Here is a 71796-nt window from a genome sequence, read left to right on the forward strand (position 1 = left end):
TTACAATATTGTCCTGGTTTGGCTGGGATAGAATTATTGGCCAGCCATGCTAGGCAGGCTCAAGCCAGCCAGGGCAGCTGCCCTGAATGAGCTACAGGGGGAGCCCATCCCATCCTTCATGGTCAGTATAAAGGGGGGAGGTTGGGTGAGGAGAGGGAGCTCCTGTGGGGCTCCTCCTGCTCCTCCTCTGGCTTCTCCTGAGGACTGCTCTCTAGTTGATTGTGATGACTGGATATTCATTTGGCTGAGTATAACTCTGTAGATCTCTGTTGGTATCAGTGGTGTTTTATTAAATCTGTTTTACTTCCACCCACGGGTCTCCTCTCCTTTTTCCTCGATTCCCCTCCCTGGCTGGTGAGGGGTTATTGGGTGATAGAGCAACTGTTATAGTTTAGCCCCAGGTACAGGCTAAATGTAGACAAATAGACCCTGTGCATAAGTTTTTAAGTGAAATGCCATGTCTTGAGCGGAAGAAGTTAAAACCACCTGCCATTTCCAGCCAGTTACTATCAACGGTTATTTGTGCCAGGTCCTTAAAGAAAATGCATATTACACAGAGTCCACGTAAAGACTGGGGCTGCTCTTCTCACAATTTTTTGTGGTTTAACAAAGTATTTTACGAAGATGTGTCACTATTCTGTGCCGCACAATGAACTACAAAGCAAGAGCGATGGGACCGTGGCCTATGGTGGCAGACCCTGACTCTTGACCATACTTCCAACTTACAAGGGAGAAATGCAGCCTGCTTTTCATGACCCAAAGCTGGATCTTGGGTAGTTGTTTTTAAAAAGGGAACAATAAAAGTTATTTGTTCATTCAGTGGAGAAATGACTTATTATAAAAGAACAAATCACAGACTCCCATATTAGAATAGAGCAGAAGTCTATTAGGTGATTTTCTTTTTCATACTGGATTTAACTGATCTTCAGCTACCCTTTCTTCTCACAGCAGTCCTTCTGCTAGGATTTTTTCACCGCCTCTGAATAAAATTAAACATTAAAACAAATGAGTACTTATATTGGAATATTTTTTCAGAAAGAATCCTAATTCCTTATCCCAGCTTTCCTTGTTCTTCATCCAGAGACCGTTCAAGTCCCTTACAGCTCCTGCAGTAGTGTTTGGCACTTCTGAACCAGGGAATAGTAATCAAATTTCATTTCTTTATTTCACTACTATAAGGCAGCATTTTGAGAACCTTATTACAGTACCATATGATGGCAACCAGCAAATGGGTGCTGAGGGGGAGACAGGGAATTCCCCACACCCTTTCACACGACCATTTTTAACAATATGCTTTTAATGAAAAGAAAACTTCTCCTGTTTTATGATGTGAAAACTAAGATACTACTTATATTATGCGTTTGGCTCAATGGCAGGTCACTTGTAGGAGATGCAAATGGATGCCATAAAAAGAAAAGAAATTCCTGTTTTAATGATTAAACAACTGGTATTTTTATTGGAGTGTCTTCAGAAATGAATTATGGAGAGTCTTGGATAGTGACAGGCATTTAGAGAACTGCGTAGGTCTCTGAAAGGAAGACACTATGTGAAGAATGTAATATCAGTAATTGTACCTTAAGTAGTAGTTCTCTGCTGAACAAATGCTGAGTAAGCCCCAACATGTAGCACAAAGGCAGTCATCTTTACCTCGACTGGACAGATGTGCAATAGTAGTTTGACTACAATACACGTTACGGGTGTAGATTTTTCTTGTTCAAAAAAACAGTAAGTGCAAATAAGGTTAGCTTGATTGGTACAGAAAATGGAATTGTTAATGTTCTGTGACATTACATTTCACTGTGGTATTTTCTAATGCCAAGGACGTGCAGTAACTGATGAAACCCCAAAGTTCACAGTAATGATTAGCGTTAAGTAAATTTTCCTTTCCTTTGAATATGTAGGCTTTCACGCTTTTTTGGGAATGCTGAAAAAGATCACAATGTGGAAGAGATATGGAATAATCACATAAAGAGAGAAGGATGTAATTTTCTGAAATTACAGTCTCATTATTAAGTTAAGCACTGTTTTTATTCATTAAGAGTTAAAAAGATGAGAACTTGAATTTCAGAATAAAAATTCTGTTTCTCTAGCAGCTTATTCTTTGCCCATGCAGTAATTGTCTGTTCATTTTAATACATCTATCAAGGAGATGTATTTGAAATCCATATTGATTAATTCATGCACACTGTGACTTGGTATCTAATTCTTTCTTTTGTCAGCTTGCTCGAATTGGAAGAAAATGTCTGATCTTATTCCTCTGCTGGAATAAGTTTTACATGTATTTTCTAACAGCGAGATCTTCACTTGTATTTACTTGTAGGACTCATGTTTTAATCTGTAACTCTGGCATGCCAGCAGAGATGATTAATTTCTATTGCTTTTTGGACCTAAAAAGGACTGCAGTGAAGCTCTTCTACAGTGAAGCTTTCCTTTTTTATTTTTTTGTTGTTGTTCTTAATACAACAGCTGGTTTGTGTTTGCTTGCTTATTTGTTGAAATTTTTACACACAACTTGAATCTTTTTCTTCTTTATTTATAGTATTGTCAGCACTATCCTGATAGACATTCTGTCTTGTCTCTTCTCAGTAATGATCCAATAACTAGACTACAAAATTTACACTATAAAGACATCTTTGTTTATAGCCAGATATCTAACATATGCTAATTGCTTCATCTAAAATTCTGGTGGAGCCATGACCAAGGTTGTAATTTGAACACAGATGTAGCTAGCAGCCACCCCCTATATCGTAGCAGCCACCCCCATACGTAGTTACGAGACAGTAAGTACTTTTTTGTGGGCTCTACAAGGATTTTACTTGGTGAGAGGGCTCATTTGCGGGGTACCAGCATTTACAATGATTACATTCAACTATGGCATTTTGTAAATAGTTTTCTCTGAAAAGCACAGCAAGAAATCTCTCTAGGAAAGATCTCCAGCAGTATTCAGGCAGAACTGAGATACCTAAGTCAGTCCAAAATCATAATGTAAATCCCACAAAACAGATCGTTGATATTGATCCTAAAGTTCCCTAAGCATCACAGTTCAATTTCTGCTCAGAGTCGTTCCAGTCCGATTAGCTTCCTGTTCACAATTGCCTCATGTAACTGGGATCCAAAACACATCTCTTCTTGAAGTTCATAGAATCAGAGTCATAGAACAGTTTGGGTTGGAAGGGACCTTGGAGACCATCTAGTTCCCACCCCCCCCTGCCGTGGGCAGGGACACCTCCCACCGGACCAGGTCACTCCCAGCCCCATCCAGCCTGGCCTTGAGCACTGCCAGGGAGGGGGCAGCCACAGCTGCTCTGGGCAACCTGTGCCAGGGCCTCACCACCCTCACGGGGAAGAATTTCTTCCTTACATCTAATCTCAATCCCCCCTCTGTCAGTGTGAAGCCGTTACCCCTCATTCCATCACCACCCTCCCTGACCAGGAGTCCCTCCCCACCTTCCCTGCAGCCCCTTTCAGCACTGGAAGCCGCTCTAAGGTCTCCCTGGAGCCTTCTCCTCTCCAGGCTGAACCCCCCCAACTCTCTCAGCCTGTCCTCACAGGGAGCTGCTCCAGCCCCCTGAGCATCTTCATGGCCTCCTCCGGACCTGCCTGAGCAGGTCCATGTCTGTCTTACATTGGGGGCCCCAGAGCTGAACACAGTACTCCGTTCACAGGCTTAATCTCTTATTCATTATCGAAGCAGGCACAATTAGGAAAAAAATTAAGGTGGTCACTTAAAAAGAGGTCAGCAATGAAAGTTCAATACAAAGCACAGAAACAGAGCCTGAAGGAGACTGAGGAAAACCCACTTGATACAAGGAAAGCCAAGGATGTTCCTATCTAAATTGCTAATTATGGGAAAGAGGGTCTGCTGGGAGGTCAAAAATGTTCGTTTGAGACCTCGTTGATTGAGATGACCAAGGGACAAAGTTTTCCCCTTTTTTAGAGGTACGCAGAGCAGAGCATTGTAGAGGTGGATATATTTACACTTGTAGTTCTTAAAACGGGAATAAGAAATGAAAGAATTTGCACAATCATTGCTTTAGGTCAGCTTCCTGAGCTGCCTTCCTCTCCCATCCATTGTGCACCGCATTTAGATAACTTGTCCAGAGATACAGACACAGCCCTAGGAGCTATGTGCCTAAAGGGAGCTAAGTATATCTGTTATTAGATTGTTGAAGGAGAGAAATCTTTTCAACTGCAAACTCGTATAGAAGTAATAAAAGTCATTTCTCTAGACTTTCTGAATTCTGAAGGCCTGCTGCAAACAAATCAAGAGTTACAGAACTGGAAAAGTTGCAAAGATGTTTTATAATGGAAAGTTTCCCAGCAACTTAAACACAGGAATCAGGCAAGTTCTTTTTTTAACATAACAGAGACTTTGATGATATGCAAATCAGTTTTGCTCCATGACCTTTTCTGACCCATCTAGCACCGATTTCAACGTCAATGACTCCAGTAACATTTGTTGGCTCATCACAGTGCTTTCTGTACAGCTTGTTAAAAGTTATTCAGTGAGCTAGAAATGATAGCAATATGACATGTGCTTCTAAGAGCTGGTATCCTTACTAGCCCAGAAAAACAGGATCTGAGCTTTTGATTTCTCTTATTTCAATGTGCCATTGCGGTGGTTTAGGAACTAAAGGATTTTAACACAAGCAGAGAAAAGCATCCTTATCACATTTTGCACATAGCCTACTTTTTATAGTAAAACTCTAGCAAAAGTTGGCAAGACTGCAGTCTTGCAAAGCCTAGCAAAAGCAAAACTGCAAACTTTTGCTAGACAGAATTATTTTAATGATTATAATAAAAACCTTCTTCTCTGGAGAAGCATCTCTCTCTTTCCCCTACAGATATGCTACATAAGCAATATTTCCTCATATTTGTAAGCAATTCCAGTGAAAGTTCTTTAAACGATGATATGTTGGCATTCTGGCTGTAAAGCTTGGCTGTGATCTGCATTCCTTTGTGTGTGTTTCACTTTTTTTAATATATGTGAAAGAGTTGAACTATTTCTACCAGGGCTATGGAATATAATTTGGTATTGCTGTTAAAGCTAATCGTTATTCCAGTATAAACCGCCCATTTACTGTTTCTCATATCCAATTTTTGAAGAAAAAATTGATGACGACATAGAAATACCTTGCAAGGCTTTGAAGAAACTCTACAAAGCTAGTACAGAAATAAATTGCAAAACTGAGGTGCACTCACTAACCATGCCAAATGAACGTCAATATATAAGGTTCAGTTGAGGATTTTTTAGTTTCAGTCTTTCTAGCAGGTTCATGCATGTTATTGTAAACCAAAATAATCTTCAGACATACTATCTCCTGATTCCTGTTGTTTTCTCGCTCCAGAACAGAGAGAAACTGAGAAGCTGCAGTTGTGAAATTTGAAGGAAAAGGTTACCGGCCACTTCAAACATCAGAATTGCTCGGTTCAGTTTGGGTAAATGTGGCCCCAAACCAGCTAACATGAGACTTATATTAATGGTAAGTCATGGAAAGGCAGCAAGAGTCTTGCAAACAGCTGTATGAAAAGCGGCATTGGGAGACTTGGGATGTCCGGTCAGAAAAGTAGTGCTGTGAGTCTGAGGAACAGAAGAAGGGATGCAAGGTGAGTTTAGGCTCACGTCTGTACAACCCTGGCCATTCCAAAATGTGTTATCATAGATCGGTAACTGGGGAGGAGAAGGAGCAAACCAAATTCAGCCTATCCTTCCATCAAAACCCAACTGTCAATTCCCTTTCTGCCCAGAAAAAGACTAATTGCTGCCCATCTGTTTGAATACCGTACTGACATGGTAGCCTTCACGTTGGATGGCTGCCTCTTACGAAGCACACACCTGGAAAAAGGCTTTGTTGGTACTACACTGACAGCAAACCCCTCTCAAGAATGGATATCACTGTGCTTCTCTTGCCATCCTGCTCTTCACACCAGTTCTCTGCTGAAGAGCCCTCAAGAAAAGGCCTTTCACATTCAAGCTCTTCAGAGGTTTGGGCATAAGAGACCATTTTCACTTATGACGGTGAAGAATTTGAGCAAAAGGGAAGGATGGTCCTGGGCAAGGTGGAAATTTCGGGGGGCTAAAATGTGGAATGTCTTCAAGGCAGAGCTTGCCACCTGGCCTCACCCTGTCATCAGCGAGTAACTCTCTTGCTTCTTCATGATAATACCTGTGTACCCACAAGAAGTCCTGTTTTTCCTACAGTTTGGGTAAAAATGTCGTTTCTATTTTTAATACTTCAATACGCCTGAACGCTTGAATAGTCTTTTATATGAAAAGCGAAGACTAAACACGCAGATGAACAAATGATTAGCCAAAGGAAAATGGTTGTGTTTTCTTTGGCTAAGAAACAGCAACTAAATGGTTAAGTCTTTATAATTTCTTAAGCCATTTTAGTACAACTATAACTTAATTTGCCTTGTACAGACACTAGCAAAGGCTGCTGTTTTCTTTCCTCCGATTTTTCATTTTCTTCTATTTTCTTAGGGCTTTGCCATGAAAGCTACTTTAATCTTTGCAGATAAATCTTCAGGTTTTCGATTTTTTTTTTTCTCTTAAGACTTCAGCTGTCTTAAGTCTTTCCATTTCATCATGTTTAAATATTTTAGACAATTTGAAGCCCTATTTATAAATGGATATGATTAAGATTAGGCTCTAATAAGTGCTAATCTTTCCTTCCAACCAGGGAGATAAAGCCTGTCTTAAACCTGAATGGCTTAAGGCAAGTTCATTTTTTTTATCCTTACAAAGTGAACAAATAAAACACTATCCAGCAACTGTATTCACTGGAAGCACTGAAGATAATCCCTTCCATTTATTACTGCAAAGTGCTTTTCTTTGTAGGTATCAGCTTGCTTTACCTTCGGATGTGCAGGCTGCAGATCACAGAGCTGCCTGCAACTTGGCAATGAAACCTGAAACTCACCTGGTCTCACAAAAATCTGGAAACTTGCCTCCAGTTTTTGACACTTTTGACTGACTTTCGGGTGAAGCAGGGCCACTCAAGGCACTAGTGTTTCTTCTTCAAGGCATTTGTAACCACAAGTTAATTACCCAGTCTCCACACCACTCCTCAAGGTGAACAGTCTCTGGTTTTGTCAGGCAAACTCCGACGCTTTGATGTGCGTTCCTCTGCACAGCTTGGAGTTCATTTCTTAACGTGCTTAGCTGAGCCCAAGGTTGAGCCCAAGGTTTTTAATCGGACAAGGAGCTCTGGCTGAGCAAGGAAATCCCTGTTTAAGAAGAGTGCTAAGAAATTATTGAACGTGACCATGTAGCCCTGGAGTTCTGGGAAGTGTGAAGGACAGTTTTGAATGTAAACCAAACATGTCACGGAGACTTTGAACTCAGGGTTTTTCCTGAGTGACAGATGGAAAAACTGAAGTATTTTATGACATGGAGCATGAGCTTCAGCTCACTGATCACAAGGGTCAAGTAAGCTCCTTGGATAACTGGCATGTTTCCACCACTGTCTTCCCTGAATGAGCACTCTGCTTGGGTTTGTCTTCCCAGCAGACTTAACCAGCCCTCTCCTATCAAGCAAAGGGGATTATGCTGTTCAGGGGCTGGCGTGCATTTAAATAGCTTTAATACTCCAGACCATCTTAAATGGGATCTGATGTGACTAGAAGTATAACAAGCTTCACAGCTGACTGATGGGTAGCTTTCTTTCCATGCATGTATCTTCAGCCAAAACTGGTGGAGGAAGAGGGAAAACAAGGTTCTTGCTGTATGACAAAATGGAGCAAATAATTCACAGCTAATAACTAACGTGGTCTCCTCCTGAAGACTAAAAATACCCTGCTTTTATTGGAAGAGTGTTAGCAGTGCATGGTAAGTAAAACGATGTTATTTCCATGTCTTGCCTGGTCATAAGGACAAGCTGTTCCAGAGCAAATTTGAAGTTCATTTCCTGCAAATACTGGTTTATGAGATTTTAAAACTGGCTTTTCATAAATCTTCATGGAAGGGGAATCTGAACTGCATGACTCTTTGTGGAAAGCGAACAAAGGGAGCTTGAGAAAACACAGAATTATATTTTCTGTTCCTTCTTCATTTTCAGTATTAACGTAACTCATAGCTCTCCAACCTCAGAGAGCTTGAAACGTTGGGCCTGGGACCTCACCTCTACAGGAGGTGGTGTCTCCCGATCTGTCGGTCTCTGCTGTAGGCACACTGGTGCTACAGCCCACCACCGGACACAGGAAGGATGGGGAGAGTGACTTTCTTCTCCTCTCCTCCTTTGGCAGCTTTCTCCTACAGCCCATCTCTCCAGACTGGCATGCAGGTGCACTCAGCGACCCGTGTCCTCTGCGAATGGTAGGAGGCTGGGTGGAAGTAAAATTGGCCAAATCAAGCCTGAGGGCCACGGATGTGTAACAGTCAATGAAGGGCTGAGCCTTACGGCATGGAAATGTGGTCAGGGAACGCGATGATGTTGAATCCCCGAACGCCTGGTCTTCATCTGTCTCTAAAATGCCCAGTACTGAACGCAACAGACCTTCTTCAGTTCCCATGCACCTTTCAGCTCTGCGTCTTTTCAGCTCTCTCAACCTTACCTAAAGTTAAGGAGGAAATCTGTTTAAAAACATCTTAAGAGTTTTGGAGTTCCTCAGTCCTGATGCAGTAAAAGCAGCTTCCCATTGCTCCAGGACAGGAATAAACAGCCTTTTATTTTGTTTGGAACTGGAGCTTGAAACAAATTTAAGGGATTGCAAATCAAAGTAGGAATGTGGGTCAGTCTTGGTAAGGTTCTTGCCTCTGTGCTCAGGTGTTCTTTCTAACTGTAGCTTTAAATATAGTTTCAAAAACACTTAAAAAATATTTTAATATGGACTGAATAGACAAAACTCACAAAGTTAACAAATCTGGTCTCCCTTGTTGTCCAGAGGAGTACGAGAACAAAGGTAGATAACAGCAACAGGAACAGCCTTAAGAAACACAGAGGGTTTATAACTTATAGCACAACTCCACCAGATGGATTTTAGTTGAATTTCAGTTGTTTTTTTTTCCTTATAAACTTTACATTTACTTTCAAGAGAAGTGACTCTGGGAGAAGTTAGGCATGCACTCCTTTGTTTTGTGTGATCTACATTTGTGAAAGTTGATTGCAAAAATAGGAAATTATGTTTGATTATGAAAATCAGATCTAAGTAAATGAAACAAAACCCAGAACTGAACATCAGAGAAGACACATAAAATGGCTGAAACTTAAACAATCTAATTATAAATATGGTGACATACAGAACGCCAGCATCAAACTCTGCATTACTTCATCTCCCATGTATGTAAATCTAATGGTCCAAACCTCATACAAAACAGGCTCTTGATACTCTTCCAGCTGAAGTACTTGATCCAGAGCTCACAGAGTCAGTATGAATCATTTAAGTTTGGGAAGCTGAATGCCAATTTTTCTGCAGAAAATTATCTCACATATAAACTAAAAGGAAAGACTTGCATTTTTCCTAGTGGAAACTTTGTAACTGAGTCTTGAGGATTGTAGCAATGTTCGGGACATAATTTATCTAGAATAATGTATTACTTGCACGGTCTTTAACAGGTAAGTATCCCATGCACAATGCCAGTCAGTAAGGCATTATTATAGAATATGCGATATGAAGAACTGTATTTACATGGCTACCAACAACGTGGTTGTCCTGCAGGACAGAACGTGTTTAAATGCCACGAAACAATGCTCCACGTAAGGTCCAGAACACGCATCGGCTATTGCTAGTGGCACAGTTACACTGTGGACACTGCTCTGCTCTGTCACAGCAAAGACAGGGCAGAAGGATGCAGACAGCGGGGTTTAGGATGATATAGCCTCCTCTGTATTCAGCTACTGGGTTTTTTTAAAGGTGAGGTTTGTGTGAACAAATTCTAAGAATAATATTTTTTCCTGATGCCGATGCCACTTTTTATTCTGAAGTACTTCTTTACTGCCAAGTAAGGGAGCTTGAGCCGGCTCCAGTTTGCATGGTCTTTGGAATCATCTTATTAAAGAGATAATAATTGATTTCTACTTTTTCACTGAAACATTTTTGGTCAAACAGAAAGAAACTCCAAATTTGTATCAAATAACACAGCATTAGGATATATTTTTAGACTGATACACATTATGCAAACTACGGTTCCTTCTCGAGATCAAAAAATCTGTATGTGTTTCCACAGGCTCTCAACACAAACTGCCTGTCAGGGTAAAATCTTGAAAACTGTACTGTAACCAGGATGATGAAGGAAAATTACTGCCAGAGAGATTATATAGTCAAGAAAAATGGTGTAAGTTATTTTGTGCCTCCTAGCTTGAATACATATGGGACAGATGCAAATTTTCCAAATGAAATACAGCTTAGAGTGCATAAATTTCAAACAGATAATAGTTTGCACTTATTAAAGCTTGGCTTGGATCATAAACAGAGTGCTCCTTCCTGAAATGCCAGCTTCTCTGTAAAGATTGTTTTTCCCCTAAAGGAGCATCAATTATAAATAATGTTCTAGCCACCAAAATTGGAAGGGCTACACTTGAAGCAAACCAAAAAAAATATGACTGATTAAAAAATTATTATCTTGCCTTGCACTCTAGGTATCCTTGGAGGGAATGGCATGGGAGTCAGTGCTTATTGGCAGGTACATAAATACCTGGTCTGGAATAGCCACGAAGCGATGCACAGATCTACAGCTGCACTTACCTACAGGGTGGGCACAGATAGAGCTTTTCTGAAAAACTAAATGTCACGAGGAAGCCCTATAGCTCTCTGGGTTCAGAGCACTAACTAAAGGTTAGTGTTAGCAGTGGATAATGGGTTCACTCATACGAAAAGCTATTTGAAGCCTCCTTGCACTCGGCTAGGTTGATGTAGATTTAGCTGCTTAAAGCACGGCACGAAATCAGCAGGGAGAGTACATGGGTTACTCCAGTTCTGAATAAATAATAAGTTAGAATGAAAACAAAGAAGTGCCCAGATACAAAGATAAACAGAGGCATGTTTAGAGGAATAAAGGCTGAAATGGGATGGGAAGACTTGCAGCAGGAGCAGTACGGGTGGCGGGGTGAGGACACGGCTTCCTTTTGCAGCGCAGCCATGGACCCATTGGGTTTATCTACCGAAAGGTGGATCCAAGCCAGCCCTAACTCAGCCGTACCAGAGGGCAGTCAACACCGTTAGAGGCTATTCCCGTCGCCGTGCTTTTCAGGGCACCCCTTACCACTTCTGCCGGGAGGAGCGCGTTCATACGAGCATCACCCCACGCAGCAGCGTGAAAACACCAGCCATGTATTTTTGTTTTCACTGTAGAAAAGCCTTTGCACTTACTGTGGGGAAAAAAAAAGGTGAAGAAAACGCATCCTGAAGATGTAGAAGCCAGGGGATAGAAGTGCTGTGAAAGTGTTATTGTATCTCAGGGTTTTTGGAGGGCCTTGTGGGCCGATGGCTGCTCATGGGAGCGAGTGGCAGCGGGAGCACCGGGTCTGCTTGAAGCAAAGGGATTTTGCGGGTCGGCTTTAAAGCCCGTGAGGGAAGAGTTCCGAGGCCCGGCCAGCTGCAGGGCGCCGGGAGCGACGAGGGCCCGGCTTTGCTCCTCTGCAGCGACGGGAGCTCTCGGGCCACCCAGGGCAACGTCTGCTGGGCCAGGGCCTGCAGGGCAGCCCTTGGACGACTGAGAGACATCGCTCCCTGGCGTCTAAACCAAGCCGAAGGCGACCACGGCCGAGCCGGCGTCCCCCAGACTGCCCTGCCCCGGGCCTGCTGAGCACAGGGCGGCCTCAGCCCCCGCCGGAGGCCTCTCCCCGCCGCACGGAGTGGTCTCTCCCCACACAATCCATCTCCCCCCCCCCCCCAGCGTCAAATGGACTCTCCTCCTCCTCCCCGTGCGGCCGCTGACGCAGCGCGCCGCCGCTGCCATGGGAACGGCGCGCGGCGGTGGCGACGCGCGCGGGGCGGGCGGCAGCGGCGGCGCTGAGGCGAAGCGGGAACGGGAACGGGACCGGGAACGGGAACGGGATCGTACCGGGCCGGTCCCGTCCCCCACGGGGGTGAGCCGGAGGGAGAGCCCGCGGCGGCGGGCGAGGGGACGCTGGGTCCGGCGGGACGCCGGGGCGGAGGCCCGAGGCTGTGTTGGGGCCCCGCCGTGGGGAGGTTCCCCTGAGGGACGAAGGCTCCCGCCCGAGCGGGAGTTGCAGCCCGCCACGAGGCCGGTGCTGAGGGGCTGAGGGAATATTTGGGGCAGGTGCCCCCAGGCTGTGCCCGGGAACCCTCGCCGCGTACCCTTACGGTTGAATTCGTGTTCGTCCTCCACGTTTTCCTCTTGGTTCCCTCCCCCTTAGGGCTTTCTGGTTCTAGGTTACCGTTCTGGGCGGTTTCCTTCTTCCCTGTCCTTCCCACCTTTCATCAGTCTTCTTGAAAAACACAGCCAACAACGACAAAAAGCCCACTGCTTTGACAGCAGGGGTTTTTTAATACCTTTTTCTTTTTTTTTTTTTTTTCATCTGCCCTTCTGCATTGTTCTGTGTTTTCCTAGAGCTGTCGCCTGGAGCGGTTGAGAATGTAGTTGAAACCACAGTTTTTTGGTTAAACAGTGAAGATGTACGAATAGTACAAATAGGTGTTGGCTTGGCAGGGTCGTTGAGCCAATACGTCTTTCCAATGTACGACAAAATTGCGAAGTGTGGGGACATAACTTGGGGAAAGTATCGTTTAGCTGTTTTAATCTGGTTTTCGTGATCTTACTTTATGCATATTGCATGGCATTAAACATAGAAATGGATAATTTGTTTAAAAATAGAAAGTGAAGTTTGAAATAGTTGATTCACAGGTATCAGGGCGTGGAAAATACGACTTTATCCTGAGAGACTGAGGTTACATTAACGTACCTCGCTGCTGGATTTAGACTAGCTGCTAGGAGCAGCCTTACAAGGCAATCAAAGCTGTGAATTTGGTTGTTTTATGCCACTTTTTTTTTTTTTTTTTTTTTTTTTTACCCACTAATGAGTGAAATCAGTTAAAGGGCATTGTTTGGAAGGATCAGAAGTCTCAGTTGATATAATTAACAGCAAATGGGTGGAAAGCAATCATAGACAAACTCTTCATTACCCTAAGAATTGTTCTTCAAAGGAAATAGTTTGGTTCGAATTATTGGTAAGTGGGTAGGACTCAGTCTAGCGTGAAATCCATGTTCATGGTTATAACGCCTGGATGTGAGCTATTACATATATATAGTATCCCTTTGGATTTTATGGGTTTATTGATGTGAGAAAGCTGTTGAAATTCAGTCTACTCTAGTTAAACACCTGTAGTTTGAAATAAATTGCACCCACCTTCAGCTGTCTTTTAAGTTACAAAGCTATCTTGAAGTTGATAAGGAGGAAATGTGAGCTAAGCTGAGATATGTGGAATTTCTGTCCCATTAGCTATGCAGGCTTTAAAATTAAGTTGACTTAAATTTTATTTAGCAGAAACACCAGGTTTTGGGGTTTTTTTTATGTATATCCATTAGCAGCACAGAGGAGTCTGCTAGAATGATGAAATTTGAGTGCTAGTGTGTGTAGAAGAGCAGGCAGGAAGAATGTGGCTCATTAATGCTTGATTTATTTATGTTGATGAGTTGCTTTACTCTTTGCCTCACTGGAAAATTGTCTTGCATATCTGAGAAGGGATTAATTAAACAAAAAGCACACAGGAAAAAGGGACTTCTCTGTATTTAAATTACAAGCCTGTTTCCAGCTATGGAGTTTGTTTCTGGGGAGTTGGGTTTGTCACCTTAGCCCTTGCCTTTGGGGGATTTCCCTGGCAGTCCTGACAGCCCGTCTCCTGGGCACTTAGGGGTGCCTTACAAGCTAAGGGTGCGTCTTTATAGACCCATGGAATGGTTTGGGTTGGAAGGGACCTCAAAGATTGTCTGGTTCTAACCCCCAGAATTTCCCTGAATGGGGTGTGTTTAACGTTGAATGTTGCAGTCTCGGTGTTTAACAGCTGTTCTTATAAAAAGTAGGATTATGGTCTAATAGCTATTAAAGGAATTCGTGTATTTTCTCAGGACCATTCAGGTTTTTGATCACCTCCTGTCTAGCTATATCCCCTGTTATCTATAACTTGATGCTTTTTTTTTTCCCCACCCAGTATTACTGTATTCCTGAAACTTTGCAGATGGTTTTGTCTCTGATACTATCACTACTTTTCAGTTACCTCTTTAAATATTTGCTTCCAGTGGAGTATGTTAAAGTTTATAAAACCCAGTATCATTTATATGAGTTAACTACTTTCCCTCCTTGAGCTGGGTAAGCTGGGTCTGTCATTTACCCCTGTTTCTACTTTTAAGTAGCCTTTGGGTGACATCAAAACCAGTGTTATCCCTGCCTGTCTATATGCGCTAGCCCTGCCAGCACACATTTGCTGATAGAAGAACCTTCCTCTCTTCAAAGTTGACAGAATCTTGTTTTATCTTAGAATGTGATGAAACAGTAATTGTTTCAACGTGATAAGAAAGAACGGAGTACTGAGTTTTTCCGGCACAGCAAGAGACATGTTTTGTGCGCACACCTGACATTTCTGTCAGCGCTGAAGTGTCGTTGCTTTTACGTTCTGTAGCACCAGGTGTTTTCATAGACTCACAGAACGGTTTGGGTTGGAAGGGACCTTAAAGACCATCTAGTTCCACCCCACTGCTGTGGGCAGGGACACCTCCCACCGGACCAGGGTGCTCCCAGCCCCATCCAACCTGGCCTTGAGCACTGCCAGGGAGGGGGCAGCCACAGCTGCTCTGGGCAACCTCTGCCATTTTCAACAGTTTATAATGTGCCATTGACAGGTGTTTTGCCTCATAGAGGGGGGTGTTATTTGGACACATTTTAACTGTATACATGGTCATTTTCAGGTTTATGTGCAAACAGGCAGCAGAGCTTTTGCTCTTGAGCTCAGTTAGACGTTTGATGTATTTCACACACTAAACCTCTCCACATCACTTCAGTTAGGTCCTGCTTTGAGCTGGAATCTGATCACCAACCACTGGAAGAACAGTTTCCAAACGCCCTGTCAGCTGTAAGTCTCTGGACTATAAAATTGTTTTTTTCCTTTTCCATATGCATCCCAGCAGCGCAAATAAATGCTCAGCTTTGGCACTGTGCTTGAAATGGAGTGTTGGCCCATTTCTTCCAGCAGCCTGCTTAGCCTGTACTAGTCACACTGCAAACATTTTGGCGCAGGGTGGGTGCGGATGGGGAGCTTCAGTTTGGACTCTGTGCTGTATGAACTTAATTGTTGGAAGAGTATTTTACAACCCAGGGAAAGATATTGGCTTTAACATACCGCTGTCTTGAAGTTTTGAGAGTAGGGAGTAACTCTGCTCTGCAAGTTACCGTGTTCTTTGGTATCAATTGGTATGTGTCAAGACATTTATCTTTCCGAATCAGTTGAGGTGGTTTGACTTCATAGCCGTTGATACAATTTTCTCTTTCTCTGTGCTTTCTGTGGGTCAAGAAAGCTGTGTTTTATTTAATATTAAACTGCTTTCATCGAGCTGTAGGGAATTGCCCAAATGAAACAGACAAGTAAATCTTTTCCCTGTATTGTAAATGGGATAAAAAGTTTTCCTTTCAGTTAAATTTAATTTAGAGTTGCTTTAGGGTTTTATTGGCACTTCATATAAAGAAGTTCTCTGTTCTGTGTTTCTCCTTCTATACACTAATATTCTTGGATTTGTAACAAGTTTTTACTGTTTTAATTTCAATCGAATTCCCATTTCAACAGGTTGCTAACTGTAGATCATTGATATTCTCTTTTTTTAGGAGAGATTTTACTGGGTATCATGAACATCAATGGTTTTGTAATGCTCCCAGGCTCAAAAACTGGAACCCCAGTGAGATTAAAAGCAAAGTAAGTGCATTTTATTTGATTGTAATAGAGATGTTTTTCATCATTTTTGATAAGTTTTAATGCAACAGTAAGTAGAAAAGCTTATTTGTGTAAGAGCAAGAAGAATCGTGATGTGTTTCTTTTCTAGTATTTTCCGTACGCTTTTATCCTGAAGCCTTTCTTTTCTTAGACTTCCATCTACTTGCTGAGTAAGTTAGAGGTCTTAGGACTCTGTATGTCTAACATACATGCTTTGTAAACAACTGGTACTAAAGAATTCACTGGGGTAGTTTATTTGAATATAATTAAGCAACAAACCTTTCCGAATACAAACACAATCGTTTCATTTTATTTCGTGGGCCACTCTGAAGCTTATCTTGGAATAGGCATATCCCTGTCAGCATTCCCCTAGGCAATGACATATTCTTGGGTCCAAGGAGTTTGCCCTGCCCTAAATTTTCCAGAACTTTTTTCAGCCTTGCTGGGAGATAGAAGGGTGACGTGCCTTTAACGACAAATTTTTCAACTGTTTCTTCTTGCCGCTTTAAACTTCTTCAGGTACCTTTCTGTCTTGCATGTAACTTCTAATGAGTATTTTACTACTTTAACTCTTCCAGAACTGTCAGAGAATTGCGGTTGGAGAAAGTGCAGTTAGAAGCAGAAAATGAAGAGATGGAGAAGAAATTACAGCAGCTGCGGTCAAACATGAGCAGAGAAAAAGAAGAGAGAAAGTAGGTTAAATTTCTGTTTCAAAAAAAAGGAATCCACTGAGATGCTCCCTCCACACCCCCCTGCCGCAGGCGGGATCTCTTGCCAAGTTTGGAATTCACAGTAGCGTTCAGTCTCCTCTCTCCAGCCTTTCTTCCCAATGATAAACTTGCCACCCTATGGCTTTCTGATTTTTAAACTCCAGTGTGACATTTAATTTTTTTTTTTTAGAAGTAAACTGACAAATCCTTTCTGGCAGGGATATTCCTTCAGCAGCAGAGATCCCTTTTCCTCATTTATCCTCTCTTCTCCCTTTTTCCCCTGTCCGATTGGAATGGTCACCTTAGTTGTAAAGCAGGAGACAGAAAGTAGTTTCTCTTCCAGTGTTTCCGTCTCATTTCTGAAGAGGATGCTGTCCTTAATATCGCTTTGATCCTGTCTCTCATGCAGGAGCTGTGAAGCAGGTTTCAGCAGGATGTGTTTGTGTTTTCGGGAATTCATGATCCTATAGACAAGTATTTTATTGTTGCAATGCTCTGTTCTTACATAAAAACCTGAAGGAAAACCTTTACGCTCCTCTTGCTTACAGAAGACGTAATTTGTAAGATCTTTCTTGCTCTTGATTCATAGGAAATCAAGTGCTTATCACTGGAAATATGGACAGGCAGGACCGATGACCATCCAAGCCCGAGTTTTGTCACAAAGCAAAGAAACCAAAAAGGTAGTAAACTGTCAGTATATTTGCAGGTAAAGCGATTGAAAACAAAAGATTTAGAACTCGATTTCGGCTACAGATCATGGGAATTTTAAATACTGTAAAAATAAAAGGTTAAGCACCTTCTGAGTAAAATTTCGGATTGTTTGTTTTTCCATGCCAGGCTTATGGTTCCCTTTGAGCTGGAGGAAGCCAAGTTCTGTTTGGTGATCTGCTGGTTTTTTAGTTGCAATGGATAGCAAATTACCATTGCCTCTAAAGATTTAATATTGTAAGAGGTTAATTTGTTAGTGATGGAAGTTCATCAGGAGCCTGTCTTTGAAAGGTCTGATGTCCATTCTGAATCTGAAATGCAAGGCTTCCTGTGAAGTTTTGAGTTCACGTTCTCCATCTTCATCGATAAAAGCGATGAGAAAGGCACACAACGTTAAAAATATGCTGCAGCTAGAGTTTTTTTCTTTAACTCAGCCGCTGTGGAAGGGCATCTGCATTCACAGTAGAACTCCTGTAGAACTCTGTGGGTCATTCTCTTCCCCACTCCGCCCCTCCTGCCTGTGCTATAGTCTCTCTTATGGTGCTGCTGGATTTCTTTCAAGAAGTACAGAAGGAGACTCCCTGTAATTCCCTCTTGGAAATGACTAGGGCAATTTTGCTCAAAGTCTCAAAAAATACTAAGGATAAGGCAGACCTATGGGAATGGTAAAAGTTGGTCAGTTTGTAAGTAGCTGAAGACTGGACCTTGTGGCGAGTGTTACCACTTCCAACTGGAATAACCTGGTCTTCATAATTCATTCTGTGGTGAAATAAATTCATCGCTTTAATAGCTTAGGCTCTTGTCCTTGAGGCTTTATACATCGTGGAAGCAAGCATTAGGTGTATCCACCATCCCATAACGTTCACCAGTGCTGTTAAAATATCAATTGCGATAACAGAGCTTATGTTCTTGACTTGTTCCATGAATTACTAAGAAAAATCTTTAGGAGATCCCCAAATCCAAACTAATTCAACTCTGAGATCCTTCCTCTTTCCTTTAGCAGACATTGGTGTGCCTGGAGAGGCATGCAAATTGGACTGAGTGAGGCATAAAAAGAGAGTTTTCTCTTATGATTTTTTTTTTTTTTAATGTACATATGCTGTGTTGAAATGAGAGCTGTTAATTAAGAGAGACCATTTGCAACTGGCTGAAATAAAGCTTAAATAAGTCTGAGGAGAAAACCAGGCAATGACAACGTCACAGTTGCTATTTGAAGCCTTTTGAAGCGGCAGCAGTTTGGTGTGAAGGTCTTCTCAGCCAGCACACTCAATTTCAATAAAATTGCCTGCCTGCCTGTGAGTAGAGGAGAGGATCAGAATGAAAAGGTTTTCTTTAACCCATCTCTTTCCCTTTCTCTGAGACAAGTAACTCGGAGCTGTTACTGCTTCAAGACCTCGGGTTTCAGCTGTGACGGCTGAGGAGAAGGTGCATGGGGCAGAATTTTCAAAAGGGCAAAATTAAAATGCCTGCAGATGCGTAACGGGGGGGCAGGGAAGTGAGGACAGTGTCATTTCACAAATGGGGAGGGAAACTGGTCACAGACTTAACAGCTGGTGTGAGCAATATGTGGAGTTTTTAAGTACATGCTTAGCTATTTTCCTAGAAACAGTAACACTTTAATTCTATAAAAGTTGCGCTGTTACTCATTTCATTAGCACCTTATATATATATGTATGTAAACTCTTCCAATATAGGTTTCCTCAGGAAAAGTGAAGTTGCAAATACTCAAAGAGCAGACTCGAGGTAAAGACATCTCTGTTCACCAAATAAAAACTCACAAACTTCTGGTAGAGTATCTGCTTCTGGGAGGCTGCTGCAATTAAGCAATAAAGAAATCAGAGACTGGAGCACTGGGTTTGTGGCTGTCCTGGTTTGGCTGGGACAGAATCCCAGCCCAGCCGTGCCGGGCAGGGCGTTAACAGGCTCAAGCCAGCCAGGGCAGCTGCCCTGAGTGAGCTACAGGGGTGGCCCATCCCATCCTGCCATGGTCAGTATAAAGGGGGAAGGTTGGGTGAGGAAAGGGAGCTCCTGGGGGGTTATTCCTGCTGGGATTCCTCCTGCTCCTCCTCTGGCTTCTCCCTGCTCCTGAGGACTGGGTATTCATCTGGCTGAGTGTAACTCTGCAGATCTCTGTGGCGTTGGTGGTGTCTGACTAAAATCTGTTCTCGCTCCCACCCATGAGTCTGCTTTCCTGATCCCCCCCCTGGCTGGTGGGGGGTCATGGGGTGACAGAGTGACTGTTACAATTTTGCCCTGGATACAGGCTAAACGTAGACAGTTGGTTGTTGATTTTTTTGTGTGTTTTTTTTTTTTTTTTTTTCAGAGCCAGTGAAAAAAACATTTAAGCATGAAATGTCTGTAGCTCATGAAAAATTTGAAGTGAAGGGGATAGCATGTGGACTGGGTCAAGTTAAGAGCGCGCTGCTGGTGAGTAAGAGGTTTAAAAAGCGCTGTAGCAACAGGCCATAGCGTGTACGTAGAGTGGCTTTGTGGCAGGGTCTGGACGTACCTGTATGGATAGTGTAAGGTGCTGTCACGTGAATGACCCTGGGTCTGCCCGGGCTGGAAGCTGTGCGTGGGCTGCACGGACAAACCGTCTGACCTGGGCTTCCCTTCCAGGCTCCTTCATGCAGAGCCCCTGTGTGGGCTGGCGTGTGTGCCCGCCTCGCCGCGACGGCGGCTTTCCGCACGTTGGCTGTTCTGGGCAGCGCGGCTGTACCGGGGTGGTCTGTGGAAGTTGTCGTGGGAGCTGCCCCCACCCTTCCCTAAGAAGGAATCCTTTTGATGGCAGTATTGCTGCTTTGAAACCGTGAAGTCAAGGAGCTCGTGTGAACTTTTAACGTTGGCTCTTCCAGTGAATTGAAGAATTTTTTTTTAATACGATATTTTTGTAGTTTATTCTGCTGGGAAAAATAAGACTTCTCGAAGATGGGTAGCTTGCGGTGCCATATTGATGATTGTGCAGCAACTGGAAAAAGGAAAAAAAATTACTGGCATTTTTGAGATTAGTTTTATCCTACTTGATTTAAATATCTTATCTTGCTGGAGTTGAAATTAAAGTAATAGTTGGGGTTTTTTTGCCTGTTTCCCAAAATATATTGATGATATCCACTTCAATGCGAGGACTTCTTGCTATGCTAACTACTTAGTTGGCATACAGTAAAGGGAGGTTTTATACCCAGATCTCCCTGAGTGGCAAGGGAACAGATTAAATGATTCTGTTACCAGTTCTGTACCAGGGAGTTGCTTTAAGCTGTTTTTTTATTAATTTGCCCAGCATGTGACTGTGACTGAAGAAGACTGATCTCTTGGTTAACGAAGGAACACTACCACATGATTAAAATAAGATACGCGGTTTCAGGCAAACGGGGCAAAACAGAGTGGTCTGTGAATATTTTGTAATTTTAAATACTTTGATAAGCACCAGGGCACATTTTTCATTCTGACCGCTTTCCGAGCTGTCACGTGCTGGCTGTATTAGAGTGGAAATTGGTATTATCAAGTACGAGGTGATTTATTTTTAATAGAGGGTTTTTGCCTTTTAGCAAGTGTAAATAGCAAACCTAGCCTCCAGAACATGAGAGAGCCCCCTACTATTCGATTTTTGAAGTAGCTTGTTGCAAGTTGAGTAGTTCCGTTGTTGAATAAGAAAACAACATTTTTATTCTAGAAAAGTAGCATCTCTCTCAGAAAGATCACCCCCCTGCCCCATAATACGTGCCATGGTGTATTTGTGTTGCTTTTACAGCAAATCAAAGCAGTGGGAGCTGCTAACGCTCAAACCTAAAGGAACAGGTATTTCATTTGTGTGGGTCTTTTGGTTCGTTTTCCTTAGGGAAAAAATACCTGCGGATTTTAAATTTCTCTTAAGATTGCCTGGCATCAAAGCCACCGGGATTTAGTCTCCTTTGATTCTCTGTTATTTTTTCTCTCGCCCTCGCCCATCTCATTAGTCCTCACCTAAAAATTAACGCCCTGCCTGTGCAGTGAAGCCGAACGCCCCCAACAGCGCTGGGGGTGCGCGTTTCCTTCGCGCGGTCCCAGCCGCGCTGGAAACCCCCGTCTGTCCGTCCGCCGGTGCCTCCCTTGGCCGAAGCGGCCCGAAGGAAGGTGTTACGGACTCGGGGTAACGGGCTGAGCGGCAGCGCGCCGCCGGTACCGCCGGTGGGCTCGGCCCGGGCTGGGGGGGTGGGAGAGGGGAACGGGCGGGAGCCCGGCGGGGTGGGGGTGTGAGGGGAGGCCGGCGGGCGGGAGCCTGGCGGGGTGTGGGTGAGGGTGGGTGTGAGGGGCGGCGGGCGGGAGCGAGCCCGGCGGGGTGGGGGTGAGGGTGGGTGTGAGGGGCGGCGGGCGGGCGGGAGCGAGCCCGGTGGGGTGGGGGTGTGAGGGGCGGTGGGCGGGCGGGAGCCCGGCGGGGTGGGGGTGTGAGGGGAGGCCGGCGGGCGGGAGCCCGGCGGGGTGTGGGTGAGGGTGGGTGTGAGGGGCGGCGGGCGGGCGGGAGCCCGGCGGGGCGTGGGTGGGTGTGAGGGGCGGCGGGCGGGCAGCCTCGCCCCGGCCGGCCCCGCTCTGCTCGCCCCGGCCGGCCCCGCTCTGCTCGCCCGGGCCGTGCCTGCAGAGCGGGCGGCGGCGCTCGGCCGGGGCGGGCCGCCAGGCGGCGCTGCGCCCCCGCAGGACGCTGCCGGCGCAGGGGAGGCCGCGGGCGCTTCCCCCGCCGCGCTCAGCGGCTGCTGATCCCCCCCGTGTTGGGGGCGCGGCCCCGCTGCGCCTCTCGCCTGTTCTGTTCAAACGTTCGCAGGAACGGGGGGGCTGGAGAGCGTGGCTGGCCTGGGGAACGGAACCAGGATTTGCGTTTTCCTTACTGCCCCCCGCCCCCATTGGGCGAAGCTGCTTCTGGGCCCTTAATTCCCGATTCCGGGAAGTCCGTAGGTCGTGAATAGCGCTTGTGAGATTAGGACAAGGCGCTGTTTTAGCGCTGCTTACGTTGCAAAGGGGTTACTTTCACGCTCTCACAGGTGACTTTCTTATTCAGTAGAAAGTTTTTCAGTTAAAGGTTTCGCAGAAGCAAATGGCATCGCTGTTTTATTGCAATACGGAGTGAGAAAAAAGTCATGCTCTCCGTTCTTGTGCCTGGAGGGGTTTATGTATGCCTCATGGGAAGCTGAGTTAAATTGAAGGAATGGTAGCGCTAGAAGTTTGTGACAAATTGCTGGCTCAGGAGATTTTTACGCAGGCTCTTTGCAATACTGATACTTTTTGAGAGTTTTCCAAGTTGTTGGATGTCAAGGAGTTTAGAAAAAAAAAATTGTAGTTACTAAAAATGGCCAGATGAGTTCGTCCATTCGTCGAAGACAGTTATATACCCTTGTGAGTATATTTAACGCTCTATGTTACCAGTAATTTAAATATACGCATAAAGAAGCTTGAAACTCTGAATTCCTACTTACTGTTATGTCTGTTCTGTCAGTTGCCACTTTCAGCATCCCTGATTCTTTCGTACTTGGATTCCACTCACAAAGGAATAAATTGTGACGAAAGTAAAACGCTATACAGCACAGTGGAGACTCAAGTTGTGTGTAGTTTTATTATTCAGCGCTGTAATATTCCGCTTCTAACATACAGCGTTGTTGTGTATCTGTTATGGAACAATAAAAATTTTATAATTTTATAATTAGAGTAGTAAAATTTCCTCTTAGAATTATTGTATAGCACTTAATTGTAATGAACTTAGATTTCTCATGCATAATGTTTGATTGCATTTCATAAATGGGTTGTAAAAACTTTTTTTTGGACCTAATTGTACATGCATTTTCGTTTCTTTTGGATAAACCCACTGGTTTTGTTCTCCTAATGTTATTCCAAATTTGATTTTGATAAATGCCATGTTTTACCTTTTAAAATACCTTTTCAAATACGTATTATTAAGCTTGTTTTAATTTTCTTTCTTTTCTGTGTTAATGATGACTGTTTTATAGCTGGACTTCATGAGTCAAAGAGAAGCCATGTCAGGAACTTTTTACAGAGAAGATGTTTGCATTCACACTTCGTTGTTAGGATTACAAAGATTCAAAGTTACTTTCTTGTGAGAATGCAAGCTGACATAAACACAGAAAACGTAGGTAGGGTCTTGAATGAGTGCAAGTTGATTTAACTATTTCAGTTCTACCCTGTGAGATTTTCATGAAGGCAAAATTTACTTTTTGATGATGTGACTGGATGTGTCATTCTGTTATCCTACTAAAATTTATTTGATGATCTCATTCGTTCTTCCCAGAAATAGAATCCTTTTAGTAATGCAATAAATTATTAAAGCTATTGATCTGATAAATACATCCTTGTTGAAATGGTGCTTGCTTATAGTATATTACTAGAGAGATTACATCATTACAAGAACATGAGGTGAGGATTTCCGGCAGTTACAGCGGGATACACCATCCTGTGAGTAATGAAAAGCCAGGGATAAATAATCTTTTTGGGACAATGTGCTATCCTGAGTTATGCAGTGGATAGAAAAGTTTTGCCCTGAGCTGTTTTGTGTGGCTATAAAAATATTTCACCAGACATGTCTAAATGCAGACTGTTTAGGATTTATATTTTTAATAGACTGTAGCAGATCTTTTAACCCTAGAACTGAAAACTGGGTGGTAGCAGGAGTAAGGTAATGATACATCATGACATTTGTATGCATTCTCTTTCAGACCTTGTTTTTTTTTTAAAAAAACCCCACCTTATTGTTGGTGGTAAACAAACTGGTTTGAGATGGGGAAGTTTCTTTGTGGGGATTAAAGGTCATACAGTGGTTCAGTGGAAGAATACAAGGCTTTAAACATAGAGTCGTGGAGTGCTGTGATCATTCCGTCTGCATCAGGAGAACTCCACCTCCTTAAGTTGTCGTGATTCTCTCCACGCACACCCCCTAACCCTGTCTTCTTTCCTCTTTTCTCCAGTCCTGCTCTGAAATGAATTAGAAACTGCCACAGATAAAGGGAGCTAAGGAAAGGGTGCAGGAAGTAGGGATGCGAAAGGTGTCTTTTGCGTTTGGACTAGAAAACTGTAGCTGTAAATTCCAGAGGGGGAAAGGATGTTACAGTCCAAGTGAGGTGATGTAATTCTTGATTTAGAGGTTTAGCTGTCTGAGTGAGGAGGAAAGGCTGTTTTTAGAGAAATTATGCAATAGAAAATTTGAAGGCAATCGCTCTAGTTGTGAGAATCCACAGCAGTGTTTTCCAGCTGTCCCGGTGGGTCATGTTGCCTCTTCCTTGGGCTTTTTCCTGCCCCCTTCCTGACTGCTTCTTTGAGAGCGGATGGTTTTGATCCCCAACCAATTTAGGCTGATTAGGCATTGAAGTAGGGGAGAACTAGTGTCCAGAGTTCGACTGCTGGGAAATTTAACATGAGGCCAGAACAAATCAGCTTTGCAAGTGTTCTCTAAAATCAGTTTTGCAATTCTTGCTCAAGTATTTTGAAGCAATCGAGCGAAATCTCAATAAAGAGGCTCATGTTGTTTATACAAATAAAACAGCAGGGTGAGCCTTTCAAATATTGATCTGATATTATACACTGTGTGCTGGGTTACCCAGAAGAACCATATATAACACCACTGTGCTTGCTCAAGGAGAGCAGATGTACTAAGCTACATCAATAAAATTACCTCCTTCAAAGGAATGTGAACTTCTGCTGTAAAGTTAAGATTATTTTCTTCATGCAGTGAAAACCAAATCAGCACAGTCTTTAGCAATGTACTTTGAATGCGTGTGCCGTAGGAAACGGGCTGAGCTGAGGAGAAAGGCGGTTACAGAGAGAGGTTCCCCTCTTCCGCTTCAAGCATGCGCTGCTGCGATCCCCATGTGTGCTACCAACGCGTGGGTGACATTGGGGGGGGAAAAAGAATTGGTATCAGTTATGGATGATTATGGACTATTAGGTTTGAGAAAAAAGACAAAGCACGCGTGTTCGGACCTCATTTATCCTGCATGTCTGTGTAAGAATCGGAGGAAGACTGCGAAAGGAAGAAGTAACGGCTGTTTGAAGCAGTTAGCCTCCCTGCACGCTCGCTGGCACGTCACAAGTACCACTGAATGTGCAACCGGCAACTGCAAAGTTGCTGGGTAGTGTGGAGTAGGTGGAGAGGAGGAGCTGTGAGTACGTTCTAGTCTTGCCATGGCTGCTTGACGTCTGTGACTCCTATTGCACTTTCTGCCTCTACCTGTACTGCTCTTGTGCTTTCGTGGTAAGGATGTGTGCCTTACTGGAGGATTTTATAGGCAAAGGATCTTTCCTTCTGGTCTTTCTCTGTGCGTAGGGAGGGGGTGTAGGGAAAGGATGAGCATAAAATATTTTTGGGTTTTCCTGATGTTCATTCAAGAGTTGATAATCAAAACCTTCATGTTCCATTTCCACGGTAATTTTCTTGGTTCTAATGGAGGTTGCAAATCAATAAATTCCCAATGTGAGTAAAACTGTTATTCTCCTCCTGTAGCTATATTTCAAACTCCTCTGGTTCTTTATAGTTTGGACTTCCCTGGATTATTTATTTTTATGTGCGAAGTTAGACCCCTCAATGAACATTTTCCTCCTGTCGACCTCTACAGGTGTGCTTCTGTCTACTGAAAAGCTTCAGGAAGCAGAAGTTTGTTAGTAAAGTACATAGCTCAGGAATTTGTGTAAATGAGATGTGCTGCATAAAATGCCTCACTGTCTGTCCTGTGTAATATCTAATGGAATACTCACGTTATTGAATTTTTGCTCACACGTTTGCACGCTACTAATTACTGGAAATTATTATGTGCTTATGTCACCGTCACTCTGCAGTATATGGTTACCTACCTGCTTTTAATATGCAGCTTGGTGGAATGTTTGAGCGTGTTTATAATAAATTAATGGTTTCATAATGTTTCCTTAACAGACAAAAGCCGATAGACGTGTTGGAAAATCGGAAGTCGTTGATTACTTCACGAAGGAAGCAGATCTGAATGCATCGAAAGTTAATCATGGACAGAAGGAAGTAAATAGCGAGCATCAGGGCACATCAGACAAGTTTTCGTCTCTGCTAGCGTCAGTAGGCAGTGCTGAGGTAGTATAAAGTTTGGGGGGAAAAAAAACCCTAAATCCTTTTTATTGTTTAGGACGTGTGAGGTGGAGCGGCCCCGGGTTTTCCCGCAGTGTGCCAGGTGAGGGGTTGGGCTGTCAGACTTGCACAGCCCGTTGACCCCGTTGATGTCTGTCGACACAATACCCATCCAGGATGTGGGCTGTCCGTGGCTGCTGCTTTCTGCCTGCCAAAGACATTTAAGTTAAATGGTTTGGGTTTTTTTGTGTGTGTGTGTGCTTACACGAGCTTTTTTTTTTTCTTATTTTGCTCTTGATAGAAAATTGCAGTTTAGTTTTGAGTAAGACCACATAAAAACTGAGTGATCTTGATTACCAGAGCAGCTAGACTAAGCCCAGAAAACGGGGTGCTGCGTTTCCATTTCCATAGCTGATGCTGAAAATGTTGTTGCTGTTGCATGTACCTGGGGAAAGGGTTGTCACCAGAACTGCTGTACTAATTGTGTTGTGGAACTGATTTAGGAACTGTCCTCAGAATCAACCTGTGCAGGCCTTGAAAATCAGGACAAAGGGTTGTTACTAAATGGTGCATTTAATGAGGAGGAATCTGCAAAGTCTTTTCAGGAAGCTTTGCTTCAATGGAGAAAAGGTTGTCGTGATCACAGAGAACAACTGGGTGCCCATGAGGTCCTATCAGGTATGATTTTTTTCTGTTTTAATTGCATTTTAGAAACATTAGGAGCTATTCTGGTGAGCTGGTGGATTTTTGATAAGTGGGTAGATGTTCTGTTAAAATAGTAAATGTTTCTTCTAAAGTTTTTCTCTCTATGTTCCTTAATAAATTAACAACAAATTAACCTCTGAAGTTTTTTTTTAATACTGTGCGGATTGGCATTTATCCCAGTTCTTGTAGTGAAATGTGGCTTTGTCCAGACTGTTTAGCTCCCATCCCTGCACTTTCCTATGGCATTGTGTCTCACATGAGACTTTAATGTAATGCTTAAGCATAAAGTCACAGCTTTTAACTGAGACAAGGAGCGTATGTGGCTCAGGATTTTCTGTGTTGTATCCAAGTACATTTTCTTCTTGCCTTCCGCAGGCTCTTAATATTTCTTTGTCCTAGTGAAAAGATGCAATCGGTTGAAGTATGCATGGAAAAACATGAAAAAACCCTCTTGTCTGGTTGGATTTGTGCAAGCTGGCCTTTTTCCTCTAGTCCATGGATGGTGTTTGCTCTTTGTGTATTTATGTACAAAAAAATATTATACTGTTTTTTTTTTTTTTTTTTTTTTCTTCTTTCCTGTGACGTGGCGGGATTTTTATCTGTAGAGCCATGGATTTCCCCCCACCTCCAATGTAATAATCTTCCTTTATGTGGGAAGCTGTAATAAATGAGTGTTTACTGGCTACGCCCGCTGCTGACTGTTGTGTAAATATAATACTGCTGGCCTTTACCTTTTGGAATTCTGCGAAGACTTAGCTAGGCACAGACTACTAATGTGACATTCATTCAAAAATAACGTAGTTAAACAGAAAGATTAGAAATCAGAATAGCTGCATTTTTATTATTTTTTTTTAAAATAATTTTAATAGGATCTGTGGGAATTTGTGAGGTACAGACCAATCTTACTGCTGCGAAGGAACCTATCCAAGTTGAATTCAAGAAGGATGGCCTGAGCTACATGGAGAAACTCTTGCTTAAGAAATACCGAAGGTATTGTTGAAGTTGCTGGTACTAATGAAAGGAGTCAGAAATACTTAATAGCATTAACAAAAATTCCATGGACACTTAAAATATTAGCTATATTATCAAGATTTAAGGTGACTGTATAGAGGGTGCTTTATTTTAATAAAATAACCATTATAACCAGACTTGGTGACTTAATATTTCAGAATTACTGCAGAGGTAGTATTTGGAGGGACTCTCTTTGCTATCAGTTAAGTGCAGAGTTTGAAGTCTGGAAATGATACTTGGTTGCTTGATTTTGGGACGTTCGCTAGAGGAGTTTTGTAGAGAAAAGGAAGCAGGATCTTCAGGGTATTTTTATAAACATTAGTGTAGTTTTGTTAGTCCCTGAGGTGCGAGGTCATCTCAATGAAATTAGAAAGAGCTGCTCCTTTGCAGCAGCAGTTAATACTGCTGCAGTAAGTAGTGTGGTGTTTCAGTTCTTTGTTTTTTTTGGTTATTTTTTTTTAATGGTTGTGGTATTATATATAAAAAATGATGACTTTGGTTTCTTTTCCTTTTTTAGAACTCCTGTCTGTCAACTTTCTGGTAGTTGCGTTAAGGATTTAAGGCCTGTGCAAACGCTGAGTGTACCTCAGGCTGTGACTGGAGGAGGGGGAGGAGGAGATGATGATGCTGTTGATGACTTAACAGGTGTATTAGATTTCTGTTTATTGAATCTAACTGTTAAATACTTTTTCTTGGGTTTTTTTTGCTATGATTGCTGGACAATTACGTACTTAAGCAGTTTCTGCTTAAAGTAAGTAACAATAATGAAAGGAGAAACTTATGGTGGTACTTAATAAATAAAAAATTTACATTTGTATAAGTGAATCTCGGACAGGAAAAAAATGAAATGCATCAAACTAACTGTATTTTGTAGCTGAAGAGGTGAGGAGATACTGGACATCTGTTTTTAGAGAGGAAGCACCCATCACTGTTTCTGAAAGTGCAGAGTCCTCTTTGAAAATTGAGTTCCTTGATGATGTAAGTATGTAATAAAGGACTTCATGAATCTTCACAGTGATCCAAAGTGGTTTGTTTAGCTGGCGATCTGTTAAATATTTAAAGTAGCAACAGCTAAATCATTCCTAATTAAAGAATGGTGCATTTTTTTATCTTTTCCATCCAAATGTGGAAAACTTAGCTCTCCAAAGTTTTCCTGTGATTTTTTTTTTTTTCGTGTTGTGTCCAGGGACCCTCACTATGCAGAAATTGTACAAAAATAAAATCTGCAGGCTTTTAATTACTCGAGTTAATGTTGTGTTGTTTTTTTTTTAATTTTAATCTATTGCTGAATATGATTTTGGTTTGTTTTTTAATTGGTCCTATGGCAAGGTTTTGGAAGAATCATCTAACTTTTTGGTGATGGAAGCTGGGGCTGTGGGAATGAATAAGCAAGGAAAAGCTGAACCACCGAAGCAGTTTGGAAGGTATCAGAAATGCAGAGATTATTTGGAAGAGAAAAAAGAATAATCATGTCTTCTGACTTAGTTACATTCCTAAATAAGGAGCTTTTGTATTTGCAGACGGTTGTACTTGCTATGAATGAGAATCCTTAACGGTAAATTGTTTGAAGGCATGGTTAAGATACACATCATCTCATTCTTGGTGCAAGACATAGACTGTGCCAGTGTCATGGCACTTAGTCACTGCTTTCCCTTCCTTTACATTTCTTCCAAGATCCTGTCTGTGACTGCTGGTTTTGTGCTTGAAAATTTTCATTTGAATGACCTAATGATTTGGTGATTAATTTGTCAGATATTCTAAGAACAGTTTGGCAGTTAATGGGCATATGGCATATTTGCCATTAAAGTTAGTGAATAGTAAGTTTGAGTCTTTGGCTTTGTGAGTGAGCCACCAAGGTATATTAATTGCCTGTAATTGGAGAGACATCACCTTGAAAATTCTTAATTTTGTTTGCTCAATCACTCCAATCTTAAATTGTATGAGATACGTTTCTTCCTATGTGTATGTCCTGAATTACAGGTAGAATTTCTCTTCTGTGAGTGTTTATCTCAGTAGGAGCAGGGACTAGCATACAGACAGCTCTGTGGTCAGTGTTGTGTACTTTTAAGGTACTCTCACTCGACTAATCTTGTAATTCCAGGCGAAAACTAAGAGTCCTAATAATTAAAGATGCATGTGCAGTTCTTCTGATCTCCCAAAATTTGTTTGAGTAGATGTGGTCTGGTTTTATGATATTGTATTTTTCTGTTCTTTCCTCCTTCCTCTGTTTCAAAGTAGTTCAGCAGTAGCAGATCAGAACAACAAAGTACCAGACCTTCTGCCGAGAGAAACCGTGGGCAAAATGAGAAAGTCATCTTGTCATTTAATTTCCACAGCTGACGCTCAATATTTTTTACCTTTTCCTCCTGACAGAAATCCTGTTTCTTCTAAAGAAATTTCTCAAGGTAAATGTTACAAGTTATTTGCGCAATACACGTAAGTGTATCCAGTTTTATTGTTCTCATATAGGATGGGATAGTCAACTACAATGGGTGTCAGAAAAAAATGATTAAAGGTGGTTAAATCGTGTACCATTCCCTGAGCTATGCAGGTCTCCCTTGACCATAATTTGATGGGCTGTGCAAGCGATTTTGAAATGATAGGCATTCACTGTGACAGTGATCTCACAGCTGTGAGCTCATATTTGAGGGAGAGACTGCCCCAATATGGGCAAACAATGTTCCCAAAATGGAAACAAACCCATTATAAAGCAGATGAAGTGATCTTACAAACCTCTCTGTTTATCTGTCCTATATTAGATTAAATGTATGGCACGTGTCCTTTTTATGTAGAAAAGTGCTTTTATATGGATAGGTTGAGAAACTGTATAAATGATTACCTGTTCTGCATGAAAGGTTATAATTTGTGTGTAAGTATCCCAGTGCTTGTTGTGTGTCAGTGAAATTGCCATGAAAGTTTGGCAGCTTTATTTTGTGGCACTCTTAAGGCATCCCAAAGACCTTACTCTGTGTCTGAAAACTATGTAGAATGTATTTAAACTTTTTTTTAATATGATGAAATAAGTTGGAATGTAAGGATGGCTTGATTTCTTATTCTTGCAAGTACCAAACAATTGCTGCAGCACTTCAGAACCTCGCACTCCTTCCCTTTGTACTTCAAGAAACTGCTTATTTAAGTCTTCAAATGTGGAAAAGCAAACGAGCTGACTAATGAGGGGTGATTTATGTGCTTCTTTGGGCACAGGATTAAAAAAAAAAAAAAAAGGCTGTGTCTTGTATAAACAAAGAAAAAACAGCTTGCAGAATCACTCACAGCCTGGTAGTATGTATTTCAAACCATTGTGCTACTTTTAAGGAAACTTTAAGAAATTGCTACTATTGCAGTTCTTATGCTGGCACTGGTTAGATTACAGCATTTAAAATGCAAACAAACCACAGTAGCTTGGAGGAGTAGTTGGAAATGTGCTAAGATTATTATCAAGATCTAATGTTTTTGTAGGCAGTGGAGTACAGGAGTATGTGCATTAGGTATGGAACTGGTACTGCTACCTGGTCAGTCTAGTCCGTGTGTGTTGGCATTCGTGGCTATCAGGCGGGAAGCTGATGAAAGTTAACTGTTCTTATTGGTAATTTTATGGCTTAGGGATAACTTCAAGGAGGTGTCATAGTTTAAGTTGATGAAGAAAATATCGTAGACTTGCAGGTTGTAATTCATAGTCATTTCTGTTAAAAAAAATAAATTATTTTGTGCTTTTGTAGAAAAAATGTTTGTCTGCAGTCTTGAAAGAAATGCAGTGCAAAAGGAGAGTACTAAACTGAAGACTATGAGAAGATCACTTAGCTCCTGTAAACTACCTGAGAAGATTTTGAGCTCTGCTGAACTAATAAGCAACAAATATCTCCTTGAGACACAACTGCAGAAACCCAATAAAGCTTCACAGGAACCAGGCAGCGTCTGCAATAGCCAGAGTTTGGTTTTGCCTGTAATTACAAAGTCTTCAGTGGTAAAATATTTTATCTTTGACTGCTAAATAGATAAATTATGTTGCTTAATCTATTTTCCCAGTTGCATGAGGCAACATATGTTGCTGAATCAGTAGAGAGATAATGATTGTTATATGGTTACCGTGAAATATTCTACTGCTTTTTTCCATTCTCCTCCAGACCCCCTCTCCTCCTCTTAAAGCAATCAAGAGTAGAGTTTTAGTCAGAGGATTGTCACTGCCTACTGTATTTCATCTGTAGGGGATGAAGGCCCCTGTACTTTCCAATTTCTATTGTCAGTCTTCTCTCGATGTTCAAAAAAAGCAAAAGAAAGAACCAGTTAGTCTCAGAAAAAAGAAAAAAAAAAAAGGTGCATCGGGGGAGAAGGCAGCTCTTCCCATGTTCATATTAAGGTCACTTCACCTCATGGTTGAATGCCAAAAATTGTAGATACTCTTATCTAACCTCAATAATTCAAATGTTCTTTTGCTGAACATCAAATTGAAAGCAAAAAATCATGGAGGAGGTTGAGACGTTACATTTGGAGTCCTAGTTAAACAGTATGACGTTAGCTGATGTGCACAAGGGTAAGTGAAAATGAGCAAGAACTGCTTTTCTTGTCCCCATTCAATCAGTGGAAGAACAGACTCAAACTCTCACAACGTTAGCAATGGAAGCTTATAGGATTTTAAAGCAAATATCATGCAAAACAGTCATCCTTGTGGCTATCTGTTACACCAGGCTATCAGAATCATTCCAAGTTTTATGAAAGGAGCATTTTGTTAATGTAAACTTGCAAGGGCAACTTATGAAGTTTCCTGTTTCTAATATCTGTGTTTTATTTGAGTTACAGGATGTAGCCAGAAGACAGAAACCTGTTTCTACACAGTATTGTGGATTTGAAGGCTTCTTTGCCGTAGGTGCAAACTGTAAACAAGTAATGCTTGAAGCATGTTCTTCAGTGTGTGCTGACTCTAGCCCTGTGGAGAGTAGTATCCTGTTTCCAGGTAATGCCTTGTGAATAAAATCCTCAAACAATATCCATATTTATCACTGTTTCTGTAAGACATCCCTCTCTTTGGGTAACTCGGATCTAGCTTACTTTTAGAAGTCACTTTGAGGTAGCAGTCATGCCGACATGCACAACTGGTGCTGTGGAAGGATAAAATAAACTTACTACCTTGAGGTAAACTGCGTCGGTATAGCGCCATAGATTTATATGGCTCTTTGTATCCCTTGGGAGGTTGGTCCTGGTAGGAATTTCCACTTTTCTTTTTGCGTAATATACATCACTAAAGAATGCTTTTAGTGGTGTATGTGAAACAGCGTGTGAAATGATTGGTGAACGTGAATATTGATTCCATCAAGTCTATCACTTGAATTTAAGCTTGTTAGTGTGTTAATATGACCTCTTTTTCTTTTTACATTATGTGTAGGAAATCTGTTGCATGAGTTCTTCAGATCACACAGCTTAAATGCAGCGAATATAGTAACAGCAAATGCATATTAACACAAAACCTGCAAATAATTTCCTCATACTTTTTGATTTCAGGAGATGGGAAGTGGGTTACTGAAAGGAGCTTAAGGGAATTTGCTGATGACTCTGTAGTTCAAGGTGTCTTAGAAAGTTGGCTGAATAGACCTTCGAGTGGTTTGGAGACTCACAGTAGAACTTCTCCCCTGATGGCAGCGTGGAGTTCATACCCAGGTAAGGACAGCAACAGCTTTGAGGTCCTACTTTAACAGGTTCATTTTCCATATGTGAAAAGTGGAAGTGCTGACTATGGTGATTCTGTTGAATTTAGGTAATTTTTAAATCTTCATCTAAGTATTTGTGTTTTGGGTATAATGGCTTATTGTATACATGGCATTGTTTTCATAGGAACGGGCTTTTGAGTTAAAAGTTATCTCTTTCCAGCTGTCACTAATAATTCTTTTTATTGTGCTTATTTTCTATCCCTGCTTCTACTCCATTACTCCCTTCTTAGCTTCAATATTTAGATAATAAACTGTCTAGAACAAGATTATGTATTACTGTGTGTTTTGCAGCATCTAGTACAATATGGTTTTGATCTAATAAAAGATTTTTTTATGCTACTGCTTATTACATGAACTATAAGAAACAAGGAAACAAGTAATGCATAACTGCGTCTGCACTTTTTAGTTACTTTTCTCAATTTCAACTGTCTCCGTCTCAAGGAATGTAGCTTATGCTATTTCTCTCAGCTTAAGCAACCAGTTTGGCATTTTAATTTTGAAAACACTATGTGCGGAAATTGAAACTGTCAATTTTGAATCCTAGAAAAATATTTCAAAGTGTCTGTATTATATTCATGTTGCCTCAAATTAAAAAAAGACAGAACCAAAGTTTTAAGCTTTCTAGACGCATCATGAGTCTCTCCCCTCCCCCCAAATTTGTGCCATTGTACATAATATTTAAATATATATTTTTTTTTTCCGAAAGATACTCCTGAGGTATGAGGTGCTACTTCCTGATATAATTGGAAACTCTTTATTAACACTTATTAATTCACATTCTTAAGCAAAATCAATAGTCTGTTCAGATCAATTCATAGTTTTAACTACAGTTAATGTCATTAATGAGCTGAGATGAAATTCTCTTTATGTGTGAAATCTTGAATTAATGGAAGTTGTGAACTTTTCTGGTATTTCAGGGAACGATTCTAGAAGACCTTGGTCAACAAACATGCGACGCTGTAAACTGACTGGAAATGGTCCAACAAACACGCATGGAAGACCAAAGAGTTCGCCTGTGGATACGTGTCGAGTTGATACTGAGCTATCAAAACCCAAGTGCCTTGATGTAATGAAACAAGACGAGTGTCTTTGGGAATATATTGCTGACCAAGAAGCCCTGCTTACTCTGGAAAAAGAATTACAAAGTTATACAGGTAAGTGGCAGTACAGCTTTTTTTTCCCCCCTTGTACTTACAAGTAAGGTAGTGAAAACAAGTAGCTATTCCGTTTGCCTTCTCAGATCTAACTGATTGTGATACAAGAACGTACTAAACCGTTGGATGATGCAAAGCTCTTTTGTGGCTGAACGGTGATTTGGTTCCATTTGATCGTACTCGAACCGACCCGTCGTTTAGTAGAAGCAAAGTGTTTCACGTGACTTGTCTTATTTATCCCTTGAGGTTTTTGCAAAAATCTGCAGGATGTGCTAGATACTATTTAAGGCCATAAATTTCTTTTAAATAGGTATCCTTTCCTTGGGTATTTAACAACAAACAGCCCAGGCGTTGTTAGAAGTTTGATTGCTTTGATGCAAGGGTAGCAAGCAGGGGAAGTGATGGGCGGGAAACTTTATAAATCTGTCCTGAGGAGAACCATCTCTAGTAAGGCGCAGTAGACATGGCATTACCTCTCATTTTGGGCTTGACTCAAGCCCCTTTCCTCTGCCTTTTTAAACCCATCTCCTTGTTTTTCTGGGGTGGGGGAAGTGGCAGGCGGGCAAAGCCAGTCGGTTGTGGTTGAACAGAATGAGTGAGTTCTGGTTTTGTTCTTTGAATACAAGAGGGGAAAAACTCCAAACAATTGGGTTGTTTCCTTTCCATCTCGGTGAGGAGACAGATCGAGTGTGTAAGATGCTTCGTGCCATGAGCAACCTTGATATACTGCATCTCTTGGGCTGTAACATGGTCCCTCCCTTCTGAGTGCTATGGTGCTTGTGTTGGCAGGTCCTGGCGATGATGCATCTTCACTAAACAAAAGCAGTCTGGATTCCAGAGTGTTCTATCTTAAAATGTTTTTAGCTTTAGGTTTTGCTGTATTTTTTCACACAGCTCTTCGGAGGCTTCCAAATACCACATTTCAGGACAGCTGTCCTTCCCTTTTTGATACGTGCTCATCGGAACTCGTGTTTTTGGAAGAGTTTCTGGTGGTAATGCTTGAAGAATGAACATGTATTCAGAGACGAACAAGGAGAGAAGTTATTGTTGAACTGTCCCGTTCTTTCTCTCCCTTTTTGTTCCACTTTGGAATGTTTTTCACTCATTTGTAATTTGGTAGCTGAGACTTCTGGCTAGCTGGCAAAATAGTAACGTACTTGCATGTGTGTTGATGAAGAAGCACAGACTGTGACCCCAGCTGATCATGTCTCTGTGTTGGGGTATATCCTGTTACTCTGTTCTAAATATGTGCTGCCGTTAGTCAGCTGCCCAGGTTCTACATTTGCTGGTGTACTTTGAGGTCACATAGGTTTCATGGGCTCCCTACATAAGGTTTCAGATTGTATGAAATATGAATTCATATTCATATTCATACTGCCTAAACACCTTCGAAGCAAACCCTCTCCGTTGCTTCTAATGATGCAGGAGCCATGTAATAAAAAGTTATAATTTATTTGAGGACTTGTGGTGACATCACAGGCTTCCTCGGCTGGAGTTCTTTTGAGACTTTTAATGGCAAGTTTTTTGTCGATACCGTGAAATTCTTTAACATCGATAGTGTAGATACTGCATTATTTTTGTTTATATTTGTCCCTGAAATGACCTAAAATATTTCAGGTCCTGAAAAATGTTACGGCTTAACTTCTGAAGGTGCAGCCTCCTCTGGCAGACACTCAGAGAAGATACATAGAAATAGAACAGGTTTCCATAAAAACCTGGAGCTAAAAAAAGGCAGCAGATTTGACACTCTCAGGTAAGTTAAACTTGCCGAGCATCTTTTTATGGTATTGTAAAATGCTCAATATGCCAAACATCTTGCCAGAACTGAAATAAAAACAGCCTTGACTTTCTGATTGTCCTTTACAGGTGGATTACAGAAGTCAGTATGACCTATTTTGTATCTTGATGTTCTAAGCCAGTACTGGCAGGCAGCTCAGATTAAGAATTGAGTGATGTATTTTGTTGTTGGGACTCCAAACTATAAATTTTGGGATTATGTGGGGGTTTTTTTAGTGCACTGGCTTTTGTTGATATACAGCACTGAGATCTATGAAGTGCATCTTTTACAAATCATGTAAGTTCTTTGCTTGTGAGGTACCTTTAAAAAGAACAGTTGTGAGCTGGTGAGCCGATAACGTTCCGCTCGCCATAGTCTGTGATATATCTGTTATGGCCTTGGAGACTGAGGAGGTGACTGGAAACAAGGGAGTTCCCCAAAGTTCTGTCATCATTGATTTCTTACTGTGACCTTGTCACTAGTAAGGGTCAGTGAGACACGGTGAGGTTAGCTGCATGCTCTGTGAATGTGGCTGATTCAGAGAGGTTTTTTGGTTTTGTGTTCATTATATTGAAATTGCAGGTCAGTAGAAAACTGAACAGTGTTTGCAAATAGTGCAGACAGTGTGAATGAGCTTTCCTAGCTTACGTGTTCTGCGATGTGGGATTTCTCTATTAAGGCACAATAGTGACAATGTTATTTACTTCCTACTTGTTTAAGAGGTGAAGATATGTGTGACAAAAACTGAGGGGGGAAAAACTGAATATAGTAGCTTGTAATGTGTGTATACTTGCAAAATATGCAGCAAAAGCTATTTTCCTGTCTTTTAGTTCTACATATGTGAACATATGTCGCCAAGGCTTAAAGCAGAGTAGCTTGAGGAATTTGAGCTGCTGAAAATCACTGTGGTATGTTTTTTTTAAGGGGCTGGGCTGAAAGCCAAATGGATGATGAGGAAGAAATTCTGGAGGATAAGCAACAGGTTCTTGCATTACAGTGAACTTGCCAAGAACTCAATGCGATTTCTACCTTTGTTCGTACAAACCCAAGAAGCAGAAGACGGCGTGTCTCGAGTGCTGCTCAGGATGTTATTTATTAAGGATTATTTTGTAAAACTGTCAATAAAAATTCAAAAAAAAAAATCTTGATTTTTGATTTTTAATTAGTATGTAGTAGTAACAGAATAAAAGAAAACTGGTCTCGTGCTATTTTTTTTTTTTAGGAATTTTTAATTCTTTTATTTTTATTTCATATAAGGTTCCTTGTCTGCAGATTGAATTTTGTGTCTCCAAATGCAGTTTTATTACTTTGCCAAGCTGAGAGGTAGTGTGCAAGAGGTATTAATGGAGCGTTCTTAAATTGGGGGGTCTCAATATGGCCGAGTTTATATGGTGATGTGCATAGTAGGAAGTGTAGTAGGTCTAGTATACTTGCTCCTTATTGTACATTTTGCCACTAAGGGACTTTTGCGTTGCAGAACAGAAATTAACAGTTTTACACAGTAGATTTTTACTTCTCCTGCTACACTCCTTTCCTCTCCATTTCAGCAGGCAGCCTATGCTGGCAGTAAGCTGGGCTCCCTCTGCTCAGCATCGATGGGAAGTCAATTCTCTTTCTGCACTGAACGACTTTCCCTGCTCCAGCACGGGAGTTTGGAGCGATCCACGTTCAGCACAGCAAATTCAGCTGCGCTGCAGGTTGCTCTCTTACAGGCCTTCCGAGATGAAGAGAACAAAGAGGAAATACAGGGTGGGTTTTTTATTTCACCAGACCATTTTGATTTCTCTATCTGATCATGACGAAGCCTCAGCTGTACTTTTGAACTTGCTGCATCTGTGTTGTCTGAAGAGGTTTCTTCTTCCCTTCCCAGTTAATGTGAAGTTAAATGCGATTAATGGAACTTCAGTCAAAGGTCACTTGGGTGTTACATGTCGACACGGTACTCTGATGTAAAGAGGGTTTGGTGGCTTTCTGCTCTCTTTGAGGAGATTCTAAATTGTACCCGGTAGTTGAGTAGTTTTCTGTGGAGGTGGCAGGAAGTTAATAGTTTTGAAATTATCTAAGTGGTGTCTTTTCGTAACATCTTTAGGATTCTTAGACACAGCAGCAGGCTTCAGCTTTCTTTAAAGTTTTTTTCCTTCATTGTGTTCTGTTTGAATGTGGTTGACACTTTTTACCTTCTTTTATAGTTTCTTCCACTGTGGTTGTTAAGAAGCTTTTCGAAGCACCTTAAAAGCTTTTCCCTGCTCCCCCCACCCCTCACCCCTGTTTTGATCAAAAAAAGTGTATCGAATTGCAGTCACAAAGATTTCTGTCTCATTGTGTTGGGAAATTTTGAAAGTGGGATTAATTAGAAGCTTTTGTCAGACAATTGTTCTTACCCATTGATGAGTAAATCACCTGACAGGACTCCAAAATGAGGGGTAATTGTTCACAGAAACTTTCATATAGAAAGAGAAGCTTTATAACTTCCATCTATGTTCCGCAGTTCTCTCATAACTGCTTTAAATGAGTTTATAGAAGATGAAATTCAGAGCAAACCATATGTACTTTTGATCATGCTGTTACTCATTTTACATTTAATGAAAGGATTATGTGTCTACTTCAGTCACTTTCACCGCAGCAACAGTGATCAGTACGTTACGAAACGTCATGTCAGATGCCTTTTATTAAAGGTCATGATTTCCATCACTAAATCGGTTAATTAGGAAAGGTAGATGGTTTTGAGAAATTGATTTTGTTTATAGCCTCAAATGTTTAAAGGCACCTTTGAATGCTCACCTTGAAAACTTTGTGATTCCGTGTTCAGAGATGGCCAGTGACCTTCGCTGGTGTATTGGTGGAAACATTGTCGAACCTATATAAATGACACGTGGAAATGAACCCCGTGCTTGTTTGTATTCTCCTCACGCTGCAGGACTCTAATGTAGTATGCATTTGTTGTCCGTCCCTCCGTCAATTATGCACTAATATAAGACAGTAATCCTTTCAACAATTTCTTTTACAGGGAGAAGTACTTCAGTAACCCTGATTCATAAAAACTAGAGCCATCGGGCTGAACAGACCATTGATTTGATTTCCTGCCTCGTTTCTTGTCTTTAAGGTGAGGGCATATTTTCCACTTCAGTTTTCTTTATAAAGTTTACCGTATACTGATATTTTATTACGGGAGTTCTTTGCCAGAAATTCTAAGAATAAAATCAGAAAGTGGATGTTCTACTCTGTGGACTAAGGCTAGTGCTTTTCTCTCATGAATATAACCTTTTCTTTCTTTTTGTGTTACTTTTCCATATATTCCTATTACGCTAATTTCCCTTGCTCAGGCAGGCTGGCTGCTTCTGTGCTGTTCCCAGCCCTTTTTAGCTGGAAAACCAATGAAGCAGGTGCTACTGTAGTGTGTGCCTAGAGCCCTCAGCAGTCTGGTTAATCCTGTGTGCTTGTGCTGGTCAGAGATAACTAGAAAGTCACTGACTGTTTTTCAACATCTGATTTTAACAGTTTTCCCTTCCCGTCCCTTCTTCTTGAAAGGAAAAAAAAATGCTTCTGATAATACCTCTAACAAACTTTGGACTAAAAATCAGCTTGCTTCAATGTATTAGCAGTCTCTAGTTAGTCAGCAATGACTTAAATGCATCTCAGTGATGTATTCCGAGGTTTAACGCACTTGAAGATGTCTGTCTAGTGTGGAAATTTGTTTTTTACTCTCTTCAAGATATGGTGGTGGAACTGATATCCTAACTAGAAGACCAAAAAGAGCTTCTGAACTGATGCGGTTCTGTGACATTTATTGCTTGTTTTTCTGTTGCAAATAGAACAAATCTAGTGTTGAAAGCTTGCCGCTTATGATTATGGATGTAGTTTAACATACTTCTCTGCATTTCTGCCTTGATACAAATACAACGTACAGATGGTTATGTTGGGCTTTTTTTTATTTCCTCCTGTGCCTCTTGTGGAGATGGTTGGAGCTAAACCCAAGGGATTTGCACAGAAAAATTATCTTTTCTGACCATTTAGAGAAAGAAAAGAACGGGGGGAAAAAGTGAAAGACCGTTTTTTTGAGCCTCTAGGGTGAGTCTACATGTCTTTATGTGTACATGAACTTTTGGTAACCTGATTTTACAAAACAAAAATCCTATGAATTAACTTGTCAATCAGTCTGGATTTTGAAAGAGGATATAATGTTTGTTATACATTATTCTAGGATTCATGTAGAATTTTCGGTAGTCTGTCAAACTCTACAGGTCTGCCTCTTTTTTTTTTTTTTTTTTTTTTTTTTTTTTTTTTTTTTTTTTGCCATTTGTGGCAAAACCGTGGCCATTTTCTTCTTTCTAGCAATTCTCAGTATAATACACATTGATGTAAAAGACTGCCTGGTAGGCAGGTGGGCTTCCTGGTTTTGGTGGTTACACAGTACAAGAACGGGTGAACCTGGCAAGGACTGGATTACTGGGGAGATTTTAAGGGCTTCTTTGTTATCTCGGGAGCAAATGTTTCCTTTCTGTCATTTCAGCTAAATAAAATACACGAAGGATGATTTTTGTATGTGAAATTTAAATTTTAGTATTCCAAGCCTCTCAGCTGTTTTTCTTCATGATTTTTTTTCTTAAGAGCTTGGTGTGAGACGCAGGAAAAATCTGACTCCACCACTTCTCTGCTTATAAACTGGTTGCAAACATATTTAATAGCAGAGAGTGGAATAATATGGAAAGGATGAAAACCCAGGAAGTGTTTTATGTTCTTTGTCAAGCTTTATGACCTCTACCAAGAGCAGCGTGTTTGTGCAGTTTACGTGTCAGAGTGTTGCTGACCTGAGCAATGAGGGTTAGCATATGGCAATAATCAGCTGTTTCTAGATGCTCAGAGGAACCCTTGTGCTTCAGTGACATCTTCTGCCCATGTCTGATGGGGAAACTCTGCCCATGTATTAAGATTTTGAGCTTTACTAGCCCCAGTTCATTATGGAATTCTTTCCCACCAGCCAGTATTTCTTTTTTTTATATACCCCAAACTGATGGTGCATCGAGTGGAGTTCATCCTGTTCTCTTGAAATTACCTTTCCCTGTGAACCTACCAGGTTGCCTGGCACCAGCGGATGACTTTTACAGGTAGATCTAGCTGGTAGCTAGTTGCTAAATATTTTTCAGTCAGTTTCTGTATCTTGGTGTTTTAAATATCGGTTCTTCCTCCAGCTTGCCAGAAGAGAAATATCCAGCATAACGATAAAGGAATCGTGTGAAATTTGTGTCGTTCCCAAGTGCTGTAATTCCAAGACTTCTATTCCCCTTGTCTTCCTCTAGGTATCTTAGTGCATTTCAGGTCACAGAACCGCTGGGAAAGTAGCATCAGACTGGCTCTATCCAGCCAGGGTGCTGTGCTGTTATCCCAGGTTCTGACGTGTGTTGCTTAATATGGAACAGCCATGTTTCCATGACCAAAATGAGCAAATTTGCAGTAGAAAATGGATCTTCCTTGTTCTCAAAATATAGACAAGCTTAACAGCTGTCAACTTATTTCTAAAGCCCTTACCTGGGAGTCCTTGAAATACTTTAATTGGCTGCCATTTGGCTGGCTGCCTGATACCCTCTAACTTTGTTATTTTTCTTATATAGAAGGGGCACTCATCCAAGTAGCCAAGTTACAGAAACCACGTGAAGTGCTACCTACTGCTAACGTGGTTGGCTGTACGCACAAGAATCTGCTAAGATTAGAAAGTGAGAGTTGAGATTTTTCTTGTTCATGTTTCATTTCAAACAGTTCTGGCAATGAGTGAATTCCACTGAAAACACTGCTCGTGACTCTACTTGGGCTGGTGCTGTAAAGGTCTCTGGTAAATACTCTTAAGACTCTTCCTCTAATAGAGCAGAGCTCTGTTTTACTGTTTGATTCTAACCTTTAATAGACTTTAAGATGCTGTCATTTACTGCATCTCATTTATAAAAATTGTTCTTTCCTCTGTCATAATATGGCTTACGTGCATCTCGTGCAATTATCAGAAACACACAAAACCAATTAGTTTTACTTTATCCAGACCCTTCAGATCAGGGAAAAAATACATCTGTGTCTTTCATTTGAAAAATAAATTCTGCAAATTGCAAGCCATCAACACAAGGGCATTTCTAAATTATTTTGGTCAAGAGAAGTGTTCCGTGACTTTCTGTTTAATTAGGATTAATTATGTTGTTGAATAGACTTGTGCCTTTTGTAAGGGAGGGAAACATGATAATCTACTTTATGTTAATATTACAGATCAGTTAGCAAGCACAATAAATGGAAGCCTCAAAACAACAAAAGTAATTTTCCATATATTGAGGGATGTAAAGACAGTAAAACAGGGATTTCAAATGCTGATTTCCAAAGGAATTAGAACAAAGATGTTAAGGAACAAATATTCAGCAGAATATCTTTTCCAGTAGGTTTGTTTTACTTCAGTCAAAAACGGCACTCGCACAGGCTCTTTGAGGAGCAGAGGTCAGGCTTCAGAGTCTGTATCAACAGGTCATTTCAGGTTCGCTTTGGAGTAGTAGCTAAAAAGGAAGGCAAAGTTTGCAGAGGCTAATGTGAAACCTTGGTAGGTTAAACTATTATACAGAATCTATTTCTAACTAAAAAGTCTGGGGAAAAAAAAAAAAAGAACCCAACAAAAACCCCTCAGCAAATCCTTCAGGATTTGGCCCAGTGTGTACATAAAACACTTCTCTGAACCTAATACAATAAAAATTACCCAGTATTAATATATTGAAGAATAAAAATGTAATTTTTAGGGTTTTTTGGGGGGCGGGGGCAGTGTTTCAGTTATGATACCACTGCCTTTTTTTCTTGCAAAATAATTTTAAGAAAATAGTAAAAATCCATCCATTTCTTTTCCTTTGTTTGGTGTGAGTCTTCCACGTGTTAAATTTGCTACAGATTTGTCCATACGAGGTTGAAAATTTCTGGCCAAAGGAACTCCTCGCTCCCTGGGGAAAAGCCTTCTTGACTTTCTGCTGCAGTAAGTTGTTCTGTACCACAAAATAATGGCACTGGATGCAGGAACTCTTAAATAATCGGTTGCATAAGGATGTAGAGGTGATCCTTGAGAACTGGGAGTTCCCCTTGGATCCATTTAAGATTCCGTTTATAACCATAAACGGCTGTAAATTGGGCAATCCATTCTGTAGGAGGGACTTGATGTGATAAAGGAGTGACTGAGACAGAGGGATGAAAACCTATCCATGTTCCTCTGCTGAACCACAGAGTACATGCCAGGGTGGCTTTCAGCTTTGCACAGTTTTTCTTCCTAGAAAACTACTTGGAGGGGAGAAAGAAGAGGGCAAATATTTCTCCAGTTTGTTGCTGGGACAGCTTCAGTTTCTCAGCTGACTAGAAGACGAACAATGACTATTCTAGAGGAGAGTGCCCGATAGGAATGAGAAATAGGAGCTGGAGAAAGTGTGGGATCGCCTTTGCTGGAGGTTTTGAACAAAATCAGCCCTAGTACCTGTTGGGGGGAGAGGTATTTGTAGCCCTTAAATGGTTCTTTGAGTCTAAACCTCTGTTCTGTGTGCTGCGGCGTTTCTCTGCGCAAACTCTTTCCTTGCTTTTTTGTGCCTGTGCTCCTTGCAGCTCTGCGCTCACACGTCAGCAGCAAGGTGAAGTTCTCAGGGAACCTGTCGGGCAGATGGGGCTTAGAAGCCCGAGAGGCTCCTTCTGTTGTGAAGAGGGCCAAAACCACAGGGCCTGGAGGGAAATGTCCCTGAGCTTGTGTCTGCCTGTGCCACTGCGACCTGGAGATGGTACAGATGTGCTGTTCAGGCTCAGAGAGCTCATCTGTGATAGTGTCTGAGTTTTTGATAAATATAGTGACCCATGATTTAGGGCACACAAATATTCCTACCGACGCTGTTTCTGTACCAGAGCCCTGACAAAACGTTTTATTTTTTTTTTTTTAATTGTAAATTTGAATCATTTCTACAGGGAAACCTGAAGAAAAGTTAATTGAATGCGGCTCTGTTTGAAAAATGTGAACACTTTTCTTAACGTACTGTGAATATATAGTCCTGGAAAAGTAATGTATTGTTTCTGCCTGGCTACTGTAGCTTGCCAAATACACATATTCTTTTTCCACTACTTTATTTAATTTTCCTATTTACTATATTACGTTAGAATTACTATTAAATTATCAATTAGAGCCCTTGTGTTGCTTCAAACACAGTTACTGTTCTCAGTATTATTTGCATGTAGCTGTTAAAGTGCTGTAAAAAGAGCTTTTATGATCACCATTAGAACATCAGCTACGCAACAGAAAGAAGAAAGAGCTTTTTTTAAAAATCCCAGAAACTTTTGGGCCAAAGAGGTACCATATCATCTGTCCTGTTTAATTCCAATCATTAAGCTTTCACAGATTGTTTCTGTCTTGGCGGAGCTATTCTTACACTGGTTTTTGGTTTGGTTCTTTTTGCTTTTTTCCCTCCGATGGTTAGTATGTTTGTGAGAAAATTACTAAAACATGCTAATCAAGGTTAGGGTCTCATTCTGCTACACAACTTCTCTGTAAGTGAGATGGCCTGTGCTTCAGAAAAGTTGGACCTCAGAAGCGGGCCTGAAAGGAGTGAGGGAACAGGATTATGACAACAGTTCTTAGAATAGAAAGAACCTTCCTCTCCTGCCCACTCCCCCCCTTTTTCTTATTTTCTGATTTTTGCATTTTTTAAAGGTGACTTTGAGAGCTTGTGTCCGTTCAAGAGATGGCAAGTTGGTTTTGTTGTGTATTTTTTTTTGGAGAAGGTCAAAACAGGAGCAGAGATAAGGGCTCTGATTACTTTTTACAACCATTGGTACAAAGAAGAGAGTATCCTGGCCTCCCTTTCAGCACAGATTATGCAAATGGCTTAATTTTGAATGATGAAATCTTAAGAACATCCAGGGACAGCCTATCTGTTCTTAATAAAGACTGTGGGAGTCTTGCCAGTGAAAAAGCACATCATGTTCTTAGTGGCATTTTTGCTTTCACTGTTTAAATGACTTTGGAAGCCATTTTATAAAAGGTACAACAGAATGCAGTGTCTTTCTGTACTGAACTCCCCTGCCTGCGTTAGCTGCTGCGTACTGGACTTCAGCTGCGTCCACCCTAGTCAGTCAACCTAATGTACAGGATTGCTTGGAAAGAGGGGCTTGGAGTGTCAAGAGCAGTACCCCTCTGCACTGTTTGTTAAGAGAAGAGCTCCTGGAGATGTTTCCAGAGTCTTTCAACTGCCATGAACTTTCTCAAGTTCAGTAGACAGGGTTCAGGCTAATAAACTGCCTGAGAAATATAGAGCTAAGAAAATAATTTTCCAAAAAATGTTCTGGTACAGAGAACATATTCTGTGCCCGGTGTGATCTGGTCACTATCTTGACTTCTGCTGTAAGCTAACCATTAAAACCTTTTTAGATTACCTAATTTTTATAAAACCCTGCTCATCTTTTTTTTTTTTTTTAAATTTTTTTTTATTTAAAGCTGTAAAATGACTTCTAAAATAATTCCCCAGATGTGCAGAATTTCATCGCTTACTAGCTATTGCCATAGCAGGCTTTAAGAGCAGCTGTCAAAAAGTTCTCACGTTCTGCTGTCTGAATTTCTTGTGCTTATTTGCGGTGCTTGCAAGATTAATGTGGAAGGAAAGAAAATCTTCAGCTTGGTTGCAGGAAGACTAATATTTCCTATACAGGAAGCTGCAGTATTTAATAAGAGCTTGGTGATAAATTATTCTTTCCTCCTTTTGATGTAGCCAAGAGTGGGAAAACTAAAACTGGACACGAACAATTCTAAATTATGTTCATGTGGCTCTATTTCCCTTTTCAAACTACTTGCAGTTGAATGCTTTAAAATTTCATGCCTTGTATGGGTTTGAGATGGGAATAGGGAGAAAAAGAACATTTCCATTTTGATAGACTATAGCACTAAACTTCAATTTCAATGTAGATATTAGGTGAGCTAATTAGATTTTTCAGTTTTCAAGCTGCAAAGCTTCATAGCCAACACAGAAAGACATTGCTAAATTAAAAAGAATTTGCTCGGTGTGCAGGAAGTGCCGTGTGGCTAGAGACAATAACCTGCTTTGTATGGAATATTTTTGCTGGTTTACATTCTTAACAGAAGTATTGAAGCAACCACAGGCATTTTCTGCTATCTAAGAACTGATTTGATCATGAAATTCCCGAGTAGGCTGAAGGTTTAAGAACTGGTTCAACCATGACATTATTAGCCAGGTCAAAGTTAAGACAGAATAACTAGCCACAATGGTAAATAACTTTCATGGTTATGAATTTTGTTGTTGCTGAGTCAGCCTTAATTTTACTGGGAACTTTTTAGGCCTTGTTGGAAAGAACCTGTTTTCATGGAAAATTTTTGCAATTAACAATATAATTTGTATTTAAAGGGTACTGGAAACCATCCTGGTGTTTTATAAACTGCTTGAAGGAATGAGGAGATTACTGCTCTGAGGAGTTTAAAATGCTGTTCACTTCATCAAAAACCAATACAGAAATGTGATGATTACCCTTTATTTTTTTTCTGTATCGCACTGGGAACACGAAGTATCTTTTCATAATTTAACAGACATTTATAACTCACAACGCTTCAAAAGACAGTGTTTTATAGTCATATGCAATTCCATTCTGCAGTACAAATTAAAACTTGCTTAACTTCCTTAGATAAGCATCACTAAGTAACATTTCTTATGCTGCATGAGATGACTCTGTTCTGAAAATCAAAATAGCTTTCTAGAGGATATTTTGCATGTTAATTTTTTTTTACCTGAATATATTTGGCAATGAAATTCTGGGGAAGTTTATGAATTTGCTTATGTAACTTATGTGTGTAACGCTGGAATATACCAATAATCTTCAAGTAAACAATTTTCCTTCCACTTCCCTGAAGCATTTTATACTGAAACTTTACAAGTTGGGATGTTCAACTTCTGCATTAATGTCTCTTGTGTTTGCATTGTTCCTACAACGTGAAGCTGGAGAAAGGAGGATTGTGTAGCAGTACTAGGACCACGGCTTATGGGCACAGCGTGTAGGGAGTATTGTGTATGCTCAGAAAAATCACGCTACACAAACTCTTTCACAACAGTGGGGTTTGTTTTTCACTTGCAGGACTTCAAACTGTCTGCAGGGTGTTTATCATTACTGCTTTGTATGGCATCTACGTTTAACGAGGCAGCTGAAGAGTGAGGAGGTTTCTTTCCTGACAATTTTTTAAACAAAGTAGAATGTTTGCTGCTCAACAGAAGCTTTTTTTTTTTTTTTTTTCATTTAGTCAAATATCAGAAAAAGAAATAACTGTAGAGTTTTATTAGTTGCAGATAACTTGCCCAGACAGCTGTACTCTCAGCATGTTGTCAAAATAAAACTTGTCTTGGAAGCCAAAGCAGCCTAGGAAGCTAATCAATTTAAAACACGTAGCAAAAGTTATGGGCCACTCCAAAGTATTAACAGTGTTAAGTAGTCTGCCGAGGCGTAGGAAAATCGCTGTCAGAGTAATGCAGTGTTTTTCCTGCTTGGTGTTTAGACTCTGATACTGCTTTCTGTTGTGCATTCCGGAAAGCAAGAAAAGAGCTAAGTGCAGTGATGTTTAACAGCAGTTCATCTAGTGAAGGAAGATGACTAGGGCCAGGGGTCCTGTCCAGGAAAAGTCTCCTGGGAAGAGAATGAGCTCCACTGGAAAACCTCTGATGCCTTAATGGCAACTCCTTTGCATTCTTCCTCTGACGAGGTATCTTTGGAAAGCCAGAAGAGTCGAGCAGATGTGTTGCTCTTCTCTTAGGAGCCCCCAGTTCTACTACCACCGTCATTGTCCATGCTTGTTTGATGTGTCACTGTGGTCTGACGGTCTCTCAGTTTCCACAGAGGTTAACCGGCCTTAGGTTGACGATGCCTTAGCGTCTCTGTATGAACGTAAGTAGGAAAAGGAAGGGAGCTAAGACTTGTGAGGCTAGGCATGAACTTTGTTTCATGTGAAAAAAATGTTTGATTTGTCAATTTTGAGTGACTTTCGAAAGCACGGCAAGATTTTCACATTATTGGACAGCAGGATTTGAGTCAAAATGAGAAGTTAAATATGGATGTAGGCACAAACCTAAGAAATCAAATGGAATACACTGAAATGCTTTTAGAAATTTTTCTGAAAGAGATGGCATGACAGAGCAGTATGCGTGTTACTGGCAGCATTTATTTTCTGTAACACGAGGCTAAATTGGCCATGAGCGATTCTTCTACCGACGAACTTTCGTGTTCTCAGGTTTTCTGCAGGCTCTTGCTGTAGCACTGTAGCTTGTGTTGCGGAGCGTGAGTTGTGTGGTTGGTGCCCACTTCACTCGTGGAGTGCTACATGTCAGTGAATGTGTCCAGGAATTCCACAGCTGCTTGAAGAAAAGCATGCTGGAAATGGCTGAATAGCCTGGTGTGTGCTGTGGCTCGCTCTTCTTAATTAAAAAAAGGAGCATAGTGCCTCCTTCTTTTGACTCTTCATTTTGATTCGAATTCTCTTGTCTTATAATGTGAAAATCGCTCTGTGCTTTTAAAAGTCACTCATAATTTACAAATCAGTTAAACATTTTTTCATGAATGATAACAAGGATTTGTGCCTGCAAGTATCACTGCATGAAATGGGCTATTTAAAGCAAAATCTATTTGCTTCAGAGAGAAGAAAAATGCTCTGAATTTGAATAATGTGTCAAAATGTCAACCAAATTGTCAGCCAAATGTGGCAGCTGCTCCATTCTTAGGTTCGTGTTATATAAAAGGTAACTGAGGAATGTTGTAGCTGTTTTCGTTTTGTTTAGTGAAAATATTTTTTTAGATTATAAATGACTTTTTCAGCGATTCTTTCTGGCAGTAAACAGCCAAACTTTTATCTAGGTTCCTGAATAAACTGCCTTCTCCCAAAACCTTCTATGCGAAGTGTCGTGGGTGTTGAACACCATTAGAGATCTAGCCCCGTCTCCTCCCACATTCTTCCGTGCTTTCTTTTCGTGTCCCCCAACCGCCCTTGGCACCTTTCGTTCCCGTGGTGCTAATCCAGATGCAGTACACTGCAAGGTAAAGCAAATCGCTGTTGGGTGAACAGTCAGGATTCCTCCTCCTCTTCCTTTATCTCCTGTTGTAAGAGGCAGCTACTGCTCGTTCCCCAAACTTTGCTCCTTGTCCTTAGTCTCTTCTTTTCCTTCCCGTTGGAGCTGGTAATGAGCAAATGGAGGGGAGAGAAGAAGAGGCAAGAAAAAGCTGTGGCTGATTGCACAGCAGAGTGGGTCTTTAATGGCGAGTTCTCTATTTCGGTTACTTACTACATAAATTGCTGATCTCCAGGACCGACGTATCCAGGCCTCTTCCCCCACCTGAGCACCCCCTCCACCCCAGCCCTTGCTGCAGGCAAGAGAAGGTTCTGATTTTTTTTTTCTTGATTCCCTACAGTTAGGCAGTGCCTTGACCTCTGTTCCTCCGCAGGCTCTCTGGCTCCAGCCTTTGTTTTGTTCGTCGGCGTTGCGCTTTGGTAGGCAGCCCTCAGCAGGGATGTTGCTCGTACATTCTAACCACTTTGTATAGATCTCAGGTCAGGAAACTGCAATAATCGATTGCTATTCTTTTGTGGGTGTGACAGTCAAGAACTAAAAGCTCCCGTGAGATGCACACAACGTGATTCTTCCATACCAATTCTAACTTTGGAAGTTGTGTACATTTCCATCAAATGAGAAGGATTTCCTTATTTTGGGTTATAGAAATGTAGCATCCAGTAGACAAAGTCTTATTTAAACCAGCTGGGGTTCCAGGTTATTTTTTTAGAAGATGAGGGAAGTAGGGAAAGGAACGGTAGAGAGAAAGACAGAGTAGGTTTAATTGTATGGATGCATACAGTACGTGTATATGATTGAAACTAAGCAACAGTTTCATATTTTTTCATGGGGGAAACTAGATTTAAAATGGAAAGATTACATATTGCAAGAGCAGCAATGTATTTAGAGATGCTTAACTTCACATTCATATGTTTTCAGCGTGTTTTTGTGTGTAAAAGCAGTGTAAATGGCCTAATAAAGGCAAACGATTTGTAGTAAGATTGTGGAATACACAGCAGCTTTAGTATTATAACTTTGGTCAGATTCCCTTATGTTACCTACCTTGCTTAGCCCAGCTGGAAAGATGTCAAACAAGCTGCGTCTTGTAGAAAAACAGGCGCCACATCCGTAGCTGCGTTTTCCTAGGTGAACGATATTGCAAAATGTGAGCTTTCTGGAGGGTTTGTTGAACGGAATCGACCTTTGTAACACAGCTTTATTCTCTTTAGCAATCCTCAGGTTTTGAAACAAATCAATAAATTGAGCAGTAACCCTTCACAAAGACCAGATGGTCCTCACCCAATACTTCTAAGAGAACTAAAATGTGAAATGACCAGACTGCTGCTGTGGTATGCCACTTAAATCTGCCTCAGTGCAGAAGGAATAGCAGGGAGTAACTATTACACCGGCCTTTTCAGTGTTTCAGTGTGTAGCTGAATTCAAAGACAAGTAAGTCTGACTCACTAGTACAGCATAAGAAAAAAAGTGAGGTAGTCAGAGGAATGGATAAACATACGTTGCAGAGTTATCACTAACTTTCATGAAGATAAACAGCACCTTGAAGATCGTAGTTCCTCGGAGAAGTTAGCAAGTATGTTGATGTGGGTGACGTAATTTACATATTTTGCGTAGATTGTTCCAAAAAGCCCCTTAAAAATTGTAAAAAGCTGTTAGGAAATTGAACAAGTATTGGATTAAAGAGCAGGCCTTCTATGCATCTATAACTTATTTAAAAAAAAAAAGAAGAATGAAGGGCAGGATTGTATGTTTTCACGCGGAGGGCAATTACAAGGCCTGAACTGTGTAAGAAATGTGGTCTGGAAAAGGAGGTAAACAGGTGGCAAGTTGCCATTGATACAAAATGACTCAGAATATCCTAGTCAAAACTGACTGTGGAAGCTTACAGAAATGATTGGATGACAGAGGAAATGGAATATTGATAAATGAATTACTGTCTGTGGGTGGGAAGGAACTGTAGTCAAAGTCATGGATGAGTTTAACATTTGCTCGTTGGGAAATAATCATTGTCTATAGTTCCTTGAAAATGTTAGCTGAATGGCAATCAAGCTGCCACATACGTAATTTTTTATGTAGATGCTAGTTATGCTGCATTGTTCAGTGTACAGTGGCACTGTTGATGTGATGTTAGGAGGAGGATTCAAATTCCCTGCCTGCTCTAGGAGAAAATTTCTTCATTAGAGGCCCTAGAAGAAGCGGTCCTGTATCAGCAAGTCTAATCCTTATTTTGCAGACAGCATGTAATTTTTGGTTGGTTGGTTGGTTGGTTGTTTTTTGCTGTTGATGCCATGTTTGGGAGGTGCTTGCAGAACCTTGCTACTCTGAGTCAAGTTGGAACGTTCATCTCGCTTCCAGATTAGCTTTGATTTTATTGATTTGGTTACCAGAAATGTATTTATTTTTAAATAGCATTTTTAGTTTAAATGGGTCTTCTCTCTCCATTAGTGCTTTTCTTTCAATTCATTGTGTCTAATGAGAGGCAGCAATTAAAAGCTAAAAGGTGGTACTTTGCTGAATTGATCAAAGATAACAGTCTCCTTCAGGAGATCCCCCTTGGTCCTCGTGATGGCATGTGAATGCAGCTTTTTATGAATACGGCTATGGTTGGTATGAAAGGCATGCTGGATACATTGTTTAGTAATGTAGTTAAATGGTTTAGAAGAGGTTTAATGCAGCCATCCACATGATGACGCAAATGACTTTTGAGATTCCAGGAAGACTGACTGTATAATGCTCATAAATTCCTTATTTGTCGCATAGATGCGAAATCTGGCATTTGGCAGAGCTAGAAGAAAACATTTGGGTGCTTTTGATCAAAGGTGCTTATGGAAAATTTTACTGCAAAGCATCAAGTGAGTGATAAGAATATGTAATGGCACAGTTTGAGAAAGAATAAAGCTCTCATCAACAGAAGTTGGTAAATTTGGGGGGAAATTTGCTGTATGGTTTCTTATTCCTCCAATAAAGCTTGATGCTTACATATAACATTCAAATAAGATGCTTTAAGTAATGGTGGTTTTAGGCACTAAAACTCAAATTTGTCTACAATTAAGAAAATTAGCTACAGGAGAATGGTGATCTGTAGCCTGTGACAAGGGACGTTGTAAGGCGCTAAGTGGAAGCTAAATAATTTTCTCGCTATCCAGTGTCCAACTTTACGCAAGGATAAATGACTTCTTTTAGCAGTAGTTCTGGATACTGGAAACACTCTGCGTCCAAGCTAAAGGAGTGGTTTAGCTTTTTGAGGGCTGTATTATGTTGCAAATCTAAGGCTATTCAGTAAACAGTAAAGAATTTGTGTATTTTTTAGGGATGTGATTTCTGTAATTTTCTAAGCAAACTTAACAACGGAGAGAACCTTCTTCCCCCATTGAATAGAGAACAGTTAATCTTGCGTTTGGCAGTTCTGCGATCTGATTTATATCCAGTTTACTGCTGGCCACCTGCGAACAATTTTTATTTTTTTTTAATATTTAAATCTTGAGAGCACTCCTTTGTCTGTGAAGGATGATTCCCTTGGACCAGCTCAGGATCTTGGGCCTGCCACAACAGCTGGGTGCTTAATTCAGACATTTCGAGTTACTGAACCTTGATTTTTGGGTGGGGCTTTCAGTAGGCTTGTGGAATGATTACTGCGCTCTGTTTTAGAAGGAAGATTTCCTTTCGTGCTGTGATGTTTGCTACCACCAACTCCTGTGAAGGAGTTTTATGTCCCCCTGCATGCCAAATGAAAAGTAAAGTAGCCTAACTGGCTGACTAGTCTTCTAGACACTAAAATGAAACAGTCCTTAGCTTTTGATAGTGGTATTAATATTGTTTTCTTGGTTTAAAAATTTAGACAAAATGTTTTTACAGGTTCAATTTTGTTGGATGGGTCAGGGGTGGGGGCAGTTCTGTGATGTGGTACAGGTCCCCCGATCTTCTGCTCAAATATTTACATTCTTTTTTTTTTTTTCCTTTGCTCAGTGACTATCCAAGTTCCCGGCGTAATAATGCCATCAGGATGCCTGTGATGCGCTGCTCTGCCTTGCTTTTTCATCGGATTCCAACTGTTCAACTGCTTTTGCTTGCTCAGCGCTTGGTTAATGTGGGCTGGAACTGCGTAAGGGCATGGACAGGGGGAGGTTAGCTGAGATACTACGCATGTTCTCCTTCCTCTCTTGGTAGGATGACTTAATATTCATTTGAATAGCTTTATCAGGTCCTTATTGGACTCAGAACTCTTCTGAAATTACCTGTTGCACTCGTGGCCAGAAATATTCTTCATTTGCATGTACATTTTTGGACTTGTTTCAGGACCAAACACATCTGTCTGTAGATGGCTTCTAAGGCTTCTAGTTTGGCCTGTTGAGGCCTATGGTGTGCGTGACATTTGCCTTCTGAAAGGTGGGAAGTTTTATATCCAGTGTATAATACTCAATTCTGTGCAATATATTCTACGTGTCGAACGTGACCAGACGTCACAACTTCTCTTTTCACTGTGTGATTTATGCATCTGCTTCCATGTATAATATAAATGTGGATTTCAGGGGGCATTTAGAGTGAGATTTTTTTCAGAAGTGTTTGGAACAGATGTCACTTGGTATTTGCCTTCATCTAACATTTGTCTTAAGTTGCATATTCAGATACAATAGCTGAGGTGATAGCGAGGTGTCTGAGCAAATAGAACTGTTGATGAAACTAAGCTTTGAAGGTGGTATTATAGCAGAAATCTAAATTCTACAGTTCTAGCCCATGCACTGTTGTTCTGTCTGTGGTGTGGTTGATGTTGTGTTTAACTACGGGTAGCGTGTCAAGCAGAGGTTAAAAGCTATGCTTGGACTTTCCTGGAATGAAATTACTGTTTAAGAGTGCTTAGCTAAATATAGTGGGGGGATTTGTGTGTGCATTTTGTTTAGAGCAGTGCTGCGTATTTTTGTAGTCTATTCTGAATACTGAGATGGGACTTGAGACTGATTTGTGAAAAGAAACTAAAGCAAGGAAAGTGAGCTGAACTAAATAAGCCCCTTCCTATCTCGAATGATAAAAAGAACAGGAACTGACTGAAATAACGCTGATGCAAAAAATTCACCACAGTCAGCAAGTGGCATCTGAAAGCCCTGTTACTGAACAGATCCACCAAGATGACTTGCTTTGAGGGAAGGTGAAATTACGCTGAAGTCTAGAGGTGGTGATATTTTGGTTGCCACAAGTGTGATCGGCCCTTTCCAGGCATCCACAGCCTAAAGCCTCAAAATGAAAAGCAGAAAGAAGCGAATCAAAAGAAGCATCCTCATTTTACAGCAAAGACGGAGGCCTGGGAATGGTGCTGGGTCAGTTCTCATTTCCTCTTGCGTAACGTGCCAAACTCCCGTAAACAGACCCAGATGTGATCGATTTGAAAGGCGCTACGGAAAAGCTAGGTGAGACATCTGGGAACAGACTTTCCCTTTTTTATTTTACCGTTACCGCAGGATAGCGCTTGAAAATGCTACACAATCTCTTTCTCCTGGCTACAGAGAAGGGTTGGGAGAGGAGGAAACCTAATAACTGACTCTCCACCAGCCTGAGACGCATGGCACAAAATTAAAGCGGTCAGAAAAGATAACGGAAGCTAAAGCAGCAATACTTTTATGAGAGTTGAGCCTCAAAGTAGGGGCCTCAAGGCAGCCCTGCTCTTTGATCCCAAATCAGTCACAGCTCTTCGGATACTGCAGTAAATGAAAAATCCTCTGATGGAGACAATAGTGCCTGATGCATGACAGACACCTAGTGCCATCAGCGCTTTAAAATCTTGGAGCGCATCCACACCCATGCCTTTATACAAGCATCCACTTGGACACTTGAGTGCATTAGCTGACAGTGATACAGTTCTTTATGAATGGTGGGATACAGCTGCGCTGGGACGCGGAGCCAGGCGACGACAGAGGGCTTTCACGTCCCGGGGAATGACGGGCAGCACCGGCTGTGAAAGGAGGAGCCGTTTCATTCCTTGTGCTAGGGCAAACGCCCACCGTGTCACATCACCGGCTCCGAAAGCTGCCTTTGCTGCCGCAAGAAAAAGCAGAGAGTCAGAACAGGGGTCTAGATGGGAGCTGTGGATTTGGATTCTGCAAAACCACAAGTTTGTCTGGCCTGATGGTTTTTTTTATTTTATTTTTGCTTTCCGTGTCTGAGAGTATTGTTAAAATTAATTATGTCACACGATAAACTTTGGGATGCCTAGGGCAACACTCATGTTTTTAATATTTTAGCTGCAGCGTGTCTGTAATATGTAGAGCACTCCTTCCTTTCTAAACGGCAAATGTTTTATACACTTGCTGATACCAGAAATACCTCTGCTTCTGCTGTGCTGCCTCCACCGATACTGATGTTATTTGGTTTTCATTCACCCTAGCTCCAGTCAGTTATTATTGCTTAAGGGCTTGAAAGAGATGATTACTTAAGTCAGGGAGCAATTTAATGTAGGTGGAATGTGAGGAGCTTCCTAAGGAAGTAGATAATGGAGTTGCTTTTAACTCTTGCTGTACACAGCAAAAAATTCTTGCCTGTCCTTCACAGAGGGTGTCTGTCTCTGTCAAAAATGTCTGTGCCTCTTCCTTATTTATTCCAACTATCCATTTCAATTTGGGCAAGGACTGAGGTAGAAAGCAATCCTTATCTCTTACAGGGGTAGCCACATCATTTCTTCCTTACAGTTTCTTTTAATTTACCATTTCATTTAGAAAAGACCATCTGTGAGTTTGAATAAACATTTAAGTGCGGGGAGTAATAAAACAATGTCTTATGGATGGTAACTTTTTTTTGTGGCTATTTGTATTTATTCAGAGACTCCCAGGAAACTCTACAGAGGCCTTCTGCTGCCGGCCTGGAACGATCGCAGTCCTAAGACTGGTATTAAGCACTGCTTGGAGACCTTATGGTCGGCTCAGATTAATGAGAGTGGCTGCGCTGTGCAAATAAATGTCATCTGTACGATTTAGCAAATACGTGTGTCTAGACGCATCTTGAGGTCAAGTTAACTGAGAAAACTCCCAGAATAAACATTTTATCCTAAAGGAATAGGAGTTGGTTAAATGAACATAAAGGGCGAGTGTCAGGAGGATTGAGCTGGGCTCTTCTCGGTGCCGGCCAGTGACAGGACAAGGGGCAACGGGTGCAAGCTGGAGCACAGGAGGTTCCACATTAACGTAAGGAAAAACAAAAACTTTTTCCCAGTGAGGGTGACAGAGCGCTGGCACAGGCTGCCCAGAGAGGTGGTGGAGTCTCCTTCTCTGGAGACATTCAACACCCGCCTGGACGCGTTCCTGTGTGACCTGCTCTGGGTGGCCCTGCTCTGGCAGGGGGGTTGGACTAGGTGATCTTTTGAGGTCCCTTCCAACCCCTCACATTCTGTGATTCGGTGTGTGAACAGAAGTGAAGAAAGGCAACTGTGGGAGCTGTTTTTGCGTTACGTTTGGGTCCAGGTATTCCGTTCTTTGCTTCTGATTATACCCGGATGTTGAATGTGAGGGAGAAGAAACTGTACCCGGTCTTTCCCCTCTGGTTGTAGAACTGTTATTGACTAAAAAGCAAAGTATCCTTCTTACGCCCAGGATGCCTGTATTAAGCTACGATGCTGGAAAACTCAATGGAACAGTAGATTCCTTGATCTGTCATACCTGCAGAGTGCGGTCAGTCACTGTAATCCCTTGTGACGAGAATCTCTGAGCCCGTGCAAGGTTTCTGTCATGCTGAGGTCAGATGTCATTAACTGAGCAGCAGAATCTGTTTGTCTGATGGATATGCCAAAATGGTGGTGTTTAACAAGTTGCATCTCTCTCTTAGGATCTCAGCCGCTTGGGGAAGTGTGTGTTGTAGTTCTTATAAACCAGGATTACTCTGGATGTTGCATTTTTATCACAGAAAGCTTAGTACTACCCTCAGTACTGAATTTCCTCTCTAGGAAAATGACGCTAATTTTTAAAATATCCTAATTGTAATTTTATATTTGGAAACGTAATGAAGGCTTTTTTTAATGGATTCAAGATTTTCTATCAAACCCTTCAAAGAAAGAGGCCTCTTTAGAGAAGCCTTTGATGTCATGCTGCTATTTAACTCTCCATTAACTGTAACACCTAAAAATGTTAAGGCCCACTGAAGAGAGAACAGAAGGAAGAGGAGGTTGTACTGCCAGATTTTTGTTGAAAAGGAAAATGAAAATAGTGTTTAAAGTGTAAGGCTTTTGAATATTCAAGAATATGATATTAAATGAGAGTACTGAAAATGGCTTCTGATGTCAAAGACGTCATCTGCCTCAAAAGATGTGGCATAACTTCCTAGAGCATTTCGTTGTGAGTTATTAAAGGAATTATTAGAAGAAAGGAATATTCTTTCCTTCTGCACAAGCAGAAGCAAAGGCTTGAGTACATTTTCGAGAGAAAACACGCTGTACAACATCAATGCAACAATACAAAAATCAATCGGAGATTCTGAAGATGCTCCTTTTTGTAAATTCAGGAGCGCTACAGGGAAAAAAGTGCTGATCCTTTGAAAACTGTAAGAATTACTGCCTCTGAAGAAATGTTAGCAACATATATTCAGCAATTATAGTAACCAGCTTTACTTGGAAACTTGCGATTAGCATGATTTTTCTGACATGACTACCATGAAAACATTTATAAATAGGGTCCTGAGAGATTAGCATATGGTATTCGATAGCTTCCCTGTTGGATTTTAAACGATACATATTGCATACATACACAAGTGTGGTTATACAGCCCTTAGGTTTTTTTCTAATCCGATTCCTTCCCAGGTCCCCCATTTTAAATATCTTTTTTTCTGTAGGTGTCACTATAGCATAGCAGATAGAAAACATTTCCCTTAATGAAAATGTAGAATACACACAGATCAGAAGCAAGCTGTAATCTGGTTTACTGTGCCATGGTTGTCATATCAACAATGAGGTTTCCCAGCAACTAACAGAGTAAATTATTTCATAGTTTTATTTACTTATCCTTTCTAATAATGAACCTGATGCAAGAGAATTTTTTTCCCCTTCGTGATTATGTGGCAATTAAGGCTTCCCGAATCATTTACATTTTGTCATGATGTTAGTACTGACAGTTAAAATGAATCTTGTTAACAAAATCGAAGCTGATAGAGTTCATGAAGATTTTCCACTTGCACCAAAATATAGCTATTTTATTTTGCAAAACTTTTTGTATTTCTACTTAACTTATTGCTGAGAAAAGAATAAATAATTAGTATGTATGGGTTTGAAGGTGTTGCCTTTCATAGCTATTCAAGATGTAAACTTTGCTTGGCTCCCCTTTGTGTGTGTTACTTGCTCTCTCTGTTTAGACTATGTGCTTACATAATTTCTTAGAGAAGTGATGAACAGGGCTTACTATTTTCAAGTGTGGTTGAAGGAGATGCCTTGAACCTGCCTCCTGTAGCCAGCGTTAATACTTACTTCAGCCTAGGTATAAATTCACATCTCCAAAGGAAGGAATTGCTGGTAGTCTCTGGTGGTGAAGGCATAGCTGTAGTTTCAGTCCTAGCTTTATAAAAGAATTCTACGTGTGAGTTACTTCGTCCTTAACCCGATACTTGTGCAGCATAAAATGTGTAAAACAGTAACCGAGAGCAGACCTAGGGTCACCGTTCCACCTTCTGGCAGGGTGTCGTAATCACAAGGCCTGCAGCACCCTTTGCTTGTGGCATGTTCATTTGGCATGATTCTGCAAAAGGGTTCGCCTTCCTCTTCGTTCTTCTGCATAGCCTGCTCTACAGGATGCTCGCTTGGGTGTCGTCATCAGAAGTGAATGATGTGGTCTCGAATCCAGTCCAGAGGAAGATTGTATTGACCTGTTTCTCATTTCCCTGGAGCGCTGTTCTAATTACTAAGCTATTATCTAATAATGTAGAAGTGATACTCTGGCAATCATTTAAAGCAAATACAGTTGCTCTTGTCTATTAGCTGTGCTTGCAACATGCTTAATAGATTGGGGTCTCAAGGGTGTTAAGAGGCCCTCTGCTTAATTGGAGACTTGGGATTTATGTATCTGGCTCCTAAGGGTTGGATCCTTCAGATGCAACTTTAAAAGCTTTCAGGCGAAAGGGGAGAATTTGTGAGTTTCTCACCTAGGCAACGAGTGAGAACGAGCGTTTTTTTTTGGGTGGTAGTTTTGATTTAAGCTCTAAAAATCTGTAGAAAGCCTTTAGGAGCTTTGCCTTTGTGTGCATACCTAATGGATCAAATTCCTAGATGTGCTGAGATATCACAGTGCCATGTGGTCTTAAATAAGAGCTGGAAAGCGAGTCCTGGCCTTTAGCCTCTCGAGCAGTAGGTGTATTAAAGAAAGATTTCTTGCTCACAAGCTGTCTTGGGTTTCCACTCTGTTCAAATTACTATGTAATTTATACCACACCTCCTAATAAACTCTCCCTCTGCTTCCTCGGAGAATACAGCACTTGAAGTTAATTAAATAGAGAAGCGCTGCAAAGCTCAGAAGAAACTAGAACAGCTCTGATTGTCTGACTGTAGGAGATCATCTCAAGTAGGCATTTGGGCACTTATTAGCAAAGTGGGAAATGACACGTTAAGAACCAGGGCTTGTGTATGCTGTGCAAAATCTGAGGAAAGATCTTTGTCCACCTCTGGGGAGAGAAAAACATTCGGTGAATGGGAAGGGGGGGAAAAAGCCACCTGTTTGGTGAACAATCAAAAGAAATCTAATCTGTTTAACAGAAATAGATTTACTAGCTCAGTTTAGGCATAAAAGTGGAGCTTTTATTTGCACAGAGCAGAGTCTTCTAAACGCATTGGCATAGAGTCTGCTGGTTTCCATGAGTTTGAAATGGAGCGTTTTCAGAAGATGATGTGACATAGTCACTCTTGGGAACAGAAGTCTCTCCACTTTCAGAGGAGCTGTTTCCCAGCCTTTCTGTTGCTTTAATGCTCTACTGTTATTGAAGGAAATGGAATTAGAATAATACTTCTAATAATCATTTGTGAGTAAGTTGCACAGATACCCTAATAAAGGCAGGTTTGTGAAACTATGGGCAACTTTTGTGCAGTTTAGTGTGTTCCTGTGTAGTAAGCTGAGAGTACGATATGTGTTTTAACTACTTCGAGCTGCTTCAGGTAGTAATACTGAGATAAATCTGAACTTTTTGTTCCAAGAGAACTTACACGGTGACTTCTTGCTCCAGATGCTGGTACTCTGTGGGGGCTGTATCTGTGATAGCCTGACACTAAATGAAACTACTCCTCATAGGATGTTGATTTAATGTGCAGTTGGCTATCATCATGTTCTGATGGGGGTTTTGTTTGTCTTTTTTTACTCTTTGTACAAGTTTTATCACTCCATTACCCTGTATGTGTCTATTATATAGTGTGTACGTTCTTTGGAGCTTCACCTGCTTGTTTCCTTCCCATGCCCCATCCTTGAGCTTCAAGCACTATCACAATAAATAGATTTACAAGATTGGGCACTTTTAGTCCTTATCTCTTTTCCTCACGTCTGAAACCTGTTCAAGATTTATTCCCTGTTTGGTTTTTTGTGTTTTTTTTTTTTTTTTTTTTTTTTTCTATGTGACCTTTTGGCACTTGTGGATCTTAGTTGCTATGTAGTTTACTGGTGAAATTTGAAGACCTTTCTCAGTGTGTAGCCTCTACTCATTGTTCCTTCATGCTGGGGTTGTGTCTCTTGAGATGAGCCCTAGAATACGAATGAGTATAAATCCCTGGAAAGAACAGGACACAATAGTCTTCCTAGTGGGAGAGAAGAGAAGATGTTGAAGTGTAAGTACTATTTATTAGCTTTGGGCACCTTCTGATAATTTAAAGGAACCGTGATAAGTTTCTGAGTCATTCAGCTCAGCATCTCCTTCTGGGAGTCATGTGATCACTCTCCTGTAAAGTATAGCCTTTACAATATATATTTGATAGATGTGAATGTTTTTGAAGGACTAATAAGTAGCATTAATGTTTACCAAAATTGTTCAGCTGCTCATTTTGTGTTAAGGATTCACTGTCTATGATTGTCTTTATAATAACTGGTATATGAAGGGAACATGTTTTTGAGAATCTGTTCTACTTAGCCAAAAGCAATGGAGTAATTTGTTGTTGGCTAAGGCTACTTCATCTCTGTTTGTCCCAATAAGACACTAAATCACTGGTGGGGTAAATTCATTTATCATGAATATAAGAATAGAGTCTGCTGTTTCACTAGCTGGGATAAAATTACCAGACTATTAGTTCTCGTGCTTCAGGATATAAATAGATCATTAGATAGGTTCAGTGGTTTTTCTTCTTATACTAGCCAGATCCTTTATGTTTTTTGACAATATTAGATATTTTACTTGAAGCATGTGATATTAACCAATGCTGCAGACAAGTTAGAGCTACTAGGCATTTCATGAACCTTCACGCTCCCAAGACTACTTCATCAATGTCAGGTTCCTCCTTCCCTCATCCTTTTTGCTCTATCCTCCCACCAGATAAAAAGAAAGAAATTAGAAGGACAGATGAAAAAGGGTGAAATTGTATACAATGCATTGAAATTGCAGGCAGGATTCTGTACGGCACTTCATTTATTATACTTTTTTGGTGGAAAAGTCAAACGTGGTAATTTTGAAGTAAGGGTTTTGTTGCAGAGGATATAGAATATTAATACAATATAGCAAGAAGAGAAGAAACTAAAAAATAGGAGAGGAAAGAGATGAATAATTTATAAGAAAACACTTTCTTCAACTCATTAAAATGGCCTGACAGTCATGGAAACTTATGCGTTTTCTTGTTCAAGAAGAAAGTAGAACACATGCAAATGAACTTTTAAAAAACTAATCAGATGAAACTTTTCCCCCTCTTTAAGTCTTCAGAAAGAGAAAAGTGTTAGTAAGATAGTTCAGCTTAAAGTTTTTACTACAGTGATATTTACAATGATATTTAAATCTCCATGAACAGATCACTATGAGTAACTAAAAGCGACACTTTAAAGAAGTGACTTCTTTGGTTTCCACTGACAGATAAGAGAGTGATCGCAAAGTAATGACAGATTTATATTTTTTATTCTATTTCAAACATTTCAATATATGATCTGGGAAGGGCAGAGGAAGAACCATGGTTTTGCTATATGCTGCTTCTTTTTAGGAGATCTTTCTGCAGATGGTCTGAAGACCTGAGAAGGGAGTATTGGGGCAGCTGTTCTCTATAGCAGTTTTTTTTAAGGCCAAGAGTTCGACCTTCCATTGCAGTGCGGTTCCGTGCCTTTGCACGCTTCTGTTTCTCCCCTAGAGCACAGTTCTGATGGCAGCAGTAAGTTTCTCCAGATGCATCTTTTGCAAGAGCTGGAAGAAAGGATGGGGAGATGTGGCAGCTTTGCGTAGATGGTTCCTGTCTCAGAAAGCCCCAGGGTTCAGACTACTACAAATCTTGGAACTTAAAGGCCATCCCCAAAGTTTTCTATCTAAATTGACAAAAATTGGGGATTTTCATGAGGCATCCTTTATTTATAGAAATGGTTTCTTTTTTGAATAATTTTCAGGTCTTTGTCATAAAAATAAAAACTTGACACAAAACTCTTTTAACCATTTTTTTTTTTTTCCTCTTCAAATTTTAGAAAATGTCAGTGGCAATTCTTTTGGTATGGAAAACTTTTAAAGGATGGGGAGATGTAAGCGAAAAAGCGTGCAATTTCCCATCTTGCAATTCTAAGTCAATTACCGAAGGTTACCAATTTAGGACAGAGTGAATATAGTCAAATTAGCATTTAAGGAAATTGGGGAATGTAGTTATGGATTTTTTTATTATTTTTTTTTTCTGAAATAAGCCATCCCGACTATTTCAACAGCAGGCCGTTGGAATGAAAACTCGTTATGACTTTCCCCAAAAAAATGGATCAGTCTGCAATGGACAACTACAGTGCATCACACACCACCAAGTGTTAGCTGGATGAACTCCTGGACAGTCTGTAGACAAGTTGCCATGTACAGACTATGGGATGTTCTAGAAAAAGAACAAAAACTGATGTCGTGCAGAACAGTAATAACCACATCATCTGATCTACTGTCTTAGGTTTTGCAAGCAAGGTCATGTGTTCTAGGAAAGACCAAGGCCTGACGTCCTTGAAGGAGCTAAAGGCAGGTAAAAGCACTTGTTCATTTTGCGTCTCACAGTTTTCTGATGGGTGAAATTTTCGGGTTTTGAAATTTTTTTTATTTTTAATTTTTAATTCCTGAACTATTGCATGAATGCATTTTTGGTGATATGACCTGTCGATTTTAACTTCCCCTTAGCACGTTTTTTTTCCACTTGCGGTATAAAACGCTGCGATGAAAGAGATTAGTGAGGCTGCCATGCTGCAGTAATGCCAAACTGTTAATCCTTTTGGCTTTTTTGACTGTTATTTCTAATTTTAAAAATAGTGCGGATTTCTTTTCCTGTCTCTGTTGCCATCCGAGTAAATGCAGGGGGAAATAAACCAAAAGAAGGCCCTTCATGTTTTGAAAAGAAATCTTCCGGCTCTTATTTGATCCATCTTTGCTGTTGTAGCTTAGGTTGGCATTCAGCTTCTATCCATCACCTGAACTGAATTATCTGTGTAACTGCTGTTCCTGCTTTTGCTCTTCCCTTAAAAGTGTTGGGTTTTTTTTATTCTTTTCTTACGAATGTTGCTCAAAAACGCCCTGAGGAATCATTCTTGTTGTTCAGAGGGATACCCTGAGGATACTCAGTGTTTGCGTGGGTGTTGGACACAGAGCAATCTGATCCCTCGTAGCTGCTCTGCAGTAGCTGTAAGTGACCCATTCAAGTCCAGAAACCTTGGATGTGTCTGCCTTGCTTGTGCAAACTGTCTCTCAGAGCCACAGCAGTTCTGGCTATTCAAGAAAGCTTGAGACTTACAGTTAGTTTGTGCATAGACAGCAAATCCAGTGCATCTCCCAAGTGCTGGATTTACTGCACGGTACTGAGCAGCTGTGCTCTCTTCTGCATGTATTTGTGCCCAGGAAATCTCAGACCAGAAATAAAACAACCGGTCTCAGAGCTGAAGCTGTTTCATTTACACAGTGTCTCTTAGCAAAAGAAAATCCTTTAAAACATAAAATGGTTTATAAGTGATTGCCTGAATTAAATATACTCCTTTGACATAATATTTTTCAAGCTTTGTGGCCTTGTTTTTCACTACAAAAGAGCTAATCTCTTAACCCTAAACAGCCATTTTTTTGTTACTAGTTGAGAGAAAAATAAACATGAGGAAGGGACAGTAATCTGAAATGGAGACAAGTTTTTGCCTTGTGAATTTTTGACCAGAAGGCTGATGGATGCTGATGATTAGAAGCACAATTGCAACTATGTTGATTTAGATTATAGGAGGCTCCTGTTTGAATGGAGCAGGTCATACGGCATTGCCCCGGAACTGTTGTTTGCACGTTTAGCTGTGCATGGCCAGTTTGATCCTATTCTTTTCAAAGATAGAGGAATGTGTGTTAACACTTGCTGTTGAGATGGTGCCTTCAAAACAAATAAAACAGCAACAGGAGTTTCATGTGTAGCAATGCATCGTGCATCACCAGGGCCCTAAATTCCAGCCGTGAGACTGGCAGTCAGCTCAGCTTTGCATGGGATGGGGAGATTAAAACTGTTGTCCAAAAAACCTGGACTGTGGCTGTCTCTGATGAATGTTGTGACCGCGATTCATTTTAGCACGAGGCTTAGGCAAACCAGCTGTCTCATCTTGGCTCTGTCATGTGGCATACAATGAAACCGTGGCTTGTTGATTTCACACCTTTCATGTGTTACTAACGAGATACAACATGATTTTATGTACTTTGTTTTCTTATCATCCATGTCTTTAACTTGGAATAGAAAGACTCCCTTAAGATCAAAGGTTTCTTTAGCTTCTTTACGAGCAGATGATAATTAATTGGAACCTAAATCCAGCTCCATAGTTATTCCAAATAAGCTAAAAACAAAGAAATGGCAAAAAACCCCCGAGATACTCTATTTATTTATCCATTTCCATGGTCTATTTTTATCTTTAACAACATTGCTGATGTTCATCTTTTCCCTATTGAATTGGGTATTTTGGATAATGCCTTACATCCAAACCAACCTTTGAGATTTTTTTTTTTTTCAATGAAGACGGTGGGTGGCATTTTTAAATGTGCCATGCACCATAATCTCTTGTAATTGTGTGAGGAACTTATTTCCAAAATACGTGTTTGTAAAACATTTTTAAGGCTTACTCCAAACTTGTTTTGACAAATGAAAGGCTCTAGACATCCGAATGAGCAATGTGTGATTGTTTTGTTTTTTTTTCCATGCATTACCCATTTTTGAAGTAGAAATTTTAAGTCTTCTGTGCTGCTTTTAGAAATAAAATCTTTCCTAGATCTTTTGTATAAGAACAGTCAGCCCGATTTTCTTTTGATTGTTTTTCTAAGCCTCATTCTGTTTTTTATTCCTACCAAAGGAAATACCTGTTGCTGTAACCAAGTGTATAGCAGTTCATGAGAATGCACTGTTCAAATCACATTCAGAGGTCCTACGTTCCTACTCCAGAACCTTACTGGATTCAGCAGGGTTCTATGATGCTGCAAAAATTTTCTTGAATAAAATGGAAACAGGAGAGGAGTCATGTAGTTGGAAAAATTGGGAGTTCGGACAACACGGGTATTTGCCAGGAATGATAGCAGTAGCCGTCACTATTTCACGGCTGGAGGGCACAGGAGAAATCCTGGTTTGCAAACAGTGCAGAACTGAAATTTTGAGAGGTTTTGCGTTCGCTTGACAGAAGTGGAACGACTTGTCAGAGAAAGCAAAGCAGCCAGCTTTAGAGGGACGCTGGTGGTGGTAATTCACGTCCTTCCAAGGCTCTCTTGAGGCCATGTACTTAGGTGATTCGGTAGAGTGATCTCATGCTACTACAGTCTATGACTTGAACCATACTTTGGCCCCAAAGTGATACCACTTCCAAGTTTCTCGTTGCTTCGTTACTGATATGGTCTTACAACTCTAGAACAAAACTTGTGTTTTCCAACTTTACGTGGCTGTCTTCCATCTTGCTAGCACTAGCCACAAGAGAGAGGCTATCATAGAATTGTAAGGTTGGAATAGACCTCTGAGATCATCTGACCGTTGACGTAATACCACCATGCCCACTAAACCATGTCCTGAAGTGCCACATCTACACGCTTTTTGAACACCTCTGGTGTTAATCTCTGGCTGTCTGCAGCTGTAAACTGGCTCAGCTTTTGCAGTTCCTGATGATGTCCTGATAAAAGTGGCATAAATCATCGTATTGAGAACGGTATATAAATGCACCTTGACAGACACTGGAGTTTTGGGAAGACAGCACTAGATGTCCCACTCTTCCCTAGGGCTCCTACGGTGACTCTCCAGTGTAAACAATTTCTATAAACTGTGGCTGGTTTTACCCCTTGGCTATTTTAGCTTCTGCTCTGATTTTTTATGTTTTTGATGTTTTGAGCATTGGATAATGTTGTATGTATGTGAAATATTCAAATGGCTCAAGTCAGACCTCTTCAGGAAGACAGAAATTTAGCACTTTTTTCACATGGTGTTTTAAGCTCTGCTGTGCCTAGGCTAAGTCCCATAGCTAGTGGGATTTTTTTGTCTGCTTCTCCTCACCTCCCCTCGGATGAAGGGACAGATACTGCTTTTATTCATAGACTGTGTATGTACTTGTATAGCACCTTGGTTAACTTTCCTTTTTTTTGGCTACGGCTCAAGCCCTTGAACTTCTGACACTGTTTTACCTTGCTGGATCTGTTTCAAGATTAAACTGTGGAGTATGTCAGCTTTTCAACAGGAACAGGCTTCAGGTTTTACTCGGAGAACATGCTAGGAAGATGATTTACCTTCTGTGTTAGTTATTTTCCTCTTCAAAATGTTTATCATCTTGTCAATGGCAGAAATAATAAATAAACAGCTGCCAAATATGAATACCTGAAGCTGAACAGTCAAAACAAATAGTCTCAGACTGGACTTTATTGGCCTCAACAGTTTAGCACATACAAATAATGGTTTGAATGCAAAGACAGTCAATGTGGAACTGCGCCCAGTTTGCAAACACAAAGGTAGGCTTCTGTCCACTGCCCTGTTGTTGGGCAGCATTTTCTGGGTGAAGTTCTATGCTTTTGTCTCATTGAGATCTGGCCTGTGAAAGGATGTAAAGCTGAGATGGGTGGTCTGAGGTTAACGGAGTTGTTGTCAACTACCTGTCCTCTCTGGTGTGTGGCTTTGGACTGCTATGCTCTTCCCCTCACCTCCCACCCGTGCTGGCCGGGCACTTCTCCTTCCCCAGGAGGAGGCTGGTTCCTGCAGTAGATTTTTGTAAGGGCTGGAAAGGCTCCCCGGATAGCTTAGCCTGGGGGGTCTGCTTTCATTAGTGAGCGTCTTTGTTAATCTTGGTCGCACACAGAGGTCTCCTACTTCTTACTTCGACTACGGTTTGTGAAAGGCTCTTTGGAGGTCTGTCTGCAGCTCTTGTGCCTTTCTCCTTGGTCTAAGGGAGGCTTGGACGACATTTGTACAACAACAGTCCTTTTATGTGGCATAACAAGTTTTGAGTGGGTCTAAGGGAGGCTTGGATGACATTTGTACAACAACAGTCCTTTTATGTGGTGTAACAAGTTTTGAGTGGGGTGAGAATAGAGTTTTTCCAGAAGTAATTTGTCTTAGTAACTACATTTCCAGGTTGTTATGGGTTTTGCAGGTCGGACCTTCTAAGGGCCCCACTTAGATGAAGCGGTGGTTTAAAAGTAGGTATCCGAAAGGGATGCTCAGAGCCCTGTGGAAATCCACTTCTCACGTTTTCTTTTGGAGGTAAATGGCTCGCTCTGCTTTACTCTGTGGGTCTCAGTGCTGTTTATATGAGTTAAATGTGGGTGAGACTGTGGGCATAACACAAATCTGTGTATTTGGTGTTATTTAAATCTGGCCTTTCCACTCCCTCCGGGGACTTCTCCAAGAGAATCAGAGTTTCATTTCTCTCTGAACTGGGACAGAGTTTATGTGGGAACTAGGTGCTTAGGTGTTTGGCTTCTGAACGTGTAGAAGAACTAGTACCTAGGTGCTAATGGAGAACTTTATTGCAAAAGAACCAGTTTTTATTGCTTCAAGGCCATCCTTAGTCTGGAGAACAGACGGTCCGGTTTATTTTTGGTGTCTGAAGTGTAGGATGTTGGACATTATGTGGGATACAGGTGGTCTGGATTTCAGTGTGTCCTACAGTGCTGGAAGTTAGCAATGGTTATTTGTTAATCATGTGCCAAGTTAGAACTAGAGAATTAGGAAAGAAACTGATAAAAAATGAACAAAATTGTCTGTGATAACACCTGCGTTGATAGTGCTAAAGAATTTGGGTTAATAAGCTCTGCCTGCTGTGCTACCTAGTTTTAACTGAAATTGTTATGTGTTCGGTGAATACGCTGCTGAGTTTCACAGTCTTTTCTTCAGGCACCAAAACAGGTTAAGAAACCCCAAGAACATTCTGCTAAATGTATTAGGCCATATTCACTGATATGCTCTGGCTGTTCTGTGCTGCTCCGGTGATGCAAAGCAGCCATAAACCTGGATTAGTGCAGTGGAGCAGGGGGAGACTTTAGTGAAGAAACAGGATGACTGTAGTTTGCTGTGATATTTGTTCTTCTCTGAGAGTCATACCTGACATATATTAATTGACCAGCTTCATAAAATTATAATGTAATGCAGTTCAGTTCTCCCAGGAGTCAGGAATATAATAAAATTATGATTTTTTTTTTTTTTTTTTGAAGACGCATGGACTGTATCTAGGGGTAAGTCTTAATGTGCTTTAATTAGTTACTGCTCGTAGTCTTAGCGGTTAGCTGTGAAAGATGAACATGTCATACTCTATATCTACATACTTTTGCCCAAACAGGGAAGCGATGAGAGAACAAGAATGAGCGTTTGCTATGTATCCATGCAAAGGAGGAATAAGGGGGTTTTTGTTTGTTGTTGTTAAAAAGTCGTATTCATTTAGAGTCAAAGGGTATAAAAGAAAGAAAAGACCTAGCTCTCAAAGTTTGAGGTCAGCCTTAAGGTCTGTGATCACCACCTTTGACTGCATTAGGAAGGTAGCAGGAGTATCTTGTCTTGCAGTATTAGCCTGTCACAATGCCTACCATGAAATAGTGGGCAGCTGACTTTAAACAGATAGTAAAATGGAAAGCTTTATTTCTAAACTCTTAAAATTATATATGAACCCATTCTAAGAAGAAAATGGAGTATGCATTGCAGAAGAAAGATAAGGCTAGTCTTACTTCTCCCCAGCACAACACAATGTTTTATACCTCCATTTTCTCCTTATTATGTTTTATTTGTACTCTATTTCAGCATAATGAACTAAATCTTGGGGGACATGAAAATTCCAGAAGTGCCTAATAACCAGATTCTCTTGTTTGAAACACAGCATAAGGTAAGTAAACTGAGCTAAAGTCGTAAATATTTTGATTTCTTGGTATGTGACTATCAACCCTGCTTTTGGTTATGCAATTTTTTTCTGTCCAAAGAACAAACCATTGATAGAAGACAGAATTTCATAACTTTACAGAGTAAATACGTGACCCCAGTGTCTTTTGCTTCTATGATTTGATTGCTTTCCGGTACAAGATTGGTGATATCTCAGATTAAACTCCTTTAGAATCAAGCCTGCAGTGATGAATTTGACAACTCCCCCCATATCACACTGGAGCAAATATTTGTAGTCTCACGTATGCGCCCTTCCCCTTTTTTACTGAGTTTTGGAGAAATACTGAGTCTCTGAATTTGCATCATTTAAAGACAATCCACAGAGAAATTAAGATTAATTACTTTGATTCTTATGCTATGTTTATTCTTCTTGACTAATTACCAGGTCAGATTCGACGCTGAGCTCTTCAGAGCTGGGCTTTGAGAAGCTGGGGTGTACAGTCTCACAATGTCTGTAGCTTTTCATATTCATTCTTTTCCTCTTTGTATTCGAAGCATCACTAAGGGCTTGTTTATATGCATTACTGTACCTCTTTAAATTAAGGTGTAATTTAAAATCAGTTTCATTAAACTAGTCCAACAGGCTGAGCAGCCACTCTTATTTCAGCATAAACTAAGTTTATTTCAGGTTAATGTAAATCAGCTAGGAACATTGTTGGTTTAAAATGTAATAATCCATTAAATTAGACTAAAATTTAAGATGTCCTCACAGGAGTTTGTGCTGGTATATACTCACTTGAATTAACTAGAGCAAGTTTATGTGTACATGAGGACTTAGAAATGAAATCAAGCACCTACTGTCATAAACACCATCACCTGGGACCAGCCAATATCCCAGAGGAATCAGCTCGCAGGGAGAAGAGAGTGAGGAAAACAGCCTCTCCCTTTGCCCAGCCAGTGCAAGCGGTCGTGGTGCACGTGAGGACTAAATCTTTGTAGGCTGCTTTTCTCCTCACTGCTTAGGCTTGGTGTAGTTGGTAAATATGTCTGAGGAGGTTTAAGAGCAACGGCTTGTAGCGCTGGTTGGGATTGCTCTAGTCCAGCGAAAAGCAGGGCGGTGTATTGCCTGTGTCACAGTGCTTCTCTCCTCTGGGTAAACTGCCTCCTGCCCCTGACTTTGTTCTTTCAGCTCTTAACTGGTGTCGCCGTAGCATGGCATTGCATTGGGTGGTGTCAGCGTACCCAGAGATGCTCTAGAAGTTTCCAGCTTCCCAGAAGTTTCCTCCAGGTTGCTCCTGCCGGCGTTTAGCCAGACTGCTGTCCTGCCTACCCTGTCCCAAGCTGTCTGTCAGGCAAGGGCAGCGGTGTGTCTGCTGGGTTCCCATGCCGTGAGCTTGAGACCTAGAGCCAGGAAGAAAGAATAATCTGCTCTTGTGGTTCAGCTAATACATTGTGTGTGCTGCATTTTTCATAGTCCAGTCCATCCCTCTATGTGTAGATCTAATGGGGAGAGTGGATGGAGAGGGAGAGTAATACTAGGAGTGGGGTTTTTGCATGAGGAACGAGCTGTGTTTTG

General features: G+C 41.0%; 1 protein-coding gene across 1 annotated transcript; it reads left to right on the forward strand.

Moving 5' to 3' along the window:
• The first annotated feature begins 15796 nt into the window (after window positions 1–15796).
• On the forward strand, window positions 15797–37710 carry ZBBX (zinc finger B-box domain containing). The gene is made up of 18 exons (XM_086468481.1): window positions 15797–15864; window positions 16461–16574; window positions 17182–17275; window positions 18995–19043; window positions 19624–19727; window positions 26200–26367; window positions 26865–27039; window positions 27936–28056; window positions 28595–28722; window positions 28952–29054; window positions 29394–29501; window positions 30451–30482; window positions 31797–32041; window positions 32869–33028; window positions 33574–33729; window positions 34697–34933; window positions 36551–36686; window positions 37635–37710. Exons 1-18 carry the CDS (start codon window positions 15797–15799, stop codon window positions 37708–37710), a joined length of 2274 nt encoding a protein of 757 aa, XP_086324607.1.
• The last annotated feature ends 34086 nt before the right edge of the window (window positions 37711–71796 follow it).

The sequence above is a fragment of the Leptosomus discolor genome, chromosome 7 (genome assembly GCF_034619465.1).
Source record: "Leptosomus discolor isolate bLepDis1 chromosome 7, bLepDis1.hap2, whole genome shotgun sequence".
Lineage (NCBI taxonomy): Eukaryota > Metazoa > Chordata > Aves > Leptosomiformes > Leptosomidae > Leptosomus > Leptosomus discolor.

What these genes read in the sequence shown, in the direction of transcription:
- ZBBX (XM_086468481.1), top strand. Translation starts at nt 15,797, where the DNA reads ATGAACATCAATGGTTTTGTAATGCTCCCAGGCTCAAAAACTGGAACC. An exon ending in ACTCAAAGAGCAGACTCGAG is followed by an intron (nt 19,044 to 19,623) that starts GTAAAGACATCT and finishes TTTTTTTTTCAG; the next exon opens with AGCCAGTGAAAAAAACATTT. An exon ending in TGCCCATGAGGTCCTATCAG is followed by an intron (nt 27,040 to 27,935) that starts GTATGATTTTTT and finishes TAATTTTAATAG; the next exon opens with GATCTGTGGGAATTTGTGAG.